Here is a 72,089-nt window from a genome sequence, read left to right as displayed (position 1 = left end):
TTTAGCATAATCTGAATTTGCAAGGTAACACCAGAAGGTTTTCTACATTATCAGCTCACTGTTTGAAGTTTCAAATTAGAAATATTCATAAGCAGTTGCATTAACTTATTACTTATTAACTTATTCACGAACAAAGTCACACATATAGCCTATAAGGGAGCATCATGAGGTGAAACCAAATGCCGAACATCTGACTCTTAGAAGTAAATCCATTTATACTGACTGTCCACCACCGCAGATTTAACTCAGCTGAAATTGGAGCATTATTTCACTTCAGAAGCCCATTTTGGGCATTATGAACGGAGAAGTCCGTGATCAGTCACACTACGCGAACATGGTCTGAAACCATCAGCAGCTCTCGGCTGAAGCAGACACTGCTGCACATGTTTGATCAGCACAGTGTAACAATCGCACCTCTCCATTATTCCTGTTCTCCTCTGAGCACTTAGTGTAGATTGGAGCAAAACTATGTGGCCGTGCTCTGGTGTTTCACAGACGAATGTTCCTGCTGCCGGACTCCTGATGAGCATTTGATGTTAAGTGTATATAGTATATATACTTCAGAGACGCTCTGCTAACCACCGTCGTAGATTGAGAGGTTGGCTGATTTATTTGAGTTCCCCGATTTATTTCGACTCATGAAGAGCATGATGAAAAACATTCACACACTTGTGGGTAGGATATAGAGAAGTACAGAAGACAGAACCGTCCTTTTGAACTGCACGCCTCCCTTTGAAGGAGCTCCTATGATGTCCAATTTTTTACGGTTTGATATGCTTTACACGACTGACTTCACGCAGGAGCACCGACAGCTGCTGGTGTCAGTGATATCAGAATGAAGCTTGGAAATAAGGCTAGGGAGAGTAAGTATAATAATAGCTTAGAGCTCTTGCTTTTAACCAGGAAACTACAAAATGAAGCTTTTAATTCTTCTCAAATGATTGCTTCCCCTAAGCTATTACATTTTAAATAGATTCTCCTCTTATATTTTCCTGCTTCCCTGCAGTGTAAATCACTTCAGGAGACAATCTCGTCCAGAACATCCACCAGCGAACAATCAGACAAGCCCTGAAGTATCTTTGCTCTAAATCGACCAGAAGCCAATCGGCATGCTCTTTCAGCTTCATGCATCTGCAACACAGTTCCTCCGTCTCAGGAAGATTCACAACAACATCCAACCATCTCCACCCCCACCAGCAGCAGGATGAGTATGATGACCATATCTGGGGTTGATGTTTCTGACCTGTGCTTCCAATTAAAGCTACAAGGTGGAAAGTCTTTTCATCTGCAGTTGTTTTTCTCAGTTGATTTCAGGTTTAACTCTGTGATTATATCACGCAGCCAGCCCTGCCTTGGAGAAATGTTTGTTTAGCTGAACTCTAGTCTGTTCTCCTCCAGGGACACATCCCAAAAACTAACACCAGTTTATGATTATCCAATCATGAAGATCTGCATTTTGAGATCAGTGTTGTAAATATTTAACAATGTCCTTATGCTCCAGGCCAACTACATCTGCTCCATAATAAACATCTGGGTTGAAAATTAGCTCTGTGATTTTAATACGCTACTGTTCACTGTATTCATTCACTCAATGAGATTAATCTGAGACAGTTTATGACTCCACAAAAGTCATATGAGAGTTATGGACTGGGGAAACCTCTGCAGTCTTGGTTTAAAACACAGACACTGATTTTACAGAAAATGAAAGTTACTTTTTATATGGCTCACTTTTTAATAACTCCTCCAGAAAATGCATTGACTTGCAGTGTAGTGAGAGGGTAAATGAAATTCCTCAAATGCTGATTTAAAGTCTTTGCTAGAGTCAGCCCCACCGAGCATTTCTCTCATTACTTACTACAAAATAATACATCAATATTTTGACTTAACTTTTGTGTAACCAACTTCAGGACTTTTAAATGTACATTAATCAGTGTCATTGCTCCTATGATTTATTCCTTAGTATTCCGTTTCTGGATGTTGCTGATCAGCCTTGGCAAAGAGTTTTTATTACTCCATTTTATGGAAATGTATAGAGGCTGCGAACTGCTGAAACTGCTTATTTAATTATTATTTTGTAAACTTCAGTATTGCTTACACAGTAAGATTTAAATCTGTTTAAATAACATTCAATATGAGTGGTCAGAGAAGAATCCACTTATTCACTTGAAGCATAACAGGAACATGACATTTAATTATCGGTATCAAGATTAGTATTTTCTCAGGCAGTATTTAATCACCCATAATTCCTCTCCTTCAGCCTTGACCTTAAGCACTTGGACATTGACAATATCAGTGTTGACCTCTGATCCATAAAATAAATGACTCAGAATCTACAACCATTTGTAGTCAACATCAGTTTTCAAACCGATACACGATATACTGTCAACAGCGTGTGATGTGTGGAGAAATATTGACCATCGCTCAGTGGATGTGACATTCAAGGCCAATACACAGTGTGTTGCAGTGTGTACGAGCTGGACCATCTGATGATCAATCATGTATTCCTTCACCTGTGTTTTTAAACTTATGGACCGGATCAGAATCACGGAGCAGATATTTTTTACTTATGGATACAGCTATGTTGGAGGTCTGTGCTCTTCAAGAGACGTTCTTGTTATTATTAATAATATTGTGATACTTTTTTGCTACTCGTGTGTCACAGTAACTATGATTGTTTTATAGAAATTAAACCAACCCCATTAAATAATCCCAAATGTTGAATCATGACATTTCTTTTTACAATAGCTAACAGTTTCATTTCATATAATTTTATAAACCTCTCGTTTTATGTCAAAAAGTATTCCTCAAGTTGAAATTACATTTTACATTTTATATGTTGTGCTCAATTCATACAGGTTTTTGTTTTCCAATATTGACTTTGTTCTCATTAACAGAAGAAAAGCCTCTACTCAGCATATTAATGTGAACCATCATTTGCAAAGAAAAAGCAACCTTAGCCTTCAATTTCAATTCATGGGCAGATCAGTCAAGTGGAATCTATAAGCTGTTGAATAACCATTCACTATAACTACTTTGGGATCAATATCAACACTTAATTAAATACTTAGACTACAACTACAAACATCACCCTGCATCCCATAACATTTATATCTACAATTCACACGTGTATGTACCAATTTCACTAACAAAAGGGTATGAAGTTATTATAATAAACATTATTGTGGTTATATTTGTAGCTAATCGTTTGTCACAATAAAAAAAAATGTAATAATACAAATGAAACACATCAACACTATTACATGATTCTTAATGTTGAATACATCATCGTGAAATGTCTGTAAAAAAAAAGTAACAAGTAATTATTTTACGTCGATAGATATTCCTTAAGGTTGAAGTGAAGGATATCATCTCCTCTTACATTTTGGTGCTCAATTTTTACAGGTTTTTCATATCGGTGCCTTTACCCAAAACCCATGTGTTTCCAAAATATGAATGCTTCCAGATAACAGAAAGGTGTGGGGAAGTCCTGCCAGCAGCAAAATGAAAAACTAAGCCAAAGCCTGTACAACCTTATCAGATACTCAATGTGTTCAAACAGCAGTAAAGCAAACTTTTACAATAAAAGTGATAATGTAAAAACACGTTTGCTCATTGCAAGTTTATGTACATATTTTCTCTATAAATAGCTGCATATTAGCAGGGACCTTTTACTGAGCAAAAGCACCCATTATCCCCATCAGTTAAGCCAATAAAACTCCAGCTGCATTCATCTGGACATGCTTAGAGTGATTGAAGCCATCTGGTAAAAACTGCAGACCAGCTCAGGCTCTGAAACATTGATATGGATGATTTTATAACCACGTCTGCGCAGTGAACGGTAAATATTCAAGGTTAAGTCTATGGCTAATTTGTTTAAACAGGAGCTCAAGCTTTCCTAGGCTACAGTAACACCATCTGTTGTGGGGGCAGGTTGTTTTCAGGGGAAGAAGCGTTAATCGCAACAACACAGTTATTAGAGTTCAGTTTATTATGCATCTGCACCATTTGCTCCAGCCCTGCGTTACTTTAACCCAGAAGTTGGCAAACCTCGACGTGGGGCTATATTTCTGCACATAAGGAAACAGCTGGAGAGATGGTCCAAGAACCCTGTGAACTCACAGTGAATGAATACAATGGATACGTTTGCTGTTTGGACATCTTCACACACACTTTTCAGAAGCAGAGCTGATATTTACATTAGTTCATGTCAGAAAAACGTTCAGTATTACACTCCTGTATCTCTGTTAATGTCACGGTTGAGTGCAGCAGGCAGGACCCAAATGCAGATTTCCAAGAATAATTCCTTTAATCCGGTACAAAGTAGAACACAGAACACTACCATGTGACACACAGTCAAATACAAACAATGAACCAACAATGACAGACAGAAAAACCAGAACTAAAATACACACAAGACCAATCACACAAACAAGACACAGGTGAGGAGGGAGGAGAAAACACAGGGGCACCAGGTGAACACAATCGGGCAATCAGGCAGGAGGGAACACAGAGACAGGAAGCAACAGGCAGGTGAACACTTTTCAAAACAAAACAGGAAACCAAAGACAGAAAAAGACAAGACAAAATACAACACAGACAGATCGTGACAGTTAAGATCACGGTCGATAGATTTTAAAAGGTAGCAATATTAATGCAGCAGAACCAAAGGTATTGTTGTTTTTATTTCTCACATTTTAGTGAGGAAAAACGTAATCCCTACATAAACCTCAATGCAAATCCACTGCTTAGAGTTCAGTCAGAGATTTGGATGGTTTGGATAGTGACCGTGACTCAAGTTATAGCTGATTTTTTTTACAGCTTTCTCTGGAGCCACAAGGACATTATAATGTTTTTTACATAAACAGTAGTTCCCCTTTAATGATTAAATAACCATTGTCTTTAAAATACAAGTTATCTAACAAGGACATTTAAATGGCGAAGAAGGAACTTGAAATGTTTATAGATGGAGAAATATCAGTTAAAACTGTGAAGCCACGCTTTTCAGATGAAGAGGATAAATAATAGACTATAGCAATACTAAAGGATAAGCCTACAAAAAAGCTACCAACAAAATCCTTGATTACTGACCACTTAGCCGTCTGTAGTGGGTCTCATTTATATGTACAGAATGTAAGACTCTACCCAGTTTATTAATGCCATCAATCATTTGGAAAAGATTCAGCCTAAGCTTTCAATTAAAATGATGGGCAGATCAGTCAAGTGAACGGTAGCTGTGAAATAACTGTTCCTTTTAACTACCAACCATCTACTTAATTCAATTACATAGGCTACTTCCACTACTACTACGGCACCATGCACCCAAACCATGTACAACAGAGATTTATTTTCCCACATTTATATGTGATTAAGGCTTCAGTATTGTTAATACATTTTATTGTTTGGTCTATACCAGGGGTTCCCAACCTTTTTTCCCAAGAGCCCCCCCAAATGACTCCTGTTGGAAGTTGCGCCCCCCCCCCCCACACACACACAAGGGGGGGGGGGGGGGGGGGGGGGGGGGGCGCAACAGTGGTCATTTAAGTTTAAAAGTCTCAAAAATGCTACAACTACTGTCACAAACTGGATGAATGTGAAGTATTTTGTTAAAGGAGGGTGAAAGCGTAATTAAGGAGCACTATTGGAGTGACTTTGATGGTTATTGGACTCAGGATTAATTAATTTGGATTCCCGCTGTATGAAGAAATTAAAGGACGGCGCAAGTGGAAACAATTCACAAAGGGATTAAACTGTTTAAAACACATGTTCAAAGTAAGCCGGATTTTGCCGATGTGTTTATGTGGATTCAAAAGTCGTAAATAATCTACAAAATGGAGGAGACCGATCTGATCGGAGCAACTGTGACAAATAATCTGAAACCTTATCCAGAAAAGCCTGGTTTGGACACTTTACGGGCAGAAGAAACATTTCTATTAAAGAAAGAATTATACATTTCTGTCTTGTTATGCTAATAGCTACTAACTTGAATTTTTATTCAAATTAATTAATCAATTATTTTTTATATTTTATTGTAATGTAGAGACAAGGCTTTTAGTGACAATCATGTATTGCGTTAAAATTATATGTAAAAAAAAAAAAAAAAAATAAATAAATAAAAAAGTCTAAATATGATATTTGGCCTCAAATCACCAAGGGGGGCGCGCCCCCCAGGTTGGGAACCACTGGTCTATACAATGTCAAAAACAAAGTTTCACAGCTTCACAGACAAAATAACTAGAAGTTATTATTTAATACATTAAGACATGAAAAACATACAAATACAAATTATAAAATGCAATTTAGATGGTGGATATAAAGAACAGATAAGCAGCATACACTCTCACTGGAGAACTGACTAGAATGTAACTGAAGCGATTATTGAAAATTAAGAAAGTTGCCGATTCATTTTCTATCGATTGAGTAATCGAAGCATCTCTCATGCCAATAGGGACTAAAAGTGATTTTAAGATCTAAGAGGAGAGGTTTGCTTTCCAGCAGGGTTCTAAAATAATCCATTTACATTTTGTGGTACCACTTTACAAGACTACCCTCATAAAGGGTTTATAATTAGGTTATGAATTAGTTTGTAAACACTTTATTAATCATTAAGAACCATTTATCAGAGGTGGGGACTCGAGTCACATGACTTGACTCGAGTCAGACTCGAGTCGCATATTTTTTGACTTGAGACTTGCTTGACTAACATTGATAAAAGACTTGACTTGACTTTGACTTGGTATTCATGACTTGAGACTTGACTTAAGCTTGAGACAGATGACTTGAAAGGACTTGTCTGTTTAAAATTAAATATTTGCGTTTGTTTTTGTAGTGAGATATTGCATTTAGTTTTTTCGAAAAACGTGATTGGGTGATTATAGCGCCGTGCGCGCAAACCTGGCAACCCACTAGACGGCAGGAGCGTCAGTTAACATGGCAGCGGCTAGCGTTACTCCACAAATAGTGAAGTTTGGATTCAAGGATTATGTTGTCGATGACGCTAATAAGAAGAGAACAGCGGTATGCAGGGTCTGCAGCATAAAGATCAGTGACACGACCACCACAACATCCAACTTCATTCGTCACTACAAAAAAACCCACAGAGAAAGGTGCGTGAATGTGTTGTGTTAGCTAGAAAGCTAACGTTAAGTTTAAGCTACGTTAGACTTGGTTTCAAATCGATTAAGCATTACAAAGAGAAGACAAAACTGAAGTTACCTACTGTAACTTCAGCTTCTATGAGTATTGGCGTAGCCCTCTAAGGCTATCGCTATTGGGTAATCCCCCTGCGCACCCGCGCAGCACTGAAAACACTTGTAGTCCACGCCCGCCCGCAAGGTGGGCCCCACCCTCGGGCTCCCTTCCGGTATAAATAGGAAGGAGGCCCGACAATCTGCTCCCACACAAAAACCTTTTTTTCAGCTATTCGTGGAGGCAGTGGGGCCCAGAACTTAGAGGGCTACGCCAATACTCATAGAAGCTGGAGTTACAGTAGGTAACTTCAGTTCTATTTCGTATATGGCTTCGCCCTCTAAGGCTATCGCTATTGGGTTAAGGGCGAAGCAAGATGTAGTCTGCGCCCCACTGGGTCGCCCCGGTACAAGAAGCACAAACACACCTGCTCAGATAATAACCCATGCCTATTGCGCCATGCGAATGGCGCATCACGGTCCCTGGAATATATCATAACATGAATATTTACCATGAGAGGACGAAGGCTGGGAATAATACATACCCGTCCGCTGTGAGAAAGTAGAGACGAAAGTCACACTTTTCCCAGTGACAGAAAGGAGGGGAATAGCAGCTCTCTGCGTGCAGACAGGCAGAAGAGCGCACAGCTGGGTCCCCAACATCACTCACTCTGACAAGACATTCCGTACGAAATGTGTCAGGGGGAAAAAGGGGGACGTCCCTCTCATAAGAGGGAAAACAGGCCATTCTCCGTGTGCCGAGGCAGGAGAGAGGCGCACAGCTGGATCCCTGACGTCACTCACTCTGACAGGACACTCAGCACAGGGTGTGTCAGAGAGGAATGGGAGACATCCCTCAAATAAAATTGAATAAATGAACAGGGAGAAGACCAAGAAGCAGCAGTGCAAATGTCTTCCACTGACATTCTTCCGTGCAAAGCCGTGGAGGAGGAAATTCCTCTGGTGGAGTGCGCATTAATGTTCTCCGGAGGATCCATCCCAGAGGAGACATATGCCTGTGACACAGCCTCACACAGCCAGTGTGACAGCCGCTGTGCAGACAGAGGCTGCCCGATCGAGCGCTCTCTGTAGTGCACAAACAGGCGCTGAGAACGGCGCAAGGCAGCTGTGCGTGCTACATAGCAGGACAGCGCGCGCACAGGACAGAGGAGATGAGACGTGGCTTCTTCCTCCGACCTGTGAGGAGGGGGAAAGAAGCCATCCAGGGTGATCACCCTTGACCTAAAAGAGCTTGTGATGACCTTTGGCATAAAAGCTGGGTTAGGGCGTAAAACAGCTGAACTGCCATCTCCTTGGATCCGGAGGCATGACGGAGCCACAGAGAGAGCAGACAAATCACTCACCCTCTTTGCTGATGTTAGAGCCAAAAGTAGTACTACTTTGGCTGATAACATCTTAAGGGGAACCTGATCTAAAGGTTCAAATGGGGCTTTGCTTAGTGCGCGTAACACCAAAGCCAAATCCCACTGAGGCGCTAGTGCGCGTGACACAGGTCTGAGTCTCCGTACTCCTCGCAGAAAACGTTTCATCAGGGGGTGACTAAACACCGTCCCGACCCCGAAACCCACATGACAAGATGATATGGCAGCAGCATACACCTTGATTGTGTTGAAAGCCAAATTCCTGTCCAACAACAGCTGGAGGAATGACAGCATGTGAGGCAGGGGGCACGTAATGGGGTCCGGGCTTTTCTCTACACACCAACGCTGGAAAGCTGTCCACTTGGCTGTGTAGGACGCTCTGGTAGACGCGGCCCTGGCTCCCTGAATGGTCCGGACAACATCTTGAGAGAGGCCCAGTCCCTCTAAGTGTTCCCGTTCAGGGGCCATGCCCATAAGTGCTGGCCTATCACAGGGTGACTGTTGATCGCTCCCTCCACCTGCGAGAGAGCGTCCCCGCGCCACGGAATTTCCCACGGTCTGCCTGACAGCGTACGCTGTAGGCATGGAAACCAGGAAGCGCCCGTGCGCTCCGGGGCAATTAGGATCACTGACAGTCGCTCCTCCTGCACTCGGTCCAGGAACCGAGGGATCAGCGGGACTGGTGGGAAGGCGTACAACAGTCCCCTGGGCCATGGTCGATGTGCGAACGCGTCCACCGCCAGGGGGGGGTGGTCCTGCGCTTTCAGGGAGAACCAGAGGGCGCATTGCGCGTTCCCGCGTGCGGCGAACAGATCCACCTCTGCTCTCCCGAACCGGCTCCATACCTGGGAGACCAGCTCGGGATGGAGGCTCCAGTCCCCCTGGCGAGGACCTCCTCTGGACATGAGGTCTGCCCCTCTGTTCAGTTCGCCGGGAACATACATTGCTCTGATGGAGAGCAAGTGTGCGCGCGCCCAGATCAACAGCGGCCTGGCTGTGTTCAAAAGCTGCGCTGAGCGTACTCCGCCCTGGTGATTGATGTAGGCTGCCGCGCCTTGTTGTCTGTGCGAATCAACACATGCTGATTCCGCAGCAACGGGGCAAAATACTGGATTACTCTCCGTACGGAGAGCAATTCCAGCACGTTTATGTGGAGGGACATGTGAGCCGGCCACTGTCCCCCCACTGCCTGTGACATACACGTTCCTCCCCACCCTGAGAGAGATGCGTCTGTGAACACCGAGATGTGTGACGTAACTCTGCCCAGGGGCACACCCGCTGACAGGACGTGGGGACTTTTCCAATAGGTTAAGTCTGAACCCACGGAAGGAGGGATGGCCACCATGCGCCTCTTCTGTCGCACGGGGTCGATGCGCAGGCGAATAAACCACCTCTGGAGTCTCCTCATGTGAAGGAGACCCAGGGGAATCACCACGTGACCAGCTGCCATCATGCCAAGCAGCTGCATCACGGAGAGGGCTGTCACCACGCTGCGAGGTGTGACGCGTCGGAGAAGAGCTGTCAGTGCCTCCACTCTCTGCTGTGAGAGTCGCGCTCTCATGCGGGCTGAGTTCAATTCCACACCCAGGTAAATAATACTCTGGGAGGGAAGAGGGCAGCTCTTCTTCCAGTTTATGATGAAACCCAGCTTTGACAGATGTGATACGAGCTGTACCGTCTGTAAAGCAACTTCCTCTCTGGATCGAGCTAGCAATAGCAAGTCGTCCAGGTAAAACAGCACTCTCATCCCTCCTCTGTGAAGCGGCTGCAGCGTCATCTCTACACACTTCGAAAAAGTGCGAGGAGCCAGGGAATAACCGAACGGCAGACGGTTGTACTGGTACGGTATTCCCTGGAATGAGAAACGCAGGTATTTCCTGTGTTTTGGGATGATGGCTACGTGGAAGTAAGCATCCTTCAGGTCTATCGATGTGAACCAGTCCCCCTGGTGAACACACTCCAGCACCTGTCTGATCGTCAGCATGTGAAAAGGCCTTTTCATTATGACCTTGTTGAAAACTGACAGATCGAGGATGGGTCTCATCCCCCCTGTCTTTTTCGGGACAAGAAAATAACGGGAGTAATACCCCTGATTTTCTTCCCCTTGAGGAACCCTGGAAATAGCCTCTTTCAACAGGAGTTCCCGCAGCTCTGCCTGGAGCGCAAGACACTGTTCTTGGGATGACAGGAGTGTTTCCTGTATCCCATTGAACTGTGGGGGGGGGGGAGGCGAACTGCAGGGTGTATCCTCTGCTGATCAGCCTGCTCATCCATCTGTCCATCAGACACACGCGCTGCCACTCTGAGAAATTCTCTGAGAGCGGGCGCACATGGTCGAGATGTGTTGTGGTCGTCATGGCGACGAGCCACGTCAGAGCCCTTGCCGCTGCTGCCTGTGAGGCAACCCAAGGTGGGCCTGAAGCGAAAGGGCTGTGAGGGAGCCTCCACACGCTGCGTTTCACTCTGGCTCTCATCATGAGGCGTGTACACGCTCAGGGGATGAATGGAGATGTATGCAGTGTTGACCACATGAGGCGTTATAACGGCGCTCATGGGTTTATTATGACCGTGTGTAGGAGACGTATCTCGGACAGAGGAATGCCGCGAGCTCTGCGGTTTATTAACCGATAGGTTAAAACCAGCAGGCTTCTGCAGCGAGCCCTGCTGCCTACTAATCAACAGATTGGTGGCAGCTGGTTTAGTTAGCGAACTCTGCAGTTTATTAACCGATAGATTAAAAAGTGCAGGTTTTCGCAACGAACCCTGCTGGCTACTAACCGATAAGTTATAGACAGCTGGTTTACACAGAGTGGAGGATATGTGAGAAACACTTGATGATACTGATGACTCAGACAAAAAGTTGGAAAATGAACCCATTTTATTTCTCTCACTATCCCCCCCAACACGTCAAAGGCGGCTCTGTTTTCTTGGAGGCTCACGTGGAGCGGATACAGAGCGGGAGTGCCTCCCTCCCCGTTGGCTCACCGCCGAGAGACCCCTCCGTCTCTGGGGTGGCGGGGGAGCGGAGACGCGGGGCGGAGACGCGGGGCGGAGACCCTGCCGCCGCCGACGGGCGCTGACGCCGCGGTTGCGGTTGGGACCTCTCCGCCTGCCGCTGTGGCCGGGTTGGACGCTGCGGCTGCTGCGGCTGCTGCGGCTGCTGCGGGCGTTGGTGCCGCCCAGCAGGCTGGAGCCAGCTGACGTGCTGGCGGATGTCGTCCGCCTGTTCCGCAGCCGCCTTCATGGATTCCACCATGGCGTGGAACTGGGGTCCGAACAGCCCGTCCGGGCTGATTGGAGCATCCAGCAGCACTTTTCTGGCCGTTTCTGTAACGGACGCCTGCTGCAGCCAGAGGTGGCGCTGGATTTGCGTCACCCACGCGGCGATTCTAGCCTGGGAGACAGCAACAGACGCACACAGTGTGAGCGCCGTGCTGGCAGCCTTGGCGATCTCCTCCGCTTCGTCAGCGGCCAAGGTGGTGGACCGCTCCACCAGCGTCACCACCGAGTTGGACAGCAGCGCGATGTTGTTTGCCGCCGCCGACGCCTGAAAGGCACACTGGTGCACCCGGTCGGCCTGGCGGGCAACATACTGGTCCCTGGGGGAGGCCAACGTAGGGCGCCGTCCGGCGATCATGTTGGCCTGCCTCACCCCAAAAAACGCCGTCAGGCCCGGCTCCAGCGAAGGGGTGGCTGGGAATCCCACATCTGTAAAACCCTCCACCTTGGTGAGGGGAACAAATGTGGCCACCGGGGCCTTCAGAGTCCTCGGGTTCGCCGCCGCCCCCTCCTGGTACCTCCTGATGGCGGGGAAGCGTGGCCAGATCGGGTCACTCCTGACCGTCTGCACCCGCGAAAAAACTCCGGCCATGTCGTCCGGAGCACTCCTCTCCTGAGCTAGGGGAACGGGGAGACCTCTGCAGGCGGCCGCCTTGCAAATGATCCCCGGCAGTTCCAGCAAGATGCCACCTATCGCCGGCAGCGCCGTGGTGACGGAGAAGGGGACCGCGTGCTCGGCCAAGTCGACACCCTGCTCCGACTCTGTCTCCCCCGTCCGGGGGAGAGGAGGGAGGGGAGAACCATACGGTGAACCGTGGAGGGAGATGGGGTAGGAGTCGTCCGACTCCTGCCCGGCACTCGGCTCCAGGGGCACGAGGCTGCCATCCACGAGCCCGTGGATGGGCCAATCGTCCTCCTTGGTCGCAGCAGCGAGAGCGTCCGCTCTACGCTTCCTGTCGGCCGAGGGGAGACGGGCACAGTGCTGGCATGCGACCTGCTGGCTGAGAGCCGCGTACGCGCTTTTCCTTGACACAATTGTTGCTCATGTTTCTCGGATATATTACGTGTCTCAGTGCTTCAGTAACGGGGTGCTGAAAAAAAAGAGGGAGCAGATTGTCGGGCCTCCTTCCTATTTATACCGGAAGGGAGCCCGAGGGTGGGGCCCACCTTGCGGGCGGGCGTGGACTACAAGTGTTTTCAGTGCTGCGCGGGTGCGCAGGGGGATTACCCAATAGCGATAGCCTTAGAGGGCGAAGCCATATACGAAATAGAATGGTAAATGAACACTAGAACCGCCAAGGGATTCATTTTGACTAACCCTGATACTGACGGGCCGTCAGGAGAGGGAGAGAGAGAGAGGGAAAGAGATGCCTCGTTTATTTCCCCTGTGTTATTATCAGAAGTTACTGTAAACTGTTGAATCATGTAGTTCATCTACTTTTAGTAGTTTGTTTAAATGTTTTAATTATGTTGTTTTTGTTTGTAGAAGTGCATCATTCCTTGATTTATTGTAAAATGAATCTGAACTTTTTGATCTGTTATGATGATAAACTGAAGCAATTTCTAAATTAACCCAATTAAGTGAGTTTTAAATCGTCCTACTTAGTTTATAAGGAAATTATGAAGAGGAACAAATTCAATGATTTGAAAATGATATCTATGTAGGTGCTGATGCTGTTGGCGGTTCTAGTGTTAACAGAAATTTAAATTAAATATGTGTAATGGCAAATGCCATATATGATTTTCTTATCTGGAATTCTGCCTTTTTGAACAGACTTTTTGATTGAGTCCTAGCTATATTGTCTGCAGTTCGAGGGTTAATATTAATCTAATATGATTGTGATCGGTCTAAATTAGATTTCAAATGATTAACTGTGTATGTAATGAAGATCATAGTGTGGGTTAAATCCATTTTCATAACCACTGTCTTTTAACTGATTTAAATGTGGAAACTGGGCTTATTCATCAGAATTTCGTATGACTTGACTTGACTTGACTTGACCTGAGCAATGACTTGACTTGACTTGCTTGACTCTCACCACAGTGACTTGGGACTTGCTTGATACTTGTAGGTCAAGACTTGAGACTTGCTCATGATTTGCTCATGTAGGACTTACTCCCACCTCTGCCATTTATAAACCAGTTCTAACATAGTTTTAATACATCAACACAGGCTCACTATTTGGCAAGATGACTAAGCCTTATATTGGCTACTTAGCGAGAATCAACTCAGTGAACAACAGATACCAAGGATGCTGGCTGATGAAGACGACGAAGTAAGCTAAGTAGCCAATATAAGGCTTAGCAGTACAGATAAATGTGGGCTCACTATTTGGCAAGCAACCGGTCACAGTTGCCCTGTTTATCTCATGTCTTATAAAAGCTTATTAATGATTTATAAAGTGTTCACAACCTAATTAATAAATGAATTACAAACTATTCGTAAACCCTTTATAAGGGTAGTCTTATTGTAAAGTGGTACCCATTTTGTTTCGCCAATAGAACTAAGGGAAATGATGTGTTCAACATAAATCAATAAGGGCATGACTTCTTTTCGCTTTTTTGGGGACATTATCATTTTGGACATGCTTTTAAATCAGGCCTTGTTTCCTGTTTATCCCAAATGTCATAAATTACGAGATAGTAAAACACGCCAATTTTACTACAGAGGGAACAGTTGGGAGCAGAGCTAGATACAGTATGAGTATTTATCACTTTGGTAATGGTACTCAACAGAACTCTGGTATTGTAAAAGTACTCAGTAAGCCTGGAGAAACTGTACACACACACTCCTAACGGCAGTCTCATATCAATGCAAACCTTATTGCCTTCATCATGGACATTCCAATCCATATTTCCCTAATGAAAGCAGCCCTTTATTATGGAACATGCAATTATCTGATTTTGCTGGCATGTGCAAGCTAAAGCAATTATCTTCCATTAGGTCCAGGATAGGCTCATTGCAATTCAGTTCAGTCTCAGGTCAAGAGCACGAGACCCTGTAAATTGAGAGAAAGCTAAATGCCTTGAAATATTTAGAGGTATGAGCAATGAGGTCAGAGGATATTTTTTTCTAGTTTATTTTTTGTTGTGGTTTGGAATATTAATGGATGAATGTAGGTCAATGTTGGTCTTAATGGTTTTTGAGTTGAGGCTAAAATGTTCTTATTTATTGTCCCATGCCACTAAAATCCCATTAAATATAATCTATTGTCTATTGCGTAATTATACTATTGCTTGTTTATTTATTTATTTTTCTTATTTATTTATGTCGCATAGACTCGCTTAGTATTGATTTTAGCTTTCATGCAACTACAGTACAGTGGCAGGCTCTGACATGATGAGATTGCTGAGGCTGGAGCACAGTGGTCCACCTCTAATGGTAACACAATAACCAAAGCCAATGGCCTCAAAGCACCAAGCCAGCCGTCTCTTTTAATGTAATTGGTTTATGATTTACTGAAACACACGAGTCACCAACAACCTTATACCTAACGCCCTGTAATGGAAAAACTAGCCCTCTGTTCAGCACTGCGGTCAACTTTGATGAGTCCAAAGCAAATGTATTACCACCTGGGTTCATATTCTATACCTGCTGCTCCATTCATTTCAACTCCATCTGAAAAGCCAGCACCCATCCCTTTGTGCTTGGACAACCTGCAAAGTGTTTAGCGTCTTGAAGGCTGAACTGTGTCCTCAAACATTTGTTGCCAGGGAAAACAGAGTTGCTATGCAGGGCTCAAGTCCAACAAAGTACAAACATCCTTCGTTTCGACAAACAGTCAGGGTGAGCTCAGGATGGTATCTATTGAGTGTGTGGATGAATGTCAGTCAACGGTACTACAATGCTTATCCTACTGCAGTAAATGGGAACATTCAGTCAGATTTTCCCGCTCTGGGTAATATCAAACATCTTGTAACTGTCAAACATTTAACGTAACCAGACTTTTCCTCACTGTTAAAAGAACCACATAGGCTAAAGCTTAATCTGAAGATATGGATTCTCTTTACAATGATCCATTCAGTGCATTCGGGAAAAAGAACACGCTTGAAATAGCACTGATGCAGCTGCTTTGTCAGAAATACCCTGGGTGAGCAGAGACGATAATTGTCAGGGAGGATTTCCATAGAAACCGGAGCACAACAAACTACTTTCAGTCCTATACCCAAACTGATTTGCTAACAAGAACTGAGCCCTTACGGTGGCCTTGGCTGGCTGTGGACCATGACTCCTCTCTGTGAAGCAATTAGAAAGCAGTCTGTCACTTTGTGACATCAGGGCATTTGTGGCATGCAGACATTTACGTGTCCAATAAAAGGTTTGGACTCAATTGGACCATAAAAACTGATGCCAGCGGTAAAATTGTTTGATTACTTTATTGAACCACATGCCCAGATAGACCAACATTCTTTTGTGACTGAGTATGAATTACAAATATTTGACAGTTTAAACTCTTTTAACCAGTCAAAGGTTATAGAAGTGTGTGTACGCTACTGGATTATTTATAACATTTCCTTACTGCTGAACAACCTTCAGGACTTGGTGTCAGTCTGAAGCTGGTTTGTTCTCGGCAGCTGTGCTGTGTAGCGTCTAAATATGAAGCACTGCTGAGAAAGAACATACAAGGCCTGCAAACAGTGTGTCATGGAAAAACAAAGAATATATGATCCTTTGAAAATTCCTGGAACAGATATTCTCTATACTCCTGTCAGTCGTAAGCCATAACCCCCTGGTTTCAGTGTTTCTGTAAATAATGCCAGACCAGGAGCACCAGCTGTTCAAATTAAGCCTTGTTATAATGATTTAATGTTAAGTGTCTACTAAGTGGATGTTGACACATAAAGATTTCACTTTACATTTCACCAATAACATCCCAATAAAATCTTAAAAAGTTCTAAAGACTAAATGACCAAAACAATTGGCTAGGTTAGAACAAACTAAAAAACCCCAATCACTTTAAATATTTACACTTATACACTAGCAACTATTGGGTCGATTTTAAACGTGTTAACATACTTCATTTTATGACAAAATGCTTGCAAAACTGACACGCAAAGCTATGGCGGTAAACATGGTTAAGGTGACAGCTGCTTTATATTAGTCAGCGTTTACATTTGCAGCATATATGAATACACGAAGAGATGGTACAACAAACATCTAGCCGGTAACAGCTAGTCTTGAACATGGATGTTTGAATAACTGGAAGTCTCATTTCTCATCCGTCTGCACAAAGCTTTAAACCAAAAATGGAAACAAGAGTTATTGTTTTTTTAGTGCTTAAAATATTTTCCAAATTGATGACAGGCCATTTGCTCGTCTAAAAGCTGGTCAGTTGCATGAAGGATTAGTTATCATGTTTATGCAGCTGTTTTCTCTAAACTGTCCATCTGCGCTGTCACAAACATCTCGATATATTTCACATTGGAAAGCCAGCACCTTTGTGTTTTCTTCAGGACTGTTTTTCTTAAGTGCAGGTTCAGAGAACATTTGATGTTTTTCCCACATTTCATAACAACATCAGCGTGCTGTCGGGAGAGAACAAGCTGTTCAAAGTAATTCCTTGTTTGAACAGTTGCCAACATTCTTCCCTGACTGCAGAGAGGAGAGGAAAGCAGTTCAACAAACCTTCAACAACAGCAGCAGGGTTCAAGCCCCGACAGCAAACACCCACCCTCTTTAAGTGAGAGGTTTTACTCTGTGGGTGAATGTTGTTTTTCAGAACAAACATGTTGTGTGATCATAATTAACAAACGTTAATTAAGTAGCAACTTGAAGTGTGCCTGTGTAGGTGGACCGGAGCAAATCGGCATCACAATGACAATATTTTTAGATATAACAAAGGGGATGGAAAAACAAGATTGGTTTCTGAAAAAAAGCTAAGCCTATGGTTCCAGGAAAGGATTATCAGTATAATTATCTGTATTGGAGTTTTTCTTACATACATTGCAAAGGACATTTTAGACATTTCATGATTAGAGGGGAAATAATAACACATCTTCTGTAAGAGACTTTGGAAATAATTGGACCATGAAGGTCAAGTTAAGCACCTGAGCTGCTGAGAAACATAAAAAAGGAACTACAGAGTACAAAATCTCATTAAAGTTCTAAAGATTATAGTGATAAAAGTGACACATACTATTATTGAATAGAGAGAATTACAACTTAGATTAAACGTATATCATTAAAGAAGTAACTTGAATCGACATAGGAAAAAAATGAATGCAGATATTTATCTTTATAAATTAATCATATTTAAACTCACTCTAATCAAGTTGGATTTAGTCAATACAAGCATTCAATTGATTTGGATTAATTTAGGTTATTTCATATTTTTAATCTGTATAAGTAAAATCAATAACAGTCAGTCGTTTTGTGTCCCTTATCGTATTAGTTCAAGTTTACTTGTCCTTATTGAGCCTGAATCACGCTAGTTGTGTCAACAGCTCATATAACACTGGGAAACCTTATCAATGGTGCGTCCCAGCTCAAGCACTTCTTTTTTACAACTATTAATGATCTAAGTCCAAAGTGCCAAAATAAGATAGGCGCTCTCCATGGTCCTGCAGAGCGGGAGCTGTCCAAGTTACTGACCCTGGTTCATTAAAGGGTAACAACTTGAACTGGGACGTTCTGGGTTAATAAGGAGTCTGTCCAATAACTGTTTGAGTGGTTGGACAAATATAGAGCCTGAACTCTCTCTGCTGTCTCCTGCGTTCTTCCTCAGCACTGGTTTTTGTTGTTGTTTTCTGTGTTTACCTCTCTCCTTGTCTAAGACTAACAACCCTAGAAATTGTCTAATTAAAGTTTGCTTTTAGTTTCAGGGCCGGTTAAGATTGGTTTTTACTGCTGTTAAACACACTTGATTAGAGGTGAGTGTTTGTCCCTTCTGTGTTTTGTTTGTGGCTTATTCAGAGTAATTGGGTCCTCTTTTTACCACAAAATGATTTTATATTTTATTTTTGGGCTTAGTTAGTTTTTGTTCAGGGTCCTCCTGTACATCTTTGTTCCCCTACCAGGCATTTTCTTAAAGAATTTGATAGACCAATCTTGTAATAATGCTATACTTTCATTCACTGAGCCTTCTCAGATTTGTTTATGGAGGCCCACATCCCACTGTTTAGTCCTCTGAGTTAGACTACATACAGACTGCTCTGTTATAGTTTGTTTGCAACAATATCAGCAGGGCTAGCGCACTTTGCTTTTTAAAACAAAAATGTGCCACTGGAAGAAATGTTGCTTTTCTACATGTTTCCATGCTAATGCATATTGAACAAGTGTATTGGTAAACTACTGTCTTTTTACTCTAGAGGTTTTATTACTGTAACAAGCGTACTTTTCTCCAACTCCAGTAATCTCCCTTAACTGTTTCCATTGCTTGACCGTGATATTCTATCTCTATCTCTATCTCTCTCTATCTCTCATATACTCTTCTCTCTCTATCTCTTCTCTCTACTTACTCTCTCTCTCTACTCTCTACTATATATCTCTATTCTCTATATATCTCTTCTCTCTATCTCTGTGTGTGGTGTGTGTGTGTGTGTGTGTGTGTGTGTGTTGTGGTGTGTGTGTGTGTGTGTGTGTGTGTGTGTGTGTGTGTGTGTGTGTGTGTGTGTGTGTGTGTGTGTTTCCACGCACGTGGGGGAGCTCAGCCCAGACACAGGGCAGAAGAGATGCTGCAGTAAACATAAAAAATCCCAATAAAAGAACCGCTAATGTCTTGGCTTATCAATACTACGGTCTTAATAATAAGGCCCCAGGGCCTGTTTAACTCTGAGAGTGAGAACCCACCCCTACATTTAAGATTTTATCTGCGGATACAGATGAACTTCAGATATCAAAGTGCATCCCTTAAGTCTGCTTTAGATGCTGTGTCAAGTTTGGGATCAAAATTGTTTGCTCAAAGCTTAAAAAGCTGCCTTAGAGCTGAACCTCAGGAATGACTTGAGCCTCTGGTTTGTGTCACTGCTGACGCTTGCTGACAGCTTTTTGGCTTCACTCATTGACCACCAGCACACACTGGGCCTGAGGAGATATCAAGCTGCAGAGCCCTCAATGGTCTGAACTCCTCAATGGGCCATTGAGCTGACAACATGGTGAACTGTGACAAGCTTTTCTACTCCATTTCCCTCTGAAAATCCCACCTGCTCTGGTGTGAGACTTTCATTAAAGGATTAGAGGAATTTACGCAGCCAGCCGTCCCAGCTGACGAGTGAAGCAAAGGAATTCTTCTCCTTTTATAGTCTGTCAGACATGAAAAAGTAGTGAATTAAAAATAAAAAGGCTCTAGGTAGAGTGCCAACCTCTGCCAACCCTAGACAATTGTAAAACATTCAGAAAAGCAGGCGCTAAACAGCTGCTTCATTTATCATTATTATGGTTACAGCTGCAGAAATCTAAACTATTCAGTTCAGCTGCAGGAATCCTGGACCCAGACCCACAACAAAAAAATTCTAAACTGACCTTTAAATTATAGTTTAATTAAAATGCTACTTTCATTAGCACACAGACGTAGCAGACATATTAATAATGTGATAAATATAAAGCATGACTAGGGCAGCTCTGAGGGAATGTGATAAGCAGATGTTAGCATGCTAACACACTAGATGGAAAACATAGTGAGTTAGCATGCTAACATCTGCTAATGAACACAATTTACGGTTGAGAGTGATGAATGCCAAGAATCTGTGTGAATTCTCCAGGGTCATACATCAATCCATCTTCTCCGTCCCCCTCCTGACAAATCTGTACTTTCTGCAGTGATAATTATAGCATATCCAGATGCTCCAGGGGGGACTCCAAGGAGACTAAAGTGGCCCTGTGCCATTTCAATCATCCTCATGTAGTAATTGCAGACTGGAAATGCTTTCTCATCTATTACACTTTAATACATACTAATGGTTTCCAAGCTTTCTGATCATCATTCAGAATTGGCGCAGAGGACACTGAGTCTTCAAGACGTTTTTAGAAAAATGTAAAGCTTAAAACGATAAGTTGTAATTGGATGAGGGGTTATTTAACTGAGTCATGGTGTGTATACTAGCTGGAAAACATGTTATGGTTTATTTGAGTAAAACTATTTGATAGTTTATCCTGACAATTACAGTATATTAACCACTGCTGTGTTTATGTGAATGTTTAATACGAACACGCCGACTTTATAGAGAGTTTTGATTTCTAATCAAATCATTTATTTTGCCAAGCAGAAACCTCTAGATACAATTAATTTGGAACAAACTTTTGGTCCATAAATACCTAATACTAATTTTCTCATTTAGCATTCTAGAGAAGTAATTGCTGATGAGAAGTAAACAGAAATGTGCAAGGCTTATTGTTCAGACTCCGTATCAAACAAAAGATTCCTTTGAGGCATCACAGAAAAACTCACAGTAGTTTAAAATTCCAGTCACAAGCCACTCTCTCTTTTTATCATGGCACCATATAGCAGCTGCATCCTGTCAGAGGCCCTACTATACAACCTTGATATGGATGTCCTGAATTCTATATTTTGTCCGTATAACCTGATTACATCAATCCCTGTAAACTAGATAATGGATGGAAATGTACAGTATATTCATATTCCTCGGGGAAATAGAATGTGCCTGCAACACAGGACTGTAAAACATGTTTACGATATCCTGATGTATGCTTCACTTACTGCATAACAAAAGGTAGGGAAGCAGCTGAACCAGTGGAGGACTAAGGGATGGAAGCTTTTAAAGTAAGGTGAATACATTAAAGTGGTACTCCTCCTCTAACGGATTGCCTTTTGTCTGCAACAAGACATTGCAAGCCAATAAAGTTTCATACTGTCCTCTCTTTGATTTATTACTATACCCCGGGCGGTAATGCACCTCTGAGAAGTTCATCAAACGCTCCACTGGAAACTATTGGTGCACAATTACTTTATTCCATCTGTGAAAACCCTCTTTTATTGGGCCGAAGCATCGGCTTCTTGAGCTTCGTGGGAATTAGGAATGTGATGACCCATTTATATGAATTGCAGCTTTAATCTGACAATATTAAATTGCTAAATCTACTGGTGCCAGGAAACTAGGAACATTATGTAGAATAGAGAAATTACAATCAGCAAAAGGACAACATGTAGGACTTTGTCAAAATATAGGATCTTGTCTCCCACAGACTACTAACATAATGTTAATGTCGTTCCAGAGGTCATCTGTCAATCAAACAGTGTGGACAGTACAGAGGTTTTTTGTATTTCTTTATTGTGTATATTAAAGAAACCCATATCTCTGTCTGCTGATTCATGGCAGGGTTAACAGTTTTGTTTTAGTACTGTGTGTTTACAATACTATTAATGTGGATTTAACTGTGCTTACGGCCCTTTTCATCTTGTAATTATTCCATAGATCCATCGTTCTATGCTAGTTATGTGTAAAAAACACATGGCATGAGTTTTAATGCCATGTGTTTGAACCACAAATCAGTACAGAAGCAAAACATATGTATAAATTGCAAATAGGAAAGATTTATTCTGATAAAAATGGAAAGTGCTTTCCATCGACAGATGATAAAATGTGTCTCTTCTGTCACACACTGCTGTCTTGAATCTTGTTTCTTTCCTGCTGTTGGTACTGGCAGCCACAGTGTGATTTATGATTTCTGCGTCACTTGATTTAACTGCTTTAAATACATAATCGTCACATAATAGAGCTCTTCAAACACAATCTAGCATCTGGCTTGACTTCTGTGTTTTGGCAGAAATAAATGAATCACAAACACTGTCATCAACTATTTGAATAAACCACTAGCATACAAATATCAAGATACAAACATTGACTGTAAGATATTCTTGAACAGGTGTATGGATAAAATATATAGATATATCTTCTTCTTATTATAATAAGAAAGTGTCTTCAGAGGAGCTCAACCCCGACGCAGGGAGCAGGGAAAAGCAGCAGAATGATATTGACACCACAAAGCATTCAAAAGTAATGATAAAAAGAACAGTAATCACTTAGCTTATCAATGTTCCCTCTTTGATTCAACTCAGCTTGTGGTGTTATTAAACAGGAGTGTATTATATTGTGTATTGATCGGTATATTATAAATAAAAGATCTTGGGATGCCATCACTGTAACATCCTACCTGGTTCTGCCGTTTCAAACCAAAGCGCACAGACTGGAAAATATGTCCTGCAGGCCAGGAGCCTCAGCACATTGTAAAATAATTGCTGAGTTATTGGTTTTGATCAATAATCCTGTCAGACCCCGACAGATATATTGTGTCTTTTTGATATATTGCAATAAAAGCGTTCTTTATAAAGTCCATGGTCAAGTATGCCTATTCATGTATTTCATCTTTTGCAGGAAGAAATCTTTTTTACAGCCTTCATTTCTGACAATGTTAGATTGCACATTACTCCAAAATAATTGATTGAAAGAGCGAGTTTAGGAGAAGTGAGTCATCATACTTTGGTACTGGCCTCCGTTGACCTTCAAATGTCAAAAACGTCCACTTATATTCAGCTGAGCTATTTGAAGGATAATACAAGTGATCAGGAAGGATTTGACCAAATATTTCCCTTGAAATTGCAGAGTCTTTTTACTGTCATCCTTGAATGACATTGTTACTCAGCTTTAAAATAAACTAAACTCACATTATAAATGTAATCACACAATCCGCCCTTAAATAGAATGATTAGAATCCGCATCCCTCGCTTTAATAAGAGCATGGGAATTTCAGGAACAATTGCTCCTGGGAGCCATTATGCCTTCTTGGCAGGGGTAAATGCAATAAGACAAGTGGGCTACTGACTTTGCTGCAGACTGCCAGACAGAACTTAACTTTGATGCTTGAGATTCAACTGATGCCTCGGTCAATGAGGAATATAGATGCGAGATTTCCATTTACAGGGCGTGGTAGGCACATCTTAAGGAGAAAAATGTAAGTGACCACCCCATCTGCAGTGGGTGGGACAGATCAAAAAGAAAACAGGATGTAAAGCTTTTTGTTGGATAGGAGTCCAGACAGAAACCATCGACATAATGTTCTTTCTTTGGAAATGTGTTTTATTGTTGGGAGTTGGTGCTGATGTTGTCAGAATATCAATAACAAAAACCCGGGGGAGAATCTAAGAGACAAGCAAGTTCTGGGTTAATGACGCAATGCTATTTTCCCCCAAAACACTTTTCACCATAGACTAACATTTGGAAAGATATGTCAGATTTTTTAGGTGAATCAATATCCCAGTATAGACTTGAAAGACCATTATGTATATCATTACATCCATACAGTTGTAACATAATAGCCATTTGAGAGTTAATTAACCTCCTGTCTGTTAATGCGAAAGTACCGAGAGCAAGTACATAATGGCAGCCCACTGCTCCTAACCTTTATATATACAGTCTATGCTCCTAACACTAGGATGGGTCAAATGCAGAGAAACCGTTTCGTTACAAAGTACCTGTACTAGCCTACGTAATGACAATAAGTTGAATCTTCTTCTTCTTCTTCTTCAAGTAGAGTGTAGTAGTCCAGCAGATATGTGAAATATCTGAAAGAATTGTGCTTTTGATGATAAAAACATGAACTTTGGCACACTGTTATAGCATGCCCTAAGGACGATATTTGGCTATAGGGCCATCGCATATTTGTCCAATGGCACCAATGGCGGCCATTTTGAAAATGGTTGTTATTTTACCAGTAGCTTAGGATCTAGACCACCTAGGATCTTGATTCTGGTGGCTAATCCTACATTTTCAAGTATGAGGAATGCAGTGGTACTATTTACAACATGCTAGAATGTAGCTAACTCCATGTATCTGGTATTCAGGGAACAAAATACACAGTAAAAACCATTAACATATTTATTATGGTGAAGGAATACATGTTACATAATATATATGTAATATTACAGGTTTTCAACTAAATGCAGAGTTAGTTCTGAAAACACAGTCCACCACAGTAGCAAGGGCAGTGCACTGAATTGCTGCCTTGACACATTTGAAAATTGTCCACTGCACCCCTTTTTGCATCCAGTCACCTGGGGATGGGAGTTCAGGGGCTGCAAACATCATCTGTCCCCAGCAGTGACCAGTTTGGAAGGCAGCTCTCTTTGTGTGCTGAATCAATGTTGCTTGTGTTGGGGGGGAGTCCTTCAATTGTTCTATATTTCTGGGTGAAGAGCTGCTTGCGTGCCTGATTGACTGACTCCTGGCTGCTAGTGCGGTCATACAATACCAGAGAACAGTGTCACACTCACTTCTCTACTTCCCTTCTTCTACAACCAGGCCAAATCTGTGGCCATGATTCGTCATTCCATGGATGTGGTAAGGCAGGCATTGGAGATTCTGAATCCTGGTCAGATACCAATCATCACTCTGGATCCACTTCTGTACGCTGTGGCAAAACAAACCCAGTGGAGCTGGCCAGCAACTCACAGTGAAGATCATTTTATTGTGATGTTTGTTGGGTTTCACATTGAGATGGCAGCACTCAAGGTACTTGGCGACCTCCTGGAGGGGTAGCGGGTGGACAAAAGCAGTGTCATGTCCCCAGTTCCACTTCTGGTCTATCATCCTGTAGCTGGAAATAGAGTTGAAGATCTGTGTGCGATCAATAAGAGAGGCTGACTTCCTATAAATGCCCTGACCAAGAAGTTGCCTTGGTTCCTTGCTCTGGGACACACCCACTATGCCGGATGGACACCAGTCCACTTGCGTGACATGATTGTGTTAAAACATAACCATCCTGATGTCCATGGGCTGTTTCTGAAAGGCAGGGTTAAATGAAACACTGGTGGTTTTTGCTCTATGGACCGGGCCCCATGGAAGCGAAGGAAGATTCTTGTTTTATCACTCGCCTTATGTCCCACTGAGCAACTTTCATAGAAATGAACAGTCCCGCCTGCAACGTTGTGTGGAGTTATTTTATATTTCCATGGCTCAAGCATTTCAGATGCTCCGTTCAAATAACTCCTGTTCACCTGCATATCTTTATTATTTTCTTAGTTTGATGGCACCAATAATTTATTTTTTCTTAGAAATGCATAAATCAATGTGGAAACCTTCAAGCCAAAATATTACTGGATCAATAAACCTCTGCACACTATTTGTTATACTTGATTAGCATGAAGGCGTTTAAAAGTCGTTGCTTATGCTCCAGAACAAGGCATCCAAATACAGATGGTAAAAAGCTTGGTTTGTTGTCAGAGAACATCTGCTCTTTTTGATCCCATGCCTTTAATTTGATACGTCTGTGAAGCAAAAACATTCATCAAGAAGATCAATTTTCCTTTTCCCCCTTCTGAAATAATGGTCAGGTAATTTATTTATCAAAATGAAAATCCAATTGTAACAGCAGCAGAAAACAAGGTACACAATGGACAACTGAAACTGGGCAAACCTGACAGAAACTCGATGTCTACAACTACTGGGCTACTGTATTTGTGCAAAAACAATCCATCTAAACAGAAGAGTGCTGAACAGCAGCAAACATAAGCAGGATCATGAAAGTATCAAAAATGTATCTATGAAGACATTTTAAATGAAGACATGTACAAAGATGGTTTTTTAGGACAATTACAGATTCCACCAAGGCCCTTGATCTGTCAATTTCCAAGTAAAGCCTGCAGAAGGAGGAGGTCAGAGAAACTGAAAAAGTTTTGAATTAAAAGTAGGAGACTAATGTTTGTTTCCTGTGTCCTGCATTCAATTTTGGTTTCTATGAGCTGTGCCCTTGATCTTTCATAAACTGAACAAAACAGACTACTTTTATCCGTCCAGCCAACTACTATATAACATTTTATTTTGATTCCATGATTAACAAGTCGCAATTCTCTGAGTTTGTATTTCGCGACCACCAGCCTCCCTTTGCATGATGATAGAGAAATGGGTTTATCTGTCTGTATCAGTGCTTTAAAAAGCGGGATCTTTTCATCCGATTACAATTCCACTTTTCACAGGGTCTTTGTCATTTCACTGCTGCAACATTTTACAGTCACTGCCAGTCACATTAAATCCTGGGGGTAACAAGTCTAGACCCTGACTTCTCAGGAAATCCTCCTTTAAACTGGCAAATCTCTCTGTGACGCTGGAATGTCAACAGAGAATTGTAGACTGACCAAAACTGCAGGAAAGTTGGACATGAAGTCAGCGAGAGACCTTGTAGGAAGGCACAAATTGGCAGTAGACTCAAAGACCTTGAGCGCTTGGAAATCACATGCGGCTCAAAATGCGGATGAGGCTCGACCATGGCCTTGTATCCAAAGACTTGTTCATGATGGGGGACGCTAATGTCAGTCTGTTTCAATAAATGGTCACTAAGCTCGAGGTCAAAGCAATCCCCCTACACTCACACATGTTAATGAACATACACTTACACCTCTGTACTTTTATTTTACACATTTGCCTAACCTGCATTAAATTTGACCTTATTCGCATGTACTTTTCCCCTTACATAATTACACAGTGCAAGACAAAGCAGTGAAAACGGTTAGCATGGTAATATCGAAATGATCACAGAACACATCTTTTTATATTTTTAAGACCTGGTAATACATAAATTATTCAAACGTATATGCAACATTGAATTTAAACCAATGATCTTCATTGGGAAGCATTCATTCATTCTCTTGAAAGGATGCTGTACCAACACTTACCAAGTTAATCATAACATACAGACATTTAGCTAATGCAACAAACATCAGGATGAGTTTTCTAAATGTGTTTTTTTGTTAAATGATGTTAGCAGTCAAGCCTGATGTTTCCTCACAAATAAAATAATGATCCCAGTCAGTTCCACACATACAGTTGCACTATTTTTTTATTTGATGTCTTGTTGGACAGAGCCTAGGACTTAATTAACACTTTTCATTGCCAAAACTACACTTTAGCTATTGTGCATAGGACAATAAAGCATTTGAATCTTTTTGAATCTTTGAGGTTTAAACTGCCTGGACCGATGGCGCCCTAAAGTATGCCCTTCATTTGAATAAAGTCACATGTTTTATTGTGAAGTATTGTCTGGGGCCAAAATAAACAAACTGATGAGACTCAGATAAAGAAGATTCTTGACACGGGCTAAATTAGATACATTTTTTCATCGGAAGAAAAACAAATTAACATCCTGCCAGTAAGTCAAGGGGAGCGGATGTGAGACATAAGGCTTTACATCACATTCTCCATGGGGGAGATGAAAAATGACTGATAGTCATTAGGAAGAAGAGGTGATGAAGAAGACGAGTGTTGTGGATGGATGAGACATCAATTGATTCAGAGTAAAGGGATGAAATGGAACATGACTAATCTGATCAGCAGTGCTACAGCTTCTTTAACAAGTGAGGCTGTCTGTATGTCGCCACCTTTTTTCTTTAAAATCCCAAACATTGAAGCCAGATCACACGGTGTGAGTGCGATATTTCTGTCAATCTGGGACAGTGTGTATCTGTAGGTGTTAATCTGTTAACAGGGGGGGAATAATTTTGTTCTTGCAGTCTTACGGACCGTCCACACAGCAGCGTTAAAAAATCTTGAAACGCTTCTGCCCATTCACTTTGAATGGGGTGACGTCACTTTCCCTCACTTTTCGCCGAACTGCATTGTGGGCAGGCGAGCGGAGATTTTCACGATTTTCAGGATTTACGGACCGTCCACACAGCAGCGTTAAAAAATCTTGAAACGCTTCTGCCCATTCACTTTGAATGGGGTGACGTCACTTTCCCTCACTTTTCGCCGAACTGCATTGTGGGCAGGCGAGCGGAGATTTTCAGGATTTTCAGGATTCAAAGTTGAACAATGTTCAACTTTTGAGGCTGAGGTGGAAGCGTCAGCCAATCAAATCCCGTGTACGCAAATCTGACAGTTCAAGCTCTAGCCAATCAAACGGCGTGTATGCTGGGAGAGACATACCGCAGGTCATTTCCTCATATTCCAAAAAATGGAGGAGAAATTAGCGTTAGCGAATCAATCACCCGGTGCTTTATGACCAGTCCCTATTTACCTACCGGGATATAAACCGGAGGAGCCAGGCATGGAGGGAGGTGGCAGAGACAGTGGTATGTTTTCGCCTGTTTGGGGAGTTTATATCCAGTTTACTTCAAACTTTTTTGCTTCGTATGTCGGGGGCGGGAGATTCATGTGATTGGTTGTTGGTGCCTTGCTCGCAAAAAATCCCCAAGCTTCAGATACGCCCATCTCCAAGATTTTTTTAACGCTGCTGTGTGGACGGTCCGTTACTCATTTATTTTCTCTTGCTTATTTTCTCACAAGTGTCAAGATGTTACTGTAATGATACAGAGCTGACACGCTTCTTGTCTTTACACTCTCACCCAGCCCAGAATTACCCAGGGTGTCGAGAGTTATTTCAATATTTTAGATTCATTTTCCTCGCTCCATCTATTTAGTTGCTGGTGGTACGATTATGTCAGAGTTGAGGAGATCAACTGTCTGTAAGTCAGTATTTTTCAGCAAAAACATATAAACCACTTGCTAATATTTAAATGAAATAGAAAATCTTTAGGTTTTTAATGTTGGTCGGACAAAACAATAATTTTACCTTATCACATGTGAGTCAGGAAGTTGTTTAAGGCATTTCAAAAATAAATAAATTATGTTTTCAGACCAAATTATGAACTAATTGAGAAAACAATGGGCAGAATTACCTCTAATAAAAATATGATTAATCATAGCAAAAAAGCTTTGACACCTAAACAATATTATTTTTTATATAAAAAAGAGCTAAAGAAAACTGCTATCCTTCTCAATTTCCACCCTTCAATTATTCAATGTCAAACTATTACTGCCATAGTCCTTGTGTCCATCTTTGTGTGAATGTTGCTATAAAACATATATAGTATACAACAGTATACAAAAACCTTTGCATAGGGAAAGAAAAAAATACTCACAAGAGCTTGTTGAAGTAGATCTTTTGCTACCTTGAGAGTATTTGTAGTTAAATGAAAGAGTTTCAAACATCTGCAAAACACATTTAGCATGTGTATGTGGATTATATAATGTATACAGCATCAGGCAGGCATATCAAACCACTGGCATATTTGTTTAACAAATGACACAAATAAGCAAAAACTGTTAAAAAGCACTTTCATATACTTCAGTTTTGTATTATTAAGGCAATAAAAGTTAGATGCTGACCCCCTAGCCGTGCTGAATACTAAGAGGCAAGAATGTAATTAAATGGCAAAGATTATGCCATTCATCAAGAAGCACAAATATTGAAATGAAAGGCTCTTCCTATATTTTATGCCTCACGATACAAATTGTGTATTGTTGCGAGATGGATCGTCTTACCCTGCTCTCCCAACTTACTTATCTCAAGAGAATTCAATTAAAATCCACTGTTTTTAATTTACAGCTGCTACTTCATTTGCAACCTACTGAACGAGCATCTCTGTGACCAGCAGTGTTTGTACTGAGCAGTCATGAATAACACTTATCTAAGTCACTTTGGGAGTAAAGCAGTAAAGCAGTGTGGAAATGGCATCTATGTTCGACAAAAAAACTAAGATACTTAGATACAGTTAGGACTGTCACGACTGAGCAATTTATTTTGTTGATACCGGCCCTTAATGAGTTTTCTCTTAGTTCAAGGGTGCACAAAACTATCATGATATTTAATTAACTAGCACTTAAGCATTCAGTTGTTCAGTGATTTGTTTTGTTAATTAAAGTGTTTAAAGTGTATTTTCTCCTAGAATTTCAGCTACAATTGAGTCAACACAGTTACTCTAAAGAACAAATGAACGATTATGGATTTGAGTGCTCGTTCATTAGTTTACAAAGACTGATTTAGTGCGTTCTCTTTCACACATTTACATTACAACACATCTAATAACATAGCTCAAAATATAAGAAAAATATATATAAAATATAATTGTAAAGGAATTTATGGTATGTTAGCATTGGTCTATGTTGTTCCTTTTTTCAGGTAAGTTTATTACCAATAGTCCAAATCAAAAAATGCATTACCAAAGGATGCATAGAAAATACTTGTTAGCAGGATTCACTTATTAGTTGTCTGTCATTAAAAAAGAAAAAATCCAATAAAGATAAATATAGTATATCACTGCACTTAATTTGTTTTGAATAAAGCTTTTTTCTTCCAGGAAACCCGAGTCAAACCCTATACTGCATACACGCCATGACAGACACACACATTTGTGTTTGTGACAAACACACACATTGTCCAGAGTCAGACCAGCAGTGAATGTGGATAAGAAGCGTTATCCTCTAACAACACCTTCATCTGAGACGCAGAGGGAAGATAATTGAATTGGAGCAAGATCTATAAGACAATATAGTTTGAGTTTCCTCAGAGGTTTTCTCCAAGAGATTGTTATGAGGTTTGGAGGTTTATGAGTCCTATGATTGAATGTGAGCGGCTGGTTGTCATGAAGCTACCAACCTTTCTCTTCAAGTGAGTCCTTTTATATCAGCAGCTCAATGATAAGCAGTGGTAGTCAATGTGTAATTGTCAACACAATTTCAAGTAATTGCTGGACAGTCATACAGTAGATGATATTTCTGGACCCTGTTCGTTTAGTTCCACCTCCTGCCTCCCGTTTTATTGCCTGAACCGAACTGCTGCTGCATGGTTTTAAATATATTGGCTTTATCTTTCTGGCAGTTGTTCGTATTGCTTTAGCGATAACAAAGAACCTCCTGTTCTCGCACTTACAACTTCAAACATACAGTATGGAAAGAAAGAGCAGAGTATTGGTGTGGTGTTGTTGCTAAGGCTCAGCAAGGATGTTTGCCTCTTGTGAGACCATGTTTGTAATATTGGAAAACCCATTTCATCTCAAGGAAAACTGAATTATAGATCAGGCCGGTCGATATATGGAAAACAAACAGAACTGCCATGACTAAGAAAGAAAAAAAAAAGTTAATGGGCCATTTCAAATATGAATAAACCACGAACCATAAATCAGCTGCTATGTGATCTCTCTACTTTGTTTGTGAGCCTGGATAAGTTAATGTTTCTGCTGTATTAGCACTTCATCAGTACCATGTCCTTCAAGAGTAATTGTTGTTTGGAGGAATATTTAACTACACCCTATATTTATATGGATTTGCGGTGAGTGCAGTCTGTCAGTCAGTGTTGATCCAACAGCGGGTTTAATCAACATTTTGCCAGTGAAACAATAAGGCAAACATTTCTACGAGTGCACAATGAAGCAAAAGACATAATGTGTTTGGTTTTACATAGAAATTAAGACTTGATTCTATTCAAAAGCTTTTCATTAGCACAGACGAGAATAGAAGCTTTATAAATCTTTAACATGACGATTTACTAGGCTCCAGGAAATTCAAAAATACTAGTTCATAGTTTGTTTTATCTTCTTCTCTTGATTTGCAAGAGAAGTGTATTGATGGGACTATTAAAGAAGTAATGTAGTTGTCTCGCAAAGTCAGAAGAAGTGGACGCTTTTCAAGACAGGTCATCTTTTAAAGGTGCCAAGAATTTATTTAGAGTATATGCCTTGGAAGATGATCGTTCAAGTGAAAATGAAATTATGCACATAATGAAGATATGAGTTTAACTACTCTGTCTGTATTTTCTTTTCTACCCATCAAACCAATAGGCTGCTACAGTTTACCACAAGCCACACATCATCCGTTTACAAATTACATCTGAATCTATATCAAATAAACTGCCTTCCAATGTATTTCATAAGGCAGTATTTTTAACCAATTTTACAACACAAGTTGAGAGAAAAACTAGACTAGCAAAATTCTCACAAGAAGCCACTATAGGCTTTAAAAAAAACAAGTGACCTGACAAATAATTATGTTAAATTGGGGGATTTCAGATGTTTCCAAAGCCCTGGCAGGCCCTGTCTGGTCTGTGTGGTGCTGAGTGTGTGAGTGGACAGTGTGTGTGTGTGTGTGTGTGTGTGTGTGTGTGTGTGTGTGTGTGTGTGTGTGTGTGTGTGTGTGTGTGTGTGTGTGTGTGTGTGTGTGTGTGTGTGTGTGTGTGTGTGTGTGTGTGTGTGTGTGTGTGTGTGTGTGTGTGTGTGTGTGTGTGTGTGTGTGTGTGCCTCTTGCCAGCGATTCTCTCTGTCCAATCAGCAGTTGAGAGTGTTTACGTCACTAGTTTAGCATATTCAGCCCGGTTGTTGGCCCGGTAAGAACCTCGATTTTGGAGGGCCAGAAGAAAGGAGAAAAAGTAGCCCTGAGCCGGAACTACCCCTAGTGGAAAAGCAAAAAAAAGAACCCGGCCCGCTTAAACCATGCTACGTGCTGCAGTGGAAAAGCGCCATTAGTCACCAGGAAAGCCAGAGAGAGCAAAGATAGAGGAGGAGGTTGTGATAGACTCACCTAACATCTTTGATATCATCTGTCATGGAGGCCACGTTTTCAATTATCATGTCAGCTCTCCACATCAAAAGTCACTGATATTTTAAGTGTCCAACTCTCTCTTTGTCTTGGTCTCTTGAGGTCCACTTCAAACATTTTGTAGATTTAATTCCAAATAGTCCTGGAATATCGTAGCTCAATCGCTGCTAGCTAGCTTACTAGTTAACAACAGCTAACTTGCTTACAAATTAACAACTCGCTAATTAGGGCTGTGCGATTATGGCAAAAATCATAATCACGATTATTTTGGTCAATAATTGATATCACGATTATTAAATACGATTATTCATTGACTTTGAAAACATCCATTTATTGAACTTTAAAACAAATACAAATAATAATTTGAACAGTATCTTTTTAACTGTTGATTACCCTGAACGTATAATTCAACTTAAAAACCAATACAAAAAATAAATTAAATGATACATTTATATTTACATTTAAATAAATAATATCAAAATAATAAATACCAATAAACAAGATCAACAAATATTTTGGAGCGCACTTCAACAAGCTACTAAACATATGTAAATATGATAAATACAAATAAATTAGACTAAAATAAATTAGATCCAATATGTTGCAGTGCACGGTCACAACCAAGCAAAGCAAAATAATCGTTTTTTACGATTATGTTGTTTTCGTAATTGTGGCAGGCCAAAATCGTAATTGCGATTAAAATACGATTAATTGCACAGCCCTATCGCTAATGTTAACGAGCAAGCACGGATCCCGATTATATTGACAACAATGGAAAACGTAATAACTCTCCGGTTAGTTTCTTTGAATAACGTTGTTGCTAACCTTTCATGGTTTGATATGCGTGAAACTACAGTTCTATTTTATTGCTATTTAACTATATTTTATTACGGTGTAAAAGATTTTTGTTTTATATTAGATTTCTTGTTTTTTATATTTTATGTATGCACCATGACATCAAGTCAAATTCCTAGTATGTGCGAACCTGCCTGGCAATAAACCTGTTTCTGATTCTGATTCTGATCTTGAGTTCTTCCGTTAACAACTTTACGTTAAGTACTATCAACTCCACCTGGCTTCCACCTCACTGACTAACTGACATGTATAAGTCAAATGTCGAAGGGTCGCTGTTTCGCTGCATTTAAAAACGAATTTAGTGCATACTAACCTAAGCAGGCTACAGGTGTAAGAAGTACTTTTACTTAAGTAACAGTAGCAATACTACAGTGTAAGCATAGTATTACAAGTAAAAGTCCTGAATCAAAACATACTTCTAGTAGCTACAAATAAAAAAATAAAAAAATAAAATCTCTGTATTATAAATCCTTACCTGCAAAGTTACTAGTAACTCAATTAGAAAAAGAAAATGTAGTGGATAAAAAGTAAATAATTGCCTAAAATGTAGTACAGTAAAAGTATAAAGTAGCATAACATGAATATACTCAAGTGAAGTACAAGTACCTCAACATTTTACAGTACTTGAGAAAAGGTACTTAGTTACATACCAACACTGGTAGGCTAGTTAACTATATTATTAAGTAAGTAATTAAAAGTAGTCCTTAAAAGTAGCTTATGCTACAGAATTATCATCAGCAAAATGTAGCCTTGATAATAATACTCATTATGAAGAATGACTCCTAATATAGAAGAGACTGAGTATGCTACTTCTTCTAACACATCATTAACTGACAGCTGTTGTTATAAGCTACTTTTTCAGACTAATATTTAACATTTTGACAATTTTAAGTCTTTTAAAAGTATGTGCTTTTTTTTATAAATGTTTACATGGACTGGCCCCCCCTCCCTTAGGGGAATTCATCCACAAAAAACACACTGGACGCTGCACTAGGTCAGAAACCGGAGACTGAAGTCCACCATAGACGGACCATTTTTGGACAAAATGTCCTCTCCATTAAAGGCAGCTCATTGTGGAATAGCCTCCCAGCTGAGATACGGGATTGTCCCACTCTCAATAGTTTTAAAGGCCAACTCAAAGAATGGTTGAGAAGCAAACAGACGTGCAATCACCGCTAAATGCACTTTAACACAGGGGTATCTCCTCTTGCACTTTATGTATCTCTTGTATCTTCTCTTGCACTTTATATGTCGTAGCTGCTACATTGTACTGCCATGTAGTAAATACTTGTGTATGCTGCTCATGCTCTTTTTGCATATCATGTATTTATTTTTGCTATGTTTATAAATGTCATGTTCTTAAATGTTTTATGTGAGGGACTGCGGATGGAAATTAGCTCAAAGCTAAAATCCGTAATATTTACACTTGACGTATTATTTGTTTTAAGTGTTCATTAATGTGCATTGTCCCTGTTCAAATAAACGATTAAATGAAATGAAATGAAAATAATATATAGCTTAATTTATAAAATATGATACTACTTTAACTCTAGTGCTCTAAACTATTTAACTGTGTTTGTTACTTCAGTAAAAGGTGTGAATACTTCTCAAACCACTGCTGTCAGCACAGAGATGGGACACTGTGTTTACTTCATTTCACCATGATTTGCCGTTCATCCAAATGGGCGTGAACAGAGAACAAATTATGAAATCCAATGTGTCAGAAACCTGTTTAAAAAGAAAAGAACCAATACATTATTGATTTTGAATAATTTCCTTTTTTGTTTCTGTTCTGTGGTGAGCACAACCGTTAACTGAACCTCTAATATGTGCAGTATGGGAGCGGAGTAGCAGACTAGGTGGAAGCAGGGCAGAGTGCTATTATAAAGATGGATTTGGCTGGATTCGACCCGATAGTGCTCAGGCACTGCCATGCAGAGTAAAGGATGCAAAGCATATCGTTTCACTGCAGCCAGTCACATGGAAAACCCACAAATATTCTGCCTTTTGAGTACCCAATATCAACATCTAGCAGATTAAAATAAGAGGAAATGTTAGTGTTTTTCGTTTGCTGGAGCAGAGCTGGCGGGCCCAAGAGAGCAAAAATAATCTCACCCTGTTGGAGTTGCAATTTAGCACTGAATCGTATTTATTTTACAATTGTATTACTGTCTTTAATCTAGTGGTGCCCTGGAGAATATAGTAGTATTACAATTCAGTCATGATTAGTCTATTATGTTGCTTTATTTGACTGCATTTGTATATAATGGTCAACAGGGAGCTAGTATCACAATGTGTAATGAGGTTTCCATGTGTTTTATTACTGAATTGAAAAAAGATTTCCCCCAGGTAAACATACAGCAGCAGTGTGTTCACTGGGCTTACAACAGCTTTTACAGGTAGCATTCTTGAACACATTTGTTTTGTAATTCAGTTACAAATTGCTTCATCATGAACATGCAAATGTAGTTCAGGAGGGCTATTGACCACAAACAATGTTAAGTCCATGCATCAATCAAGGGAGGTGAAAGAATATTGAATGCTTATTCATTAATATACAGTATGTTGTCGGCCACAGAAGATGGTGCATCACAGTTATGTACAGTTCTTATGTACAGCTCTCATGTATATACATTTTTCTTTTCCACTTATGATATATGTCATCTTCTACCAGAGAGATTGACGCAAATGTATGACTCTCAGAGGAAGAGTATGAATATTTGTATTGATCCATAAGGTGACCACCACAATGTATATTTTTTTGTGAACCTTACTCAACCAACAATTGTATGGTTTGCCATAAGATGTTTTATAACCCCCTTTAGATGGAAGTATAGGTATTTTGGTGATCCCTTTTCATAATACCCTCATTACGTCCAAATTTGTGTTTGTCTAATACTCAATATTCCTATTTTCTTTTCAATATTTGTATTAATTGTTTTTTTTATCTTCCCCACCTTTGTTTGATTAAAAGAGATTCAAGGTTCACGATTCAAAGGCTTTATTGTCAAATGCACAGTAGCTACAGTGTAGAAATAGCAATGAAAATATTAAGTCCCAAGCTCCTCCAACATTGCAACAAAGTTTTTATAGAGGTTAAATGTATTTTTTTTAAACTCCTCTTTCTAATCTGCCGAATCTCATACTGCTTAATTATACTGTCGCTCAGTTGTCTGCAGCAAAGCCTGTTTGCAGAAGACTAATTAAAATATAACACAAGTTTAGAAAACCTAGTTTAAAACATATTGCAGCCATCCTGAAGGCTTCCAGATCAAATTACATAGTTCAAAATCTCATATTAGTTGAGAGATTTTTGTTTGTTTATTAGATTGGCCACAGAAATGTCAGATTGTATTTAATCATTGACAATTTGATTTCACCAGGAGCAGTTACCCACATCATCAAACAACAATGTTACCATAGCAACAAATCCGCGCTGTGGATTTGATGCTGTCTTTTTGCTGAGCGCTGCAGAGCGAGGATGTTTACTCTCTACTAATTCTATCAGTTACCACGCTGACAAATAACGTTGAGATAGTGAACTAAATTCCCTTTGTGTCGTGTCTTCATTCCAGGTTTGCTTGGTGTCGCTGTTATTATGATGTTAAATGACACAAGGTCATAAAAAGCTTTATAGACATGTTAATAAAAAAAGACAAACAGGGCCTTTTATGCATAACCTTGCAGGGTGCACTCTTATGAACACACACACACAAACACACACACACACACACACCCTGATTCAGTCCACAGAGGAAGTGTATCCCTGGTTACATCACATGTTACTTGTTAGACGCTTTTATCCAAAGCGACTTACATACTCAATACTGAGGGCAATCCCCACAGGAGCAATTTGGGGTGAAGTGTCTTGCCCAGGGACACAACGACATGCTGACTGCAGTGGGGTTTGAACCTGTGACCCCCTGGTCCCAACACCAAGGCTCTTTCCACTGTGCCACACGCCTCCCCCAGGTTACCAATTATTGTTGTCCTAAACACTGATCCCTTTATTTATCCTTCAGATCAAAACATCTTATTTTAATTTGAGTGTTCTTCCATTCAAAATAACCTCCCCTAACAACAACACATTTTCCTTTACATTATAAATATACTCAGATTACATTTTGTGTTGTCTATATTCAGAAGACTGGGTTTTATTTCATCCATGTAAACACATACAGTATAAAACGGCATAAAATATACTATTGGTTTGCCAATTTATCAAAGAAATATAAGCTTTCTGGTGCTAAATGTATTCTCTGCATCAGTCACATTTATATAGCATATTCATGGTATATGGTAGTATAACAGTATCTCCTCTGCTATATGAACAGGGGCTCAACAACATGCCACATATTTTTAATGATTCAAGCCTGACTGCAATGATGAGAGAACTGTTGACCATAGATGTTTTTGCTGGACTGGAAGTGCCAAGCAGGGGTGGGATGGATTTATGGCTTCATTAGTTTGTGTTTGAACAGCAGAAAGCCACAGACTGGGGGGATAGAAACTGATAGGGGTCTCGCAAAGACTGACAACAACTCTTCCCATGTTAATAACACACATAAATCAGGTGAAAGGTTAACTTAAAATCAATGAAATTGTGAATATTAATGAGACAGGCTATATATCAAATCATGACAGTGTTGAGGCGATTTCAATTTGCTAAAATGATTTACAGCACCTGTTGACACTATTTGGACATTTGTGCATGATGTGTTTGTTTCCACAGGATATCACATCTCTGTTCTCTGATGACTGAGTAAACACGATTTACATTTCCTTCAAATTCATCCTCATTGCCACTCATTGGGAGCATGCACCCACATCACATACCAACCATTATGCCATAATGGATAATCGCCTGAGGACAGACAGCCCAACCTTTTCCCCCAGCAGCACAGTAATTGTGTTTGGAGGCAAGGATGCTGCTTGATCTTCTCTCCAGCCAGCACACAACCCTTTGACTCTTCATGGTTGTTGACCTGACCTGCGTCCTCACACAGAGCTCAGCAGCATCATCTCACCCTGTTTCCTCAGAACAGTCTGTGAACAAAGACCTTGTCCATACATCTAAGTATACATTAAAAGCATGCGCAAAGTTAAGTAGAAGCATACATCACCAACCTGATTAATTCAGTTAAAACCATGCCTCCGCTCCTCCATGAGAGGCCCTTAAGGAGCTATTATGTCATTTAGAGCAAACACTCATTTATCTCTCTTAGCATAATGGTCTATAGAAGAAGACCAATATCTCTAAAGACATCATTTAAGTCCCTTGTGCAAAAACAGAAAAGTTTTGTGATGTATTACCTTTAAATTAATGACTCGTTGAGTGAGTGCTTTGCTGCTGAGAGACGTAACACTTTATAAATAATTGAAACAGTGCAACCTCACCGACTAGTTGTAATGCCTCTGAATATAGAATAACCTTCTTTTAAAACACTTAGGCGTAATAGATGAATTATTATGACAGACACTTCTGCATCACCAATAACAAGAATGGTGCACCTCACCAGCATGCTCATCTATCTATCTGTAATTAAAATGCATGTTGTGCTTTTAAGTGTAACAATTGTTTTTTTTCTCTTATTTCTTTTTGTCTATAATTCATATTAATATACCAATATAGCACAATATGTCTGCTACTAAAGTGCTTCTCTCTGTGCTTTCATACATCCTCAGTCTGTTGGCGATAACTATAGTAGGAGGATAAAGCCTTTAATGCGCCAACTAGAATTTATCAGTTGCAGACAGTGCCCTTACTCAGCAATAAAATGACTACATGGTGCGGAGCCAAGACACTCAGCCAGGTGATTTACACAATTCAAGATCAATTGAATTAAGGCCTAAAAAATTATTCACAGATATAATGTATACCGCGATGGAAAAGCCTTTTACCTTTTATTTATGAAGGGTATATTCAATGAACACTTCAGGTTCACCACAGTCCGGAATGTTTGCAACTGATAAGATTACACATTGAGCACTCGGAGCTTTGTATAACCTTTTTTAAGGTTATCTGAATATATTTAAAGTTACTGCACAGCTTTAATAATATCCTGGGAATCAAGTCTAAAGAAAGAAAACAAAATATAGCTTATTTTTTATCTGAATAAGTACTTTTAACAGTAAAAATAAGCTTGCTACACCAACATGGTCAAACACTTTACGATGTTACCATTTAACTGGCATTCGAGTTTTCACTTTAAAACTCTGAGGAAGTTTGTGAAGACTTTTGAGAAGCTCACCACACAATTTTTTGGACTCTTTCTGAACCAAAATAATTATTTTGTAATCATGAAAACATTAAATAAATGCGAAAAGAATGTGGTGGTTCCTCATAAAAGTATAAATGATTATTTGTTTTAAGCACAAGGACGATGCAATCCTTCTGAGAGTACTTGCTGATGCCCCGTTTGGTATGTCTCTCTCTTCAACAACATACTGCATAATATATGAAGGAATTATACGATCGATATACTTATATGAGTTGCACTATTAAACAGAAACAGCCAGAAACCATAATCTCATGCATCACAACTCTAGCTTAATGTATGTATGCAAGGATTAATGATCTTAACAGTACTTCATACCCCATTGTTCAATTTATTGGCCCATGGGAAACACATTGCACAAGGTCAACAAACAATAGAAGATTCCACATGCTTTAAAATGGCCAGCAGGTTTTTAGCATGATTCACAGTGTTCAAAACATTCTCCACTGAAAAGCATCACTCGCAGTTAAATCATCATTGTCATACGGTTAGCAATTTCAGCAAAGAAAGTTACACGTACGAGAAATACAAATTAAAGCCAACAAAGCCAACCAGCATAGATTCATGGTAAAATGATATGAGTCTGAGAGCATGCACCAGAGCGATCTAATTCCTCAGTTTTTTTTTAAATATTTAGTTTGGCTCAGCCTAACCAGAGTTATTTGAAGAGGAACACTACTAAAACACTGTACCCTCGACTTTGGAGAGTGTGAATATTTAATAAGAAAACATACTTCAGCAGCCACAAATCCCAACACATATTGAAAACACAAGTTCATATCCTTTAATGGAATTACATCATCGCACCACCACATAGCCAAGAACACCGCTGCAAAATGAATAAAAAGTGCATATTGAACTGATTCAATTCAAGTGGTCAAACACATAAAACACCAAAAAGACACTTTAATCAGTAGATAGTGTTCTCAGTTTTTTTTCAGCTCATCAACATGGTTCATACGCTTTATGCTTGAGGGAAAATAATACAAAAGGTTGCAAAATGTACAGCATTGCTCATCTGAATACAGTGTGAAAGGATAAAGAACATTGACAAAGAAATGGTAGCCATGTGAAAGTGTGTAGATAGCCCTCATCTGAGAATTTAGTCTCAGAGTTTGGAGACACTTCAGTGTAAATAACTATTGTTGAACATTCAAACACAGAGGCGTAAAGGGAACAACAGATAAGAAAATGAACATTGATAGACATCCGGTATGTATTTACATTCATTAGTGGAGCCGTGGCTGCTGGGCCAAACCTGTTTCCATTGTACTTTCACATGCTGTTTAGAAAAACTTTAGAGATTCTTTCCTTGTTAAACCTGCCAGGTCAGCACGAAATTACAACAAAGCGCCATCATGTCTGTATCAGTTGTTTACTCCACAAGTGACCGTATCAAATTACAAGAATTAGATGCTTTTTAGTTTTTCTACCACACTTCAGGTCGATAGAGGGCAATATTAGTGTTATGTTACAGAGACAGTCAAAATAATATTCTCGCAGATGTTTTTCAAAGGGTCGTAAAGTATCCTGCATCGTGCTGCAGGATTTTTAAGGAAGTTAGAGAAAGCCTTGTTCCCTTTGGTGCGTAATACTTAAAACAAAATTATAAACCACATGAGAATTGAGCTTAATTTAAAAATATCAAGTGATGATGAACAATCGTTCTTGTCTTGAAATCTCAAGACATCTAGTGACTCCTGAGCACTTGAGAGAATCAGAAAAGCACTTTCATACATTGGTTACATGAGTGAATTATGTAATTGAAAGCTCTATTCGATGCTAGTGCAGAACTCTAATTGCGTAATTACGTTCCGAAAGGACAAAATTCCTGCTGCAAATGATCATCATCCAAGCACGCTATCAAAACTTCACACTCAGCACAATTGAAGCTTGAGAATTAAATGCAGATGTGTGTTTGTAGCAGAGAGAAAATTAAATCCTGACACCTCTTTACAAGGATATCTTGAGTCATCGAAGATAAACCAGTGTGGATCCATAAACTGGAGTTTGCATGATCATATCCCAGTGTATCTCTCCTGCACTGCAGACACACAGAATGCACTCCTTGTTCCTTCACTGTGTCCAGAGTGGTGTGATGTTTTCAATTTAGAAGTAATGACAATTCATTCTGCCATTTTCCTTTCCACTGCAGGGTTTGGCGGGATGCAATGCCATGGAAAATCAACAATCAAATGCAAGGCCAGTTAGTCTTAAGGGGATAGTACTTTGTGTACTTGTTCTTTATTTACCTAAGACCAGGAAGCTTCAATGTTTCCTGGACGGAGAACCGAGATAATTACATGACGCAGATTCACATGGAAGCTAATTGAGTCAATCGTAAACCCATGTCCCACTGCAACCTGCGAACAAATGTAATCATTGTTTTAAATGCCTGACTTAAATCCCAGATGTTTCTGGTAAAGTGATTATTGAACTGCACCAGATGAACACATGCATGGAATAAATACTCATCATGCAGATCCACAACCTCAATTATTGAAGCATTCATTAGAATGAACAATCAAGTTAGTGTAATAGCACTTAATGAAACTGAATACTTGTTGAGGAACATATTAGGGTTTTTTGCACATTCATAGCTAGCAATGAGCTTCAGAACAATCGTGAATATTGACAAATATTGTGCAATATACCCCATGAACAAATGCTTTGATGTCCTCTATATTTTTGTTTCCCCACAACAAACAACATTTATATTTCAAGTTGATCAGATTCACAATCATCTAAGATGAATTATATATCTGTAAATAGAAAATGCTATTTCTTGACATGGATTTCACAGAAAATAGTTTCCTATAGTGTCATTATCACTGAGCTTGTATGAACTCGCCCTTTCAAGAGGCAAAGGCAAGACCTGGCAAAGCAGAATCCACACATATCTAATCTTGTTGGCTGATGTGTAAGTGTGACAAAGTGTCCCCCATAACCTGGAGGTTACCATGACATTTAAAAATGTGTCCATCCTTGAGATGTCTTTGCCTAAGATGCTGGACCTCTATGAATATATTTACAGTGCTATACATGACGACGTAGCCCAAAAAGATCACATTTTCATGACTGTAACGGAAATGATTGCCATTTCCTGCCAACAGCACTCATACTTGGTATATTGGCACTAAGAACAAAGATTAGATCTCAGACCTCAGGTGATTTCCACTGTACACGTTTAAGGAAAATGAGGATTTACTTATATTGAGAGGTAGCATTAAGGTGGACACAGTTTGGCTGTTAAGAACATTTTAAATGTAGAACAACAAATTCAACATGTTCAAAGCAATCACCACCACATAATTATAAGCATGAATTCTTGAATCTGAGTAATTAAAGCATATGTTTCAAGAGTGCCAAAATAGCTTTTAATGCTTAAGATGTTTTATGCTGTGTATTATTTGGACACAGCTTCCGTTATTTCATTATCTTCCTGTTTATCAGACTTTTATCCAAACAGCACCTTTGTCTCTACTTATATGAACATATTGTCCTTTTGTTCCATTATGAACTTACAGAACAAGGATTTCTCAGTGAGACATTGACAGCCATAACCACATTATAATAATGCCACCCTGCCATCCATAATGCTGAACAACACACATTTACAGTTATTTGCCACATACAATTGGTTCAAAAGAGTGGAATGAAGCTATTCGGAAAAGAACATTGCTGAGAAAAATACATATAATTGCACAAAAAACATACCAGTGCATTCGTATTCAAGGGGGAACGTGGCATAAAACTAAAAGCTTCACATGTAGTTTTTTTTGGCTGCTAGCCCGAGGAAAACAACATACATTATACTATACAATTTACAACAACTGATACCCAGCAGGTAGCATGATTCAGCGCAGAAGTCACTATAACACCAGACACTAATAAATAATCTGACAATCAACGATCGGCTCCAGTTTTTTTCAGAACAACCTCTATGGCTACATTTAATGTAAGATATGACAGTCCTATTTACATCTTAATATATGCAAATGTACAGTTTCTATCTTAATTTTTAGACATACGGAAAATCCATTAGTCCTTTAGCTGGTTTATGGCTTCAATTTGGCTAAAGCAATTTGCAAGAGCACAAGATGGATTACTTCCATATAAGTCCATTTAGAGTCCCCCATATTCAGGTCTTGAGCCTGGCAGATGCTGTTATCAAAACAGAAAACTTGCCGCGCTGCAGCCTAATGTAACACGTGACAAGGTCATGCATCCACATGCTGGTTTGGTGACTTCGGATGGAATGTGTTTTAAACAAAACAAAGCACCCCGAGCAGACTTGGCTTGTTCTTATTAAGACTGCAACTGAGACCACTGTACAATATCCTTCTGTCCAGAACATGGAGAGACCCTTTGTTAACATGATGTTAGGACACATCCATGAAAATAGTGTTTCCATATTCTCTTCCATCCAATCTGTCTGAACTTAAAGCCATGATAGTAATTCCTGTCAAATGTTGACATCCTTGCTACCTTGTGGTTTATCAAGGTTGTTGCCGTCTTGATGGTTCTGCTTATTGAGGGCGTCCAATGCCGTCTGGGTCTCCTTCGGTTCCTCTATGGAGCAGTTGGACACTGCATTAGCCACTAAGCAGAACTTGCGTAGGAAGATCTCTCTGAGGAGCAAATAGACCCATGGGTCAAGGATCTGGTTGAGGGAGGCCAAGCGGATTGCTGTGAGGAAAAAGTTACAGTCTAACTGGACGTCCCGGCTAGAGTTACGACTGGAGGTCACTGCTGTTGAGTTGCACTCGTGGGAAGATACCTGGTGGGAGATCATTCTCAGCATCAGCACCTGAAAGGGGAGGCAGGCACATGTTGTTTGTACCACTAGAGAATAATAAGGACAAACTATCTTCTTCACTCAAAATGTAACATTGAGAAAGCCTTTCAAATGGTTATGCACACTTGATTACTGAAATAATACTTCTTATATATTAAATATCACAAATCTCACCACAGCCGTGAGCAGCTATACTGAATCAAACTAGGAAAGCATGATGTTCACGCTCTAGGTGCTCGCTCTGCCATCACTGTTGCTTCTAATCATATCTTTGGGACTATTAAACATGTGCCTGATAATGCATGACCTCATAGCAGACTGAGCAGACCCCCAACCAGGACTCAGATAAGTGGATTGCCCCTTAATGGAAAATGTCAGCAGCATTTAAAAGGATCATACATGACAGCATTTATGTGAGTGGCAAGTGTGGTTTGTGTGTGTGCGAGATAAGAGTAAAATATTGTGAGATAGTGAATAGATTTGTAAGGAGAAAATATAAGGATGTGCAGCGTTTGCTCTTGCTTTCTGTCGAAACATTTCCACATATAAAGATCTGCAAGTGACAATAAAATAAATTGATCTGTGAATTAAGACACTGGGCAATTTACTATAAAAGCTTTTACTGTATGAAAAGAAACAAGCATCTTTAGAAAATATACTGTATGTTAAATCTTTCTTATATCCGCAATTTCATTTGGCCATAGGAACTAGTGAATGCATTCTGTAAGAAAGTTAAAGGCTGAGTCGCCTATAAAAACATACCAGCAGAGGAGACCAGCATATAAGAAGGACGCACATAATCCCTAACAGCTGAACGACGGTCTCCGTGGTGAGCCGTTCCCACTGCTTTGAAGACTGAGAAGTGCCAGACTTTGTTTTACACCGGATAATTAAGCCACGGATTGTCACTACATTGCAGGAAAGTGTAACAAGCAGAGAGAAAATCCCAAGTACAGCAAAAGTGATGGCGAAAAACATATTGCCCGGGACTTCCCTGTCCCCTGTGCTGATAAAGCACCAGGTGCCCGGCCACTGGCGGGTATATTCCCCGACCCCTGCAATGGGCAGCAGCGCAAAGAGCAACACAAGACACCAGATGACAGCCAAAGTCTGCTTTGTCACACTTGTCTTCATGTGATTGGAGTACCAGTGTGGATTTGTTATCGCCAGAGCCCTTTCAATTGCCATGGCGCTGGCCAAGAAGAGAGAGCACAGGCCAAAAGTTGTCATGCACACACCGAAAAAACCGCATAATTTGCCCGATGAGTCGATGCGCTCCCACTTCAGGTCCGCTCTGTAAACTGATATCACTATTGGACTTGTCAAAAGCTGTCCAAACAAGTCAGTTAACGCCAGTGATCCAATGCAAAGCAAGAAAGACTTTTTCCTTTTATTTTCCTTCTTTTTGTAAGATACATACACCAGAATAAGAGCTAATGTGTTGCCCACCATGCCAGTGATCATCATGGCTATAGGGAAACCAACTGATACAGATCCACAACTGGAGTTTTTGGTGGCATTGCTTTCGCGCAATGACCTGGAGACGTTGAAGTCCAGCATCTCTCCAATCAAGTTTTTCAACCCCCCTACAGAATCACAGCCGTCCTTGTGCATAGTTTCGGAAAGGGTAAGCCTGTACGCAGCAGATAACACAGGTATGTGTCCGGCATCCTCTTGCGCTCCAGCTGAATGAAGTGCGTAAAAGCGCGTCGGCTCCTTTTTACACGCTGGAGGCGGGACTACCCAGAAAATCAAACAGAGGCACATAGTTTAAAATACACTTTCTAAACTGTACAGCACTTTTATGAAAACCTTGTGTGATGTCTGTGAAGGTGATATCCTTATACGTTCCATTTATAAATAGGCTATAGGCACTTTAGGTGCAACCCTATCGCTGCTCGACAAACTAAAGTCATGATGCTGGAGATTATCACATCTTGGTGGTGAGCATATGGGAAGACTTGTCGGATAAATTAGGTAACAATAAACCTGCTCTGCGCCTCTTCGAGAGAAATGGCACTAAAAAGACATGTATTAAATCATTAGGCTACATCTGGTTGATGATCATGGGGACATTTGCTTTAAGGGATAAGAAGGTAGGCCATTAATGGTTTCTCATACTACAAATAGTGTATGTACTTGATGTGAATTTAGATTATAGCATGACACATTTCACTACTAGCCTACTCAGATGATACACTAACAGCACGTTGTTGCTTTCACAGTTCCACTGTCAGCAGCTTCTAATATTTCCAACCTACGAACACTTGTTAACCAACTTTAACTCAGTTTGAATGCAGCCCGGGACATGTATCAGACACCGATACTCGAAATCATTTACCACTACGTTAAGCACCCGTTACGAATGTACCCATCCCTCTTTTAAACTCAGGACGATAACAGCAGAGTGCCACCTGCTGACCACAATGAGAACGACAACACAAGTCTAAAGCCCATTCAAAATTCAACTAGTCAGGAGTATTTATTCATTTAATGGTTTACTTTATAATAAAAAAAGAGCTAGTTTTTAATATGAGCTGTTAGACATTTTTTAAACACCGTTGTCTTTATTCCTCCCCTATTTTTAAAATTAGATCTGTATTGTGAACTTGTTTGAACCTCATGATTGATTTTTGCCATTTGTGTGCAATAACAAAACATCATTAGCTATCAAAAGCCTCCATAGATACAAAACTTTGCTGGTAGTGAAACTGTGATTATGTATACACATCTGCAAACATAAACTCATATTATAGATCTTTCTGGACTCCCCGCCCTAATCTAGGCTAAATCAAACGCAACAACAAAGTAACAGTCGACAGGATTTTATTTACACGTGTACATTTGAGTTGTTTCACCATTAAAGACTGTATTGTCACTTTCTACCATGAATCAGGATATACTGTATGGTGTTTGTTATTCTGGAAGTACTAATCTTAAGTACGAATATTAATCATTGTTAATTAATAATTTCTTGAATGTTTTAGTTTCCCAGGTGACAAATGAGAAGGTATAACTTTAAATTGTAACGTGTGACAATTGTGTAAAGAAAAAAAAAGAGAAATACAACACTAAACACCTAAACCAAAGAATGTGGAATTTACAGCCATTTAGTTAAAACACGCAATATCAAAAAGTAAAATACTTACCTTGACAGAAAGCAAAAAAATATTTTTAAGAAAATAAAAACAAAAATACCAATATTAATTGCTATATCTGTTATAACAAGTTGGTGCTTAAGTACTTCATATTTTATTTAAAAAAAATGAAAGTATTTAAAAAAAAAGTACCACAATATCAGATATTTCGAGGGCCACGGAAAAAATATAATCAAAAATGATCACTTTAATTTCCCCACAGAGGCGTGGAATAAAATTTACTGCTACAAAGATATGCGTTTTTAAGTGGCCTACTGCCTTTTTACAGTTCATCTGATTTTCATATGGGACTAAACACTTATGTTTATTGGACACCTGCAGTTACAGACACTTGTCACAGTTTGGGGTGTAGGTGGTTTTTAAAAAAGGGATGATGTGCAACAGCAGAGGGAGTCATGTTGCCACTCTGTTTTTGAAGAAAATAAGACTTTTTTTATGAAAATGGACATCATACTGAAATTATGTGGTTGTTTTGCTTCCAACACAACATGCACTTTTCTACTAAGGTTCCTTTTCTTGTTTTTAAGGCGTTAAAGTTATTTCTTTTTTGAGCTGGAGCCAGAATGGGAGGATCCAGAGGACTGCCCACGGCACCTGAAATCACACAAACACCACGGGAAGAAAGACAAGGTCAGCAGGCTCAGATGTTAACATTCACCTATGCATTCTTGAAACAACAACATGGTTAACAAATGTATGTAAAAACAATATAACAAGGCAAAATGTGAGGATATTTCTATAAATCTGAACTCCCATAAGCGAGGCGACAGATGGCTAATAAGAATCAGTGCCATTGTGGTATTCCACAGAAACCCAAACCTTTCGGACGAACGTGATCTAGAGCGCCTCCGTTTTCTCTCTCCAGATGAGGACCTGGAGCGACTGCGCTTCTGTCCCCTCTCAGGTGAGGAGGAGGGGGAGCGGGACCTCTTCCGGGGAGAGGAGCCCTTTCCAGACTTGGAACTGGATCTTTTGGAGGAATAAACCAAGCACTAGGGTCAGTAAGGTCAAGACACAGTCCCATCAGCGTCGGTTTTTATCAAGTTTAAGAGCACTTAAATATAGGTTATCCCAAGATGCTGAAGAAAATGTTTAGCATCAAGTCAATATAATTAAAGCACTGTTATTGAGAGTGTGAGATTAAAACCCAAGCTCTAGACGTTTTAGCTTTGGTAAAATTAAATCTCAGTTCAGATAGTTAAACTGTGTACCATTTATACTCCCAGTCCTAAATTAAACTTGAAAAAACCCTACATCAAATTATTTGAAAGCGTCAAGGCAGATTGTGAATTCAGTCTTTGTTCAAATGTTAGCTGGGGAGTAGGATTGTTCTGGAGCTTTGCCCTGTACATACACTCTCCAAGGGAGAGAGTGCATGTCACCTCATTCACCTGGAGTGGGACCTGGAGCGAGATCCAGACCTGGAACTTGATGAGCTTCTAGAGCGGGACCTGAAAGACAAAAAAACAAAACCTTTCCAATATTTTCTGAACAAGACAAATACCTGGACGGTCCACACAGGATTGTACAAACAGTTGGACAGTATTTCAGTTAGACTATTCCTTACAGTACAGCTTAACTGATGAGTACATGTTTAGACTAACAAAAGATGCTTTTGTGGGTTTGGTGAAATAACCAAGTAAATAGAAAGACAACGAAAACAGGTAAAAACTTCAAACAGATATTCAAGGTGCATTTCAAGACTAGAATATCAACAATGCATTTGTTCTAATAAAAGTCAGGCGTTTCAAAACATAAAACGACATCTAGAAACTTCTGCACATCAAGGTTCTAACACCACAGTAGGGGAGGGGTTGAGAAAACAACAAATCGGCAGAACAAGACATGTATTAATGTGGATCAGTAATTCAGAAGGAAGATTGAGCTGATACTGACATTTTGCCCGGAGTTACCCTTGACCTGTACCCTTTTACCTGGACCTCGACCGTGAACTGGAGCTGGAGGAGCGCGAGGAGGAGCCGGAGCGGGACGAACCCGAACGGCTGCCCTTTTTCTGAGCTGGCTTGTCCTTGTCCTTGTCTTTGTCTTTGTCCTTGTCCTTGTCCTCATCCTCACTAGCGTCCAGGTCGTACTTTGAAAGGTCTCCATCTTCGTCATCGTCTTCATCATCCTTGAGAAGACGTGTTGGTTATAACACAATCATTGTATAGTATTTTAATTTGAACAAAATGTTTTCTTTTGAATTTAAAGGATCCAGCAACCAATCTTACATCTAATTTGTATTTGGAAAGGTCACCCTCTTCTTCATCCTCTTCCTCTTCATCTTCCTCGTCGTCGGGAGCTTGAACTTTAATTGGTACTACTACCTTCTTCTCAGGTTCGCTCTTTTCATCTTTTCCACGAAACTTTTTCTTTTTCCTACCAAACTGTGACATAAGAAAGCAGTTTAGAAATGAAGATTACAGATGCCATATGTGTACATGGCAGTAAGTCAACCGAAATGATGGACCAGAAAACATTACAAGTTACAACTCACTTCATCATATTCACCGTCAGAATCCTCTCTTTCAATGTATTCCACGTTTTCTCTTTCATTGAAACCTCCACCGTAACCTGAATAGCGAAAAGGGGGAAAATAGGCTTTAGAAACTAGTTTTCAAACACACCAAGACTTGCCAAAATACACATTTGTTGACATACCTGTTCTCTCCTCGAGCTTGGCATATTTTGGGGTGTTACACATGTTGCACTCTGACCTCCTTGCCCAATTGACATTTCCGCATCTGTACGAGAGTAGAAGAGTAAAATAAGAATCTGTAAGAACACATTTAAAAATAGAAATAGGGAAGTAAATGTTTCAGCTAATTTGGAAACAAAAGGTTATTGTGTATTCATAATCATGTGTGTGTATACAGTAAACTATTTAGTTAATTTGCTCAATTGAGTGGTTAATCAAACATTTTGGTAGTTCCTTATAATTTACAATACACCTTACGTTTTGCATTGCCAATCGTTTGCACTGAAGAGGCCTCTACTCTTCTCAGCCAGAGTTTTTCCAATCTCTGTCCCTCCAGCTTTCATCATTTTGGCCTCTGTGGTTTTCTCTGAGGAAGCATAACAATGTTGTGTCAGTACAGCAGCCTTTTGACAGAATGTATGAAGCCTGAATCTAGATTTAACAATATGCATAAAGAAGGACTCACCGCTGCCACATCTGTTGCAACTTGTCCTTCGAGCAAAATTTACATTTCCACACCTGCAAAAGGATAAAGATGAATACATAGTAGCCACAGATAAAACATTGGCCTTGTTACTTCACAATACAGGCGTAAACTGAGTAGGCTTCACGCAAAAGTAGTGGTGTATGTTTATTTATCTCTCATGTGTAACATCATTAGCTTGTAGTCTTGTTTGGGAAAGCCTGTGTGAAAGGCCTGCACAACTGCAGCTGGCTTGTCTGTCACTCAAGACGTTTCTAATGCAGCTCATGTGCAAACTGATACTGCTGACTACACAAGTTACCTAAGATAGACTCCACACTAACGACAACTTGGCTTCTTCAACATTGTAAACACTACCCTCAGTAGTAAGTGTGGACTCTCACCTAACTCAATGAGGCTAACGATAGCTAGCTTGCTATACAATAAGTCTGCGCACACTGACAACTTATATAAAGACACACTGGCACATCCAAAACACGTCCTCACCCTCGAATGAACACATTGTGTTACTTGTTATTGTGTAGATGATGAATGTAAAGCGGTTGAAATAAGTTACAAGTGAACAACTCAGCTAGTCAACAAGCTAGCCTTTTAGCATGCAATGCAATGCTAAAGGCCTACGCTAACTTGCACGACCAGCATATTTGACACACATATGGTGCTATTTTCCATCATAATGTAGGTAAAATGAGAATTTTTTATTAATGTGGGAAGCACTTACTTTTTATCTGGACAAATCCAGTCCCCGTCGCTAACTCGAAAACTCTTCCCCGACATGTTTGTGGTGTTAACACTGAGTGGCTCGCTGGCAGGGTGTGCTCACTGTTAGCCTCGCGCCTCCTGCTCCCTCCAACGATGCCTTCAGGGGGTTTCCGGTAGCACTTTAAACTCACATTTCTCTGCTCGTAATTTCGATACACTTAAATTGGTGGTGAATTCTGTCCACGGGGAAAACAGCCCGGCATTGTGGTAAGTAGGTTTTGGGGTATAATGTAGAGATTCTTACGAGATGTAAGAAGAATACATGTATTCAATAGTTTTTGCATAATCACAAGAAAAAGATCACACTACTGTCATTTGCATTCCGTTTTCTAAATCAACTCAACACATAAACCTACAAATTCGTCACAAAGCTATGGTCTTTTATTTGTGACATTAGTGCTCAATATTACAGAAAACACGTGAATGCAACGCTTTTTATACAGTTTATGGGACAAAATCTGCAAATGTGTTAGGATCGGATTATATAATTTGCAAGAGTTCTGTTGATGTTCAATCAGAAGATAATAATACGTTTTAATTCAGGTAACTATGTGTATCACAATAAATATATCTGCAAGTTCTTAGGAACCCAAAGATGGTTATACACTATTATACACACTTTACACCCTTTTAGGTAGCCTATCACATTTGTTTTTGATAAACCCTTTTCATCACAGTTGCCTTTAAAAGAGGAAATAAAGCCTCATAGAGGGTTAGTATTGTAGCTTAAAACTAAGCCAGTGTTTATACTTTGAGAATTTACAATGTTGAAACTACACCTTTGAATACAAAGAGATGGAAGATACTTAGCCGGTGGATGTCCGATTGCGAGTTATTAAGCTCACACCTGATTAAAGATCCGTTTTAAATAATATATATTATTGACTTTGAAACCCTTATCCTTCCCAAACCATGATTTCTTGCAAAATCAGTTCAAGCCACTAGATGGCAGTTAATGCCAAGGTTTATCAGCACACACTGTACCTCCTGTTTAAAAAAAAGAAATCTAAATCAAGGCTCCTTAAACTTATGGAGTTTAACTTCAAGAGAACTAGTGTGTGCTTCCATATACTCTGAACTACATGTGTCCAATGTATCTAATAATACATATATACCACAGTAGTCTTTTGAATAAAATAAACATTTCAAAGATCACAACAGTTTAATTGCAATGTCTAGTATATAAATATATACATATCTATATATAAGAGATTCTCACCTCTTACAGGTGCTTCAAAAGATCTTTGATACAATGTGGCAGGTGAAAGTAAGATGATATGCGTTGTGACATCCTTTTAGATAAGATATTTAAGGCACTTGACATAAAAGACACTTGACTTAGTGACTTAGTGACTTAGTTACGTGTTGATGAAGTATCCACTTGTTTGAGGTGTCTGTCAGTAGCATAGATATTGGTAGGAGTTCAAAAAAGTTCAAAAATCACTGATCTCTCACAGAAAGCCTTACAACTGAGAACACAAAGGAATGCCTCTCAGCGTTTTCTGGTCTCGGCTGACATAAAGTGAGTAGATAGATAAGAAGTTTCATTTTATGCACAATAAGACATATATGTCTGCTCTTCTCTGTTAGATATGGCAGAGGACTATAATTCATGGTTTTAAAATTCACATACATATCATTAGTGCTATATAGTCCCGTACCCTGGAATACAATATGCATTGTATAAATTAAATCCCTTACAATTTCAGATTTATAACCCTCTTTACTTAAGTCACAAAATATCACATCTTTAGATTTTTATATTTGCATTAGAGCTGACTACATTTGCTCTGTGGAGAAGGTGATTGGCTACAATCTTCCAACCCTAAAGGACCCTGAGGCAGGCAGGAAAGCTTGTGGCTGACCCCTCCCACCCTGCACACTGAAATCTTTTCAAATCACTCCTCTCTGGCAGGAGGCTGCACTCCATCAGGACCAAAACCTCACACCACAAAACAGTTTCTCCCCATCTGCAGCTGGCTTCATCACCAAGGCCGAGGACCCCCACTGACACAGACTAATATCCCCATAGACACTACATGTTACACTAAAGTCTTCACATTTGTAGATAGGATTGTATGCATCTTTTTTCAGACTAGTATCTCTGTACACTGCATATTCGTTTTATTCTTTATGCTGTGCACCTTTGTCTCTATTACATTTTTGCATATCCCTCAAAGCTTTTTAAAAAAAACATTTAAATACATCTTATACATATTTATATTATTAGATCCTTGTCCATACACCAAAGGAAATTCCGTGTATGTTAAAACTCCATACAGTCTATGGGGAAAATGTAATTTGCATCAAACTGGCTTCGGATTTCTGATCCGATTTGACCTGGCCAGAACAGGGTCAATCCAATAGAACACAATGTTTCATAATCATTGCTCTTAATAGGTTGTTAAAATGCAGGCAGTAAGTAACACACTATGCTGTTGAGATGTTACTGCTATTCATAACAAGGAATGAAAGGCCCCAAGTTGCAGATATTTCTCATGTGATATACTTAACATCAGATACGATTTAGTTACACAGCAGGGCTTAAGCTTCTCTGTAAGTGACCTTGTCCACACAATCTGCTGCCGGTCAAAGTCAAAGACTCTTTGAGGTCACAGTCACAGCTGGTCCGTGAACCTGGGGCCACGCAAGAAGCCTTTTCGGTGCTTTAGCTTCAGTATATTGCTTTCTATTATTCGCCCTCTGTTCCTTTTGCCCACGTTTGACAGGGGTGAAATGATTGTTGATGAATGTCGTTTATGTCTTGGACAAGATTGGGTTCCTTCAATTGAGTACACTGGAGATGAACTGAACAAGACTTTTTAATCATACATCGTTTTCATCATCATGTATCTGTTAGGGAGACGTGCACTTGATTTATGAGCCCCACACAAGGTTTTATTAGGACGAGGGGCCAGCAAAAATAAGGTATCAGATACGATGGAGGCACATTTTTATGAGTCATCCTCTTTCTCCTAAAGGAAATGACTCTTGGACCGTCATCAATATAATTCACACACAGAGGCCAGAAGTGTAATATTGCATGAAAACAAGAGCCTCCACACCCGCATATTGTTATTTGTTCAAGATGAGGCATCCAATCTGTTCGGTTCTGTGTTTTCTTTAATTAATCGAAACTTCTTTTCATAAAGGAAGCCTTTTTTATTCTAACTGATAGCGCAGGAGCCATCTCGACTCACAAGGTTCAGCTGAAAAACTACTTCCTGCTAGTTTTCAGTGCTGCAAAAAGAGTGAGCAGAGATATGAAGTTAATTAAGCAATGAATAACTAATAAGGAGACAATGCCAATGCTTTGGTATGTTTGTTTGCGGCACAGAGTTGCATGAAAGATTCAGCGAGGAGTCAGGCAATTAAATAGCACTTAGCTAAACAACATCCAATTATATTAAAGTGGCTTCACTGGTGGTAATGCTTTCTAAACTTTACTGTGTCCTTTTCTGGCCAATGTACTGCCCACCAGCTGATTATGTCCTGGGTCAATAACATTACTAAGAGAGATTTTTCATGGTGTCAATGAGGCTTTGGCTGGGCTGACACTGTTTTCCTTCCCAGCGGCTGGTTACGCCTGAAGGTTTATGCACAGCAGAGTTTCTGACAGGGAAAGGCAGCCATGTATGTAGGTTTGGAAAAACCTGCTGAAAGCCACAAGGGCTTTCCAATACTGACAGATGGCAGGGAGCGGTTCCCGAGAAAAAGGTTACTGTGAGGGTGAAAAGTTGGAGGCTGGTGAGCGCTGGCACACTCCACCCTCCGCTCTTATTTCAATATCATGATTCAGCATTAATCAGGGGTGACGTGTATTCCCCATGTGCCAAACACAAGTCAACTGTGGGGCTGTTTGTTAACTCAGTGTAATTTACTATGCCCTTTTGAGGCATGCTTTATTTGTTTCTGCACATTTGTCCAAGGACAGTTCAAAGCCCGAAGGCTGGCTCTGTGTTCACACTTTAGCCGTGGGAGGTGAAGTGTAAGGTGCCACGAAGCCCATCAGAATTATATAACGCAGACTACTGCACAGTGAAACAGCTTGAGCTGGGAGATGCGCTGCTGCATTGTGCTGTATCTCCCGTCCTCTCATCCAGTCCTTATCACCAAAGCACATTCATTTTGGGAGCCAGTGAGCACACATTTTACAATCCAGTCCCACCACTTCTTGTGAAAGCAATCTACAAAGCGTGATATGATGTGTTAAATGTATGGGTTATAAACCTTTTGTTTAGCAGTACTATAATGCAAAATGGAGCGAATACTACTACTGGATCATCAGTTTAGGTTGTGTAAGTGCATTGAAAAAGTGGTAGAGTATTCATCTGGTGCTGATAGTTTAAACCTATTATTCAATGTCTTAATCACTATAGATAATACCAAAGTTGGTAAAGAATCTCCATGAAAAACTTTTTCAAAATCATGTTCTTTTCCACACAAAAACATGTTTTGAGGCCGAGACAACCATGCTTTCAGCTTCCAGGTGATCGAGCATTCTTCACTGACAATATCAATGTGTCAAGTACAACCCATCCTGACAGGCCGGAGAATTGGAGGAGTGATGTTGGCACAAACCCTGCAACCAGACATTGTTCATCAAATGGAATCAGAGATCTCCACAGATAAAGTGTTTACAGGACGAGGGACGATCTCACTTGATGATTCCCATGTCTCTGTACAAAATGTAATATCTATACCCCTTGCTTCCATTAAGGCAAGGCCAGCGGGACTTTCTCCAATGTAATTTCTCTAATGGTTTTGTCAGGTCTGTCTTGCATAGTCCTGTTTAATTCTTGCACATCACTTTGGAGACCACTGCAAAAAGAAATAAATTACAGGCAGAATAAAGTGTAACAGAATACTAGTTCCTATTACTACTACTACTACTTACTACTATTTTTACTCTTTTATTAAGGTTAATTTGAGGGTAATTAAGATGTATATTGTTGTTCAAACAAAGCTGCATATATTAATTTGATAGTTATAGAAAAGTGAGGATGCTTCATACTGAATTAGCGTTTAATCAAATATAAATTATCGAATTATCTTCACCATTTTTTATTTGATGGTTTTTTACTCTCAACAAACAGTGTTCTGGGTTAGGAAGTCATATATTACTGTGGCAAAGGAGAGAAAATGAAAATGAGAAAGTGACAGCTGGACGGAGAAAAAAAGAAGAGGAGATGGGTTCACAGTAAACAATAGTCACGCTGTAATTAAGTGACCTGGCTTCAATTAGAAGCATTATGTGGGGGAAATTGTTTTTGTGGTTTGACACACTCAACCGTGCATTTGATCCCACAATTCTTCTCCCGTTATCTTTAACCCCCCTCAATTCATTGCTCTTTATTCACTTTGAGTTGCTCGTCACCACCTCACTGCCGGGCTGACAGTTACTGAGGAGGTAATCTGATTGCAATATAACAATGGCTAATGTGGAAAAATGGGAAGCAGCTTCAGGGCAGCTTCGGCCTATGCGTCATCTGGCTCTGCTTTGGCAGAGACACAGTCTTGGCAGTGATTAATGTGATAGGTGGAATTTGTCTCGTTATGTTGACACCGGCTAATAAATGCCTTGTAAACAGCCAGTCCCAGCTGTTAATGCATCATCATAATCCAGGATTAGGAGGTGCCAGGCATGGCCAATAAATGCAATTAGGCACTGACAAAATGAATTCGCCTATACTCTGACTTTCCTGCGCCCTGTCCATTCTGAGGGAAACTCAAGTGTGTCGTGTGATTCTTCACAGGGTCGCCAGGGGATTAGCTCGCTGGAAATCTTCCTGGTGAGAAAAGAATATCTAACTCAATTTGTGTCCCCCACAATGCATAATTTCTGGAATATTAACTCCCAAGTTAGATGGAAATGAAAACAAACATGTTGCTTTCCTCCTCTAATCTATTTGGATTTATTGAATTAGGAACAAGGGAGTCAGCTTGGCAGGGAAAAATCGAAGGAAAAAACACCACATCACAAATTACCAGTATAAAAATGTCATCAAGCTAAAACTCATCATGCAAATGCCGCATTGTATTCCTATGTTTCTCAGAGGAATGACATTACAGGTGACTTTTAAATATGGTCATTAGAGAGGTCACCGAGACGACCATTAGCTTTCAGTCACTCATCTCCGTCACACGTCATTGGTGGACGTTGTGAAGCATTTCTTCTTGTTTTTACGCACCTCGATTATATTTAGCACCTGGGACTTTGGTCTGATGTTTTTCTAAAGATTTTAAAAGGCTCCCCCCCCCCCCATTCACCCCTCATACCCAGTCAGCCCAGCCTATTACCAGAGTGATGGTCAATTGAGAAGATCAATTTGCATAATGGAGCATTAAATTGGGCCCATCACAACCCACCTCTCAGCAGCGTGCTCCCATAGAGGGCTCACTGAGAGCGGCAATTGCTGTTGAAGGGGTGGCATGCATCCTCCCTGCTGGAGTATTCTTCCACCATGCAGGCTGGTGAATAAAGCACCAGTCACTGAATAATGTAGTCTCTTATTCATGAATAATCTGGTGCCGGATTGAAAAGTCCATGCTAAAAGAATGCCTGAGTCCAAGACTAAGAACATTTTAAAGTAGAATCAAACCTCAGATTGAGATGTTTCCCCAACTTTTTCCTTTGTTCCTTAAAAATATCTTTCCATACAACTCAATAACATTCTCAATTGCTTTATTGGGGAAACATATTTTGTCCCAGTTTACTGTCACAGTTTTAAACATGTTGTTCGCGTTAATTGCAACAAAACAAAACAGAAAGGAAACACATGTGCTTAGTTGAATTTAGGCGACAAAACACATAGGTAAGGTTAAATAAAATGTCTAGTTTGGCTAAAATAGGGGAGTTTTTTAAATGTATTTAAATTACCTTTTTAAGAAAAAGAACCTTTTGGTTTCACAGTGGACAAAAGACCCAATACACACCTACCTTTTCCCTGCACAGTCTTGCGTGGACTGTCAATAGAAATGTGTTTGTGATACGTCAAAGACAGATGAAATTCACAAGGCAGTTTAATTGTAATTCATTTAGTGTCATATCTGATCTGCTATAAAAGATTTCTCACTAATTATTCTCATTCCTTTTTTAAAAAGGACAGTTTCTTCTTAATGTCAAAAGTCACTCTATCCTCTGTGCTCATCCATTCCCATTATCTTAACGATGTACTTAATTGCAAGGTCCATCCTCATTGTGTGCAGTGGTCACTTTTTGGACACAGAGCAGATCATTTTGATTAACACCCACCAAGGAAATCTAAAACCTTTATCTTAGGCAGATTAGGTGAGCTTTTAAGAAGCATGTCAGCGCCTAAGGACCTGTGACGAATTGCATCCAAAGAGCTGCTCGGCTCTGAGGCAGGCGGGCTGTGATTGATGTGTGCGCCGTGTGAGTGGCAGGGAAGAATGAGATAGAGCCGTCATGGCCTTCCTCTCCACCGTGTTGCCTTTGTTTGAGGGGTTTCCTCTGGGGAGAGAGCTGTCCAGTGGACAAAATGCTTGAAGCTCCTTGGTGTGCAGGTTTTGTTAACTGGCCATTTGAAATGCCCATTTGGCATGGTGGGAACTGGTGACTGGGAGCTAAAAAAGAGAAATGCAATTGAATGCACTATTGAGAGGGACTTAGATGTGTGCAGCGCCTCATCCACAGTTGTTCACATATGTGTTTTAAAAAATAAATAAATACGTTTTAAAAAACCTTTTCACTATGTCACTTTTGATGGGGAGGGCACTGGGTGTACAAGTGATTTGCTCATATCATGAATAGTAATGGAAAACTTTAATTCCCATGAGTTAATGCTACCTTTCCCTGCCACAGGCATCCTGCTGGGCTCCTGGCAGCCCATCAGCCGCGGCCTGACAGGTGATTGACATTAAAGAACTGAAGGATTCAGAAGCAGTTGCGAGTTTTTGGTCTTATATGTTTTTATGAAGCGATTGTCAGATATGTTTCTGGCTTTGCAAAGACCAGACTTGTTTTGGTCTGTTTTGTCTCAATAAATCTTTGTTTGGAGCCTCACACAGCCTGGTTGCTGAGGGGATTAATTTGTAAGGCTCTGCACGAGTGAGTGCAATCTAATTTCCCTCCACCAGTTGATGCACAATATTCAAGATCCCTTAACAGGCAGAAGTTAAATACATCTTAAGGTCTCGTTCCCGTTCAATGTGTTGTCTGGTAAGTACAAGGTGAGCGTGGCGACGCTCCGCGAGGCTGTCACTGAGGCCGGAAAGCAAAAACATCCTGTTATCTGACTTGAATCTAACACCTTCTTCATTCCATTTTAAATGTCACGGCCAAAAGACAACATGGCTGGCTATTTGCTCCAGATCCAGCCATTAGCATAAATAGAGAATCAATTATTTCAGCCCTGATGGAGCTGATTATGCACAGACAATGAATGCTGAAGGAAGAAGTCATAATTACAAGATGACCTATGTCGCCTTTCCACCATCACCAGTGTACCACCACCATGTTGGTATTTCAAGGGTGAGCTGGTAATTGCCTGATAAGAATTGCTGGAAAAAGGAGGGGGGAGCAGATTGACCCCTTTTGCACACCTCTTTTAAAACAGCACACTTGCATTGCCACATGCTGCAATTCCTACCAACTAAAGGCCCCTACACACCAGGCCGATATCGGCCGTCTTGCGTTGTTTGGCGACAACGGGTTCCTTGTCGCCCAAAGTCAATTTGGTGTGTCCCGAACCCTCGGCCGTGACACGCCTTATTTGGCCTTTCACGGTCGACACCCGGCCGATTCAACAAGCTATCGGGCCAAGAAACCACTCTGATCAGCTGTTCAGCTAGCAAATGAGAAGCGAAACGGAAGTGAGGGACGTAAACAAACGATTTAAGAAGGCACAGGACAGCAGCTAAACACCAGCAGGTGATACTTAAAGACATCAAACATAGCCCTTAAATGTCCTCTCTTACCTCCCACACATAGCAGGGACATCTCTGATATCGGCGGGAGCGTCCCCGGCTGTCCTCTGCTGAGAGCTCCGTGATTTGTTTGGTCAAGTCCGGTTTTTCATCTCATCGTAAATTTAGCAAGAAGTGGCCATTATTACATTGCTGACTCAATAAACTACACACCCGCCAGAACACTGCAATCATCAGATGCAGGTCTATTAACTGTGATTTTATAGTATGTCTGCACTTTATGTGCTCATTTCATCATTCATGTATTTTTATATTCTAAAACATGTTTTCGATGGACGAGAGTGAAAATGGAACGCACACGCTATTTGTTTGTTTATATCAGTCTGTTCTTCTTCTCTGTCTTCCGGTTGTTGCCTATTTTGAATGACGAATACACACTACCGCCGCCTGCTGATAAGGAGAGTTATTGCCACTCACACATGCGCAGTTCGTACGTGCTCGGCGGAAGTCTTTGCGGTGATTTCCAGTGCGACACACGGCCAAGACGCAGGAGAACTCGTCAATGGAACTGTCGGTGTCGGGTGTCGGCAAGTTCTCTGGTGACTGCCTGGTGTGTCAGGGCCTTAACATGGTCGCTCTACAAGCAAAACATGACACACTTATTGTATGCATGAACAGCAAAACTTGTTTGTGACCTGTGTCAGATTCTTCGTACTGCTGCCCATTCCCCATTCAATGATAATATCCAGATCAGCGGAGGAATACAATTCAAATGGCTCTATCTCCTGAGGCAGAGATGCTGTGATGTGCCAGCCACTCAGCAGCAGAGCAGTGCACAGAAGTGGGTCTTACTACTACTGTGTCATGCCTGTCAGGATGAGAGGGGGGGTAACAGAGAGGCAGATAGAGCAAGCAAGTTCAATGTGCGTAAAGGATAAGAAGAGGGGGGTTTAACTCTGCTGTTGAATAAAAAGCACAGCTGATAAAATCATATCTGCCGGATGCCAGGGGAAACGTCACCAAGGTAATATTAAAGAGCCACAAATGACTATTTGCTAAATGAGAATTGTGCCCACATCTTAATCAGGACCAGAAGCCCCCTCTAAGCCGTTAACCCTTTTGCCGCAATCCCCGGCAGTCCCATGCCTTATCTATGAATCAGTCTTTCTAAGAGACCACCATGCATTTAAAGCAGAGCCGTAGTTTTTGCTTTGACTTTAGGAGATCCACTGCCAGCTGGAGTCATGCTGGGAAAAACGTGATGCAGCCTGCTGAATTACAAGTTATATTAGCAAATGCGTTTTAAGATGTTTTAAATTATTGATGTTGTCGGAAACACAGCATCCTCTTTTGAGGACAACTTTAAAGGATCTCTTTTCCCCAATCGCGTGATATTGTTGACTATATTATTGAGAGTAATCGGCATGCATGTATCTATCAGTCAGAGCATGAATCAGTGTGAGATCAGACACAACTTCGTCATTTATACTCGTCTGTCTCACCGCTTGCTTTGAAGGGCCTGGCTGCAAAGAATAATGAGGATGGAAGGTAATTTAGGATGACTTGGGTACCTGCCAACACACACAAGATAACACCACCGAAGATCTGGAGAAATCATCAGAGGATGAGAAGAAAGTGTAAGGAAGTGGCTAGCATGTGTTTGGAGAAACATATAGAAAGTTAGATCATGTAGAGATAGATACAGAGAGCAGTCAAATACAATGTTCTGTATTATGACTGGTATTTAACAGAGTAACAATTGCCTCAAAAATACTTTAACTTTAATGATGGAGGTTGGATGTTATCTGACTGCTCTATAACTGTTCATCACTTTTAAATTAACGGTTGGATCCGAAAGTATGAATGGGGTTGCTGAGCAACTGTGAGCATGTTGTTGCGGAAAACATGGGAAACACAGTTGGTTATACAGTATTATATTCTTTTATAATACAACAAGTACCATTTGTGCAAAGTGAACGTGGCATGCTTGTTGTACTGATGGAAATCAAATATATATAACCTAATGGTGTACCATCCCATTGTTGGAGACTGAAATTCATTCTTCCTGCTCATCTCAGAAACAGTCCTTCTTGCGAATCATGCCACATTGTTACCACCTTTTAAGACAGCTGTGCACAATTGTGTCTGGCAGATGTCAAGTCATCCTGGCAAAGCAACACAAATCTGGGATAGTTGGACTCGCAACAAGCAGACGGGACATCTTCTAAGTCCAGGCTACCACAAGAGGACACTGTTGATGTAGCAGCCCGGAGGCTTGTTTATAAATATTGATTTCCCCACCCTTTTTATAATTCCAAACTACTTAGGTTTAACATAACAAGTTTTCGATGAAAAGGTAAGTGGGAATATGCTTTCATCATCATCTGTAAATTGGGTATTTAAATAGTTGAGAGGCCTCTTATTTCATACTCTATCTGAGAGAGTGCGTGTGCGTGGAATATAGTGAGGGGGTATATGGCTATAGCTATTTTACTCTCTAATAACCTCTGTTGAAATGAGGGTTTTGGGGATTGAGATAACAGCTGATTATCATTCTGTGTTATTGTGATAAGCATGCAAAGAAAACTACACAGATACACAGGGCATAGCCAATTATGAATATGGAAACCTATTAATTGAGTCAAGCCCTATTCTATTCAGACTATAACTGCCTGACACAATAGATATCCTCTACTGATTCCCAAATGACTTCCTGTCATGTTGATACAGATACAGGTTTAGCTGAAGTCCATGGGTGTGGTGAATTATAAATATGGATGCCTAATCACTGAGCAAACAGTATTAGACTACGATGCATTATTCTCTCATTCCCATAAACATCCAGATACATTCACAGTCATTCATGTCCATGCGGGTGAATAATTATCAATGAGGACGTCTAGCCAATGGAAAAAGTATTGACAGAGATTCCTCTGGTATAGCTTTAATATTTACGTATGTTGACACCTTGTCGCCCTGTATTTCACTCAAACACATACAGATGTCAGTATAATGTATTTCAAGGGTGTCATTATAGGCATGTGGTGGCTGTAAAAAAGGATTTATCCCCTATATTTCCATAAACATCTTATCAGTTTGATCCAAAATAGGGTTTTGTTGATCTCTTTGATTATTGTGAGTTATTAGTGTGGACACTTGATACAGCGTGTGTTCCCAGCAGTCCCATTAACTCACATTTATTTCAAACACAGTTTATTGGATATTTGTGGGAAAGGTGAGTCATTATCATGGACAGATTCAACTCTTTCTCCCTGTATTATTATCATAATATACTTTTTCCATATCCAAAATTCTATGTACTTAACTGTTTTTTACTTATAAGAAATAAGCAATATATATGCACCGACATGCATCAATCAATGGATGGCCGCTGACCAATGGAGTCTGTTGCTTGGACATCTTTACACTTAGATTTTTGAATAAACTAGGGAAATTGTGTTTATTAGTATTCTCAATTACTGTTCAAGAGCTTTAAAGGTGCTAATTGTATTACCTTTTTCAGGCTAGTTGTTTCCCCCCTGCTCCAGGACTGCATGCTAAGCTAAGCTAACTGGTAGCTGGATGTAGCTTTACTGTATATTGAACATATTTTTTAATTGAAGTCCCAGCAAGAGAGCAGATAAGCATGTTTTTTTCAAGATATCATGTTATGAGCCTAAACTGAAGGAAAACAAAACCTATTTTAAAATATTACTTCAAATAATGAATGCTTATGTTTGTGTTTCCAAAATCCTTATTGTGTTTCACCAACCACCAGCACACTCAAACACTTTGTGTTTCTAGTATGCAAACTATCTTTCTCAGTGTTGGTGTTGATGGTGAGTACATTGGGAAACCAAAGACTAATTAGGTTGGGAGCTGACACAATTATATATTATATAATTTTACAAAGAAAACAAAAAGGGGGGTCCGACACATCCTTGGAGAGCCTCTGTGCTGCTGTGTAGAACAGTGTTAAAAACAGAACTACAATCAATTAAAAGCAGTCTGACATATTCAACAGAACAATCTTCAAAACAAGGTACATTATTGTAGAAATGCTGTAATTTGTACTATCACTACCATAAATCTACGGATGTCTCCTTATGTAGTTTCTTTGTTGTGAAAGAGGGAGTAAGGATATTAAGATATTGAAAATTAAAGCCACTAGCCCCTAATCACTGGCTTTGCCAACCAACCAACAGACCAACCAACCCCATCGAGACATTGCTCTCTGTCTGTATTCCCATCAACTTCCACTCACATCCATGTCGATCCTGAAATTAAATGTCATGAATCACCAGACATCTATTGCTGTTTCCTCTGAGGTAAAATAGTGGAATGTGTTACACGGCTGCTCTTTAACCTCTGTATAATACTCCATATGCCTTCAATCCACTTTCCACTAGTGCTCCCAGCTCCTTCTCTCTTCATCACTGAGCGGGTTCTCATGAATGCATGCTGACCCTGCATGCCTCCTCAGTATGAAGTGTGTGTGTGTGTGTGTGTGTGTGTGTGGGGGGGGGCTGTAGTGGGTGGTTGTGTGTTTCTGTGTGTGTGGTAGTGTTGGTATATACACAGCAGTCAGGGGGTGGCGAAGCACTGAACGTGTTATATATCTAGATGTGTGTTCGTATTTAAAGACTTCATGAAGGCATATGACAGTAATGACAGGGATGTGACATTGTTTATTTTTCTATTATTATTCCATTTGCAAGAAAATATTTAACTGAACAAAGTGTCACTTGAAGTGGTTACAAACTAAATGAGGCATTGTTGTTTATTTAATGATAGAGTATAGTTCATGTCCCCAGTTAGCCTACAGATAAAACAATTATAGAAAAATGATTCTTGTCTTTGTCTTCCTTCCAGACTACTATTACCTCGAACAGTACTGAATCTATACCTCAAAAGCTACATCCTAAATGAGTCCCTTGTTCAGTCATGCCCACTATGCCATGTATCAGTGGCTCCCGACCTGGGGGATGGGACTCCCTCAAGGAGTCCCAAGATAAATCTGAGGGATCGCAAGACAATTGAAATGATGTGAAGAAAATAGTTGTTTTACTTTTTCCCTCTTTGGGGCTCTAAGTCCTTCAATTGAAACAGTCTGCGGGGGAATATTTACTTTGTGGAAGAACTTTTCACATCTTATGTCCACACCAACGCAATAACCTGTGATGTTGTGTGAAAAAAGGTTAGGGACCACTGCCCTAGGCTGTGTAGCAGACACTTAAGAGTTTACTCGGTGCTGAGCAGTCAATAGAGATTTGGGGTCTTATGCCGTCATTCCACCATTTCTTTTAAATCACAACTGACAGGTGCAATAATGTCTGACAACTGAAGTTTTAGCATCTATTATTGCAATGAATTGCATTAAGTTGTTCAGTGTTTACATAGAATGTGGACACTCAAATAGAAAGGCTATTGGGCTTTTTTGGTGGCTTTTTTTTCAATTAGCTTATAGGCAATGGGTTTGTTTGTGTCTCTGATCTTCTTACTGTTCTGAAGTGTGCAGTCTCATTTGGCAAAAGGTTATTTAACTTACTGCTATACACCAATCAGTTTAGCAGTATTTTTGATCCAAATGTGATAACAGTTGCTTATCTTTTTTCACGCATGTTGTCACTGCCAAATCTGATCAAACAACACACACACACACACACACACACACACACACACACACACACACACACACACACACACACACACACACACACACACACACACACACACACACACACAGACACAATGAAGCATATTGAGTGTTACATTCTGAAGAAAAAGATCACAAAACATTTTTGGATTTGCATAAAAATGTTAATTGTCTGAAATGTGCTGTGTACATTTATATGTAGCTGTATGAAGTTTGTCATTTTCTAAGTGGGTTTTTGCCCCAGTAATGGCGGTTTTGCAAACAGAAGCTGGTGAATAAATCTACTTACAGTAATCAAATCAACACCTCAGTCATATCTGCCTTGGGCAACTCAGTCAAACTTTTCTTATTTACATGCAGGCCAACAACTTCATGCCTATAATATTGATTGAACAAGATCTATTGTCTTGCATTGAAGTGTCCTGTGTGTGTGTGTGAGCGTGTGTGTGTGTGTGTGTGTGTGTGTGTGTGTGTGTGTGTGTGTGTGTGTGTGTATGTGTGTGTGTGTGTGTGTGTGTGTGTGTATGTGTGTGTGTGTGTGTGTGTTTGTGTGCAGCACAGAACAACTGACTTGGCTGTCAACTTGGCCCCTGCCCAGGAAGCCACATCCAAACATTCACAGCTGTTGCGATGTCCTCTGTGGCAGACTTGACACTCTACACACTTTCATTCTGAAATACGCATTCACAATTAATACTGATTTGATTATGTGCTAACACCATATTATATTGGTTATATGGTGGAAAAGCAGGAAATGCTGAATGTTAGAGAGCGAGGGTACCTCACATCTTAGTCTCATCACATTGCCTTTGATGAGTTCATCACGTCAGGGTTGGCTAATGAGTTTGAAAGGCAAGTGTCTGCTTTGCTCAGGGCATGCTGACAGCAGTAAAAGCCTGTGAGCCCTCCGTGGTGAGGCCTTAGATGTGGAGTGGCCTTGTCAGGGGTTGACAGCTCACCACAATAGAAAAGCCACACTGGATAGACTCTTTGTTATGAGATAATCAATGTGAAAGTGATCAATAATTCAGCTTCAGTCATTTGAGCTGGTCCAATGACTCTTTTTTTACTGCTCCTTTGTTCGTTGTGTGTGTTTGGAAACAGTATTTATTCAAGTAACTCTCTTCATTTCTGCCACCTGAGGCCTGTACTACGAAGCCGGATTTTCGCTTAGCCGGCTAACTTCAGGGAAAACTCGGGCTTTCCGGTCCTACGACCCTGGTTCTCTTTTTAGCGGGCTAGATCTCCATGGTAACTTATGCTGAGCGGCTAACCTCCTCGGGAGGAGGTTAGGTTGCAGGCTAAGAGATCAACTCAGTGAAAGCACCGCCTGCTGACCAATCAGAGCTCCGTGTGCGGAGTTTAAAGCGATCAAGTCATATTACAGGATAGAGGAAATACAGAAAAACTGCCGTTGCAGGAAAGACGGCCGGCAAAAATCAACTGACTGTGTGAACGTGAAAATTAATAGAATATCCCCTCCCATCTTCAGAGCAATCTGACTATTATAACATTAGCGTTAAGAAAGCTTACTTAAATATCTGCCACAACATAAGTAACCGGATCAGAGTAACATTAAGTACAGTCCACGGCACTGTGAGTGCAGACGTAGATGTGTCCCATTATCATTCATATCATATCACATCATAATGTATCATATATTTCCTTATTTGAGTCAGCTTCTTGAGCCGTATCTGGCCGTGCAACACTCACAGTGTCACATACTGTATGCAGAAGTATTATTTTAAGCAACACATTAAGTTGACGAAACTTAATGTGAGTCAAATGTAATTAAAGTCAGATCCACTCGTGCCTTGGACGGGGCAGTGATTTCATAAACCTGTTAATGTACGCATTCAAACGCTTTTTCTTTTACCAGCTGTATTCACCTTGCAGGTGCAGCTATGTGGCTTTTATCCTGGATAAAGTGTTTAAGTCATGGATGTTTAAAGTTTAACTTCTTCATATTTGACTAATATTAAAGTTCACTTTTCATTCAGGAAGTATGATGCTGCGCTGTCAGTACGCTTGTCCATGTTTGTTATTGGTCGAATGCTCCAAATACCACCCCTTTCATGTGAACGCGCACCTAACTAGATAGGACACGGCTGGCTTGAGCGATCCACTTGATATCCAGCGTCGTAGTACAGTTTAGCGAGAGCGCATATGTTTTGGATTGGGCCAACCGGCTAACTCAAACATATCCAGGTTAGGTTGAACCAGCTTCGTAGTACAGGCCTCTGGTCTTTGTTTACTTATTCTTTCCTTACTTTTTGTTTTTGTTTTATCAATTTCATGCTATGATGAGATGCTCCTACATGTAGAATGTCCTTTACATCCTTTACTAATGATTATCAAAAGCATAAAACTTGCGTCACATACCACTATAGCTATCATCATGTGAATAGAGACGTGTGTTCCTAACAGCTAATCTGAAATATCTCATGTGTCAAATTTTTAAACAGAGGTCAGTTTTAGTCCAGAAAAGTGGTTAGGTCATTTTGACACATTTCAATCTGAAGCACTTGATTGCAGTAAACCAAGCGGTCCCAAAGGAAATAATCTAGGATTATCCTGTTGCGACGCTTATCTGCCACAGCTCTGTAATGGATTTCCCCAAGACATCAAGAAGCACAGTTTCTGCAGACTGCATAGACTTCACTGCCTGTCATCTTTAATGCAATGTTATGTCCATATAAGAGTGAGATCTCAGAGGATTGCTTTATGCCACTTAACACAAACCAACTCTGCCAGCTTCCCTCACTGGACCTATCTATCTATCTATCTATCTATCTATCTATCTATCTATCTATCTATCTATCTATCTATCTATCTATCTATCTCTATCTATCTATCTATCTATCTATCTATCTATCTATCAATCTATCTATCTATCTATCTATCTATCTATCTATCTATCTATCTATCTATCTATCTATCTATCTATCTATCTATCTATCTATCTATCTATCTATCTATCTATCTATCTATCTATCTATCTATCTATCTATCTATCTATCTCACTGGACCTATCTATCTTTCTATCTATCTATCTATCTATCTATCTATTATCTATCTATCTATCTATCTATCTATCTATCTATCTATCTATCTATCTATCTATCTATCTATCTATCTATCTATCTATCTATCTATCTATCTATCTATCTATCTCACTGGAACCTATCTATCTTCTATCTATCTATCTACTATCTATCTATCTATCTATCTATCTATCTATCTATCTATATCTATCTATCTATCTATCTATCTATCTATCTATCAATCTATCTATCTACTATCTATCTATCTATCTATCTATCTATCTATCTATCTATCTATCTATCTACTATCTATCTATCTATCTATCTATCTATCTATCTATCTATCTATCTATCTATCTAGCTATCTATCTATCTTATCTATCATCTATCTATCTATCTATATCGAAGCTATCCCTATCTATCTCACTGGACCTATCTATCTATCTATCTATCTAATCTATCTATCTATCTATCTATCTATCTATCTATCTATCTATCTATCTATCTATCTATCTATCTATCTATCTATCGATCTATCTATCTATCTATCGATCTAGTATCTAATCTATCTTCACTGGACCTATCTATCTTTCTATCTATCTATCTATCTATCTATCTAATCTATTATCTATTATCGATCTATCTATCTATCTATCTATCTATCTAGCTATCTATCTATCTATCTATCTATCTATCTATCTATCTATCTATCGATCTATCTATCTATCTATCTACTCTATCTACTATCTATCTAATCTTATCTATCTATCTATCTCTGCTATCTATCTATCTATCTATCTATCTATCTATCTATCTATCTATCTATCTATCTATCTATCTATCTATCTATCTCTCTATCTATCTATCTATCTTTCTATCTATCTATATATCTTCTATCTATCTATATCTATTATCTATCTATCTACTATTCTATCTATGCTATCTATCTATCTATCTATCTATCTATCTTATCTATCTATCTATTCTATCTATCTATCTAGGGAATTGTTTCTTAAAATATCAAACAGAAAGTCCTAACCTTTCCAAGTGGCATGATAAGTACAAACAGACGGTTGCGCTGCCCCTTGAATAACAAGTCAGAGTCAAGACCAGTGGGAACAGATGGATCAGGTTTAGAGGGGGCCCTGATGAACTCTGGCAGTGTTTCAATCCCCCATAGTGTAGCGTTGTCCTGGCAGACGAGTGAGGTTTGTTCGATGTGCGTCACTTGTTCCACGTGGAGAGTTGATTATGTGGATGGAAAAGCATCTGATTCTCTACAGTACCGGCCGTCTGACCTGAGTCGGTTCTGTCATAGTAAGTAAGTAAGTAAGTAAGTAAGTAAGTAAGTAAGTAAGTAAGTAAGTAAGTAAGTAAGTAAGTAAGTGAGTAAGTAAGTAAGTCAGGTTTATTTGTAGAGCAAGAAAGAACAAAAACTGCTTTCAAACCGTGATTTAAAAACATTAACATTAACATTAACAGCAGAGAAACAAACACTAGACAGCACGAGGCAAGACAGGGCTAGTTTGAATAACTGGGTCTTTATCTTCCTTTAAAAGGCATAGACAAAGAGCCCAGATCCAAAGTCTATAGAATGAGCATTTCACAGTGTAGGAGCCACCTCTTCAAAAGAACAGTCACCTTTAGTCCTCAGTCGAGCCCGAGGGATAACCAGTGAGCTCTGGTCCAAAATTCTTTAGTGACCCACTGTGGATGTAAGGATGGAGGGGGTCAGAAATAAACTCAGGTGCCTGACCATGCAAGGCAAGCAACTCAAAACGAATCCTGAACTATTTGTTGTGTTCTACCTCTCATAAACACTTTCCAGTGGGCCTCTCAGATGAGCTCTGGAGCTCGGCCCAGGTATTAGATGATGTAGGCTAGCCACAGGCCATCGATGAGAATATCTTGCTCCCAGTTCCCTCATTCCATGCTTTCTATTTTCCCTCCCTCCCTCTCTACACTCCTCCCTCCAAGTCTCCTAGGCATGCTGCGCCAAAAATACCTAGGGATGGCAGCAACACTGCAATCTGTCACCTCCAGGGCCTCACTGACATTTTTAATCAGGAGGTGATAGGATCACTGTTATAGACGATATTTACCCCCTTAGCAAACACACTCCCCATACTCAAGGCTTACCTGGGAGTATGATTTGTGGGGATTGTTGTTGTGGGAGTGGTACACACTGGTTTTGGAGAGAGGCAACAAAAACAGGGGCTGAGTTTCCATCTGGAAGCTTTTTATTTCTGCACAGTCTGTTGGGTAGACACGGCTTTGTGGTTACCAAGGCAGAAATACATCAAA

General features: G+C 40.1%; 3 protein-coding genes across 4 annotated transcripts; all 3 read right to left on the bottom strand.

Annotated features, from left to right (window-relative positions):
- Positions 1-9,009: 9,009 nt before the first annotated feature.
- Positions 9,010-33,195, bottom strand: LOC117496212. Its single transcript, XM_034147949.1, is given in 6 exon segments — positions 9,010-9,617; positions 9,620-10,721; positions 11,345-11,361; positions 11,552-12,607; positions 12,659-12,870; positions 33,146-33,195. Coding segments are annotated over 6 exon segments (3,045 nt in total).
- A 7,418-nt stretch (positions 33,196-40,613) lies between these two features.
- Positions 40,614-46,812, bottom strand: ptger3 (prostaglandin E receptor 3 (subtype EP3)). Its single transcript, XM_034147723.1, has 2 exons — positions 45,857-46,812; positions 40,614-45,106 (listed from the first exon to the last, which is right to left on the bottom strand). Exons 1-2 carry the CDS (start codon positions 46,706-46,708, stop codon positions 44,762-44,764), a joined length of 1,197 nt encoding a protein of 398 aa, XP_034003614.1. The 5' UTR covers positions 46,709-46,812; the 3' UTR covers positions 40,614-44,761.
- A 1,091-nt stretch (positions 46,813-47,903) lies between these two features.
- zranb2 (zinc finger, RAN-binding domain containing 2) lies at positions 47,904-52,293 on the bottom strand. Of its 2 annotated transcripts, XM_034147725.1 has the most exons (10): positions 52,156-52,293; positions 51,417-51,469; positions 51,209-51,317; positions 50,914-50,996; positions 50,750-50,826; positions 50,484-50,639; positions 50,187-50,383; positions 49,644-49,703; positions 49,072-49,221; positions 47,904-48,846 (listed from the first exon to the last, which is right to left on the bottom strand). In XM_034147725.1, exons 1-10 carry the CDS (start codon positions 52,209-52,211, stop codon positions 48,789-48,791), a joined length of 999 nt encoding a protein of 332 aa, XP_034003616.1. In that variant the 5' UTR covers positions 52,212-52,293; the 3' UTR covers positions 47,904-48,788. The 2 variants fall into 2 exon arrangements, with proteins under 2 accessions (XP_034003616.1, XP_034003615.1); XM_034147724.1 differs by having other exon boundaries at positions 47,904-49,221.
- Positions 52,294-72,089: the final 19,796 nt, after the last annotated feature.

This window comes from Trematomus bernacchii, unplaced genomic scaffold, assembly GCF_902827165.1.
Source record: "Trematomus bernacchii unplaced genomic scaffold, fTreBer1.1, whole genome shotgun sequence".
Lineage (NCBI taxonomy): Eukaryota > Metazoa > Chordata > Actinopteri > Perciformes > Nototheniidae > Trematomus > Trematomus bernacchii.
The sequence above is the reverse complement of the archived record's forward strand: the minus strand, read 5'-3'. Positions and strand labels throughout refer to the sequence as shown.

Coding starts and splice junctions, on each gene's coding strand:
- ptger3 (XM_034147723.1), bottom strand. CDS start 46,708: ATGCACAAGGACGGCTGTGATTCTGTAGGGGGGTTGAAAAACTTGATT. Junction 45,107..45,856: donor TATGCTGGTCTCCTCTGCTG/GTATGTTTTTAT, acceptor CTCCCCTTTCAG/GTGCTGATGCTGAGAATGAT.
- zranb2 (XM_034147724.1), bottom strand. CDS start 52,211: ATGTCGGGGAAGAGTTTTCGAGTTAGCGACGGGGACTGGATTTGTCCA. Junction 51,470..52,155: donor TGGATTTGTCCAGATAAAAA/GTAAGTGCTTCC, acceptor ATCCTTTTGCAG/GTGTGGAAATGTAAATTTTG. Junction 49,222..49,643: donor CGCTCCAGGTCCCACTCCAG/GTGAATGAGGTG, acceptor TTCCTCCAAAAG/ATCCAGTTCCAAGTCTGGAA.